The sequence below is a fragment of the Papio anubis genome, chromosome 20 (genome assembly GCF_008728515.1).
Source record: "Papio anubis isolate 15944 chromosome 20, Panubis1.0, whole genome shotgun sequence".
Lineage (NCBI taxonomy): Eukaryota > Metazoa > Chordata > Mammalia > Primates > Cercopithecidae > Papio > Papio anubis.
In genome coordinates this window covers 39,852,060-39,906,870 of record NC_044995.1, presented here as the reverse complement: position 1 = coordinate 39,906,870, position 54,811 = coordinate 39,852,060, and the positions used below count along the sequence as shown (strand labels likewise).

Sequence of the window (54,811 nt, the reverse complement as noted above, 5' to 3'; positions counted from 1 at the left end):
GGTGGTAGTTACGTATTGTGAGTCCGCTTAAGATACAAACTGAGAAACATCAAAGCTTTCCCACAAAATTTACACTTATAAGGCCCATCTCCACTGTGCATTATCATGTGTCTTTGAAGGCTTGAATGGGAAATAAATGTTTTTCTGCATTCCTCACAAACATAGAGTTTCCTTCCACTATGAGCCCTTTCGTGTGTCTGAACAGAGGAGAGACAGTTGAAAGGTTTTTTACAGTATTTACATTTGTATGGTTTCTGTCCATATTCTTGATACTCATATGCCTTGTGTCCAGTGTCAGCTCTGATGGGCCTATTAAGAGATGAATGAGCACTGCCTACTTTTACACACACACTGCTTCTGCACGATTTGACTCCAGTGGTTGTTTTCTTCTTCAGCATGTCATCTGGAACCAGGGTCAAAATTTCTCCATGCTGATGACCTTCTTTACTTTCAAAGAGTCTCTCTCCCACAAAAGTTCTGTGAACAATGAGAAGTACATTGTAATGGGTCTGCTTATCAGTGATTTTATATTCATTCACAAGTATTGCACTTACATTTTTTCTTTTTTTTTGAGATGGAGTCTCACTCTTTTGCCCAGGCTGGAGTGTAGTGGTGTGATCTTGGCTCACTGCAACTTCCACCTCCTGAGTTCAAGCACTTTTTCTGCCTCAGCCTCCTAAGTAGCTGGGACTACAGGCATATGACACCACACCCAGCTAATTTTTTGTATTTTAGTAGAGACAGGGTTTCACCATGTTGCCCAGCATGGTCTTAAACTCCTGAGCTCAGGTGGCTCCACCCACCAGCCTCCCAAAGTGCTGAGAGATTACATTAATTTTTTTTTTTTTTTTTTTTTTTTTGAGACGAGTCTGGCTCTCTTGTAGCCCAGGTGCTGAGTGCGGTGGCCGGATCTCAGCTCACTGCAAGCTCCTCCGGTTCACGCTTTATTCTCCTGCCTCAGCCTCCCGAGTAGTTGGGACTACAGGCGCCTGCCTCTGGGCCTGGCTATTTTTGTATTTCAGTAGAGACGGGTTTTCACCGCAGTTAGCCAGATGGTCTCGACCTCCTGACCTCGCATCTCGCCTCCCAAAGTGCTGGGATTACAGGCTTGAGCCACCGCCCTCGCCTAATTTTTGTATTTCTTTAGTAGAGATAGGGTTTCACCATGTTGGCTGTGACTGGTCTCAAACTCCTGACCTCAGGTGGATCACCTGCTTTGGTTTCTCAAAATGCTTGGATTACAGGTGTGAGCCACCGTGCCTGGCCTGCACTTCCACTTTTAACATCATCCTGCAAACTGTAGGATTTCTGCCCTGTCTGAATTTGAATGGACCACAGGCTCTACAAGATGGCCCAGCTATATCTATTATCAAAAAAGATGATAGAAGACTTCTGAATACTGTTTTCTTTTGTTTTCTTTCTTTCTTTTTTCTTCTTTGAGATGGAGACTCACTCACTCATCCAGGCTGGAATGCAGTGGGGCAAACTTGGCTCACTGCAACCTCACCCTCCTGGGTTCAAGCAATTCTCCTGCCTCAGCCTCCCAGGTAGCTGAGATAACAGGTGTCCACCATGATGCCCAGCTAATTTTTATATTTTTAGTAGAGACAGGGTTTCACTATGTTGGCCAGGCTGCTTTTGAACTCCTGACCTCAAGTGATCCACCCTCCTCGGCCTTCCAAAGTGCTGGGATTACAGGCGTAAGCCACCGCACCCGGCCTCTCTGAATACTATTTTAAAGTAAACTATTTTACAAATACTAAATATCTGTCTTTTTAAATTTGTTTTTGAGTCAGGGTCTCATACTCTTGCCCAGGCAGGGGTGCAGTGATGCCATTGTGGCTTAGTATGGCCTCAAACTCCTGTGCTCAAGTGATCCTCCAGCCTGAACTTCCCAAAGGGCTGAAATATAGGCCTGAGCCATTGTGTCAAGCCTACATCACCCTTCAATATGTGTTCAGAGAAAATTTTCTAAGAATAAATAGGTTGAAATTGTGCTTATTTTGTTTCCTTTTTTTTTTTTAAACATTTTCTCCCATTCTAAGATTTTCTAAAGAGACACTTCTTTGTCTTGTTACTGGTGCAAGTTACCTTAGGTTTCTCTTTAGATTTTCGTACTCTACATATATGTTCTGGGCTTTCCATTTTTTCCCTACAACACAGAACAAGGAAAATAATCTTGAATTAGTATAAAACTATTTTTAAAATTACTTGATTCTATGTTCATGGTACACTGCAAGCATGCTTCCTTTATTTGTCAAATATTCCCTATCCACACTGTAAATCACTCAGCAGCATACATGAACTAAAAATACTTGTTCTGTCATTTACTGAGGGAAGTAATATTGTCACCCTTACCTACAGAGGCCAGGTTCCTGAAGGTTTCTTGCATCACATCTCTATAGAGAGTTTTCTGGGAAGGATCCAGCAAAGCCCATTCCTCTTGGGTGAAGGTCACAGCCACATCCTCAAAGGCCACTGAATCCTGAAACATCTCACATGCATAGAGGAGGATGGGTAAGACTAACAGCACTGGGAGCCTATACTGTATTCCCAAGAAGTTCCCATGATGCTGTGGACTCAAAACAATTATTCCATGACCATCAGACCTCATACTCTCTGTCTACACTCAGTTTCTTCTATAAAGTAATTCTGAGGCTACAACTGAACGATGTGGTAAAGCAACAGTAGAATAGGAAAATGTGTATTTTTGGTAAATCCAGAAAGGTGTGCTGCCTGGGCTGCCCCAATGTTTGTTTGTAAAGTGGGAGTACAGCACCTGCCATAAAAGTCCTCCAAATTCCTGTGCAGAAAAAGTTAACATTAACAGTCCTGAGGCTGCATATCCTTGAAAAAAAAGTCTATGCACAAAGTTTAACCTTTGATGTTATCTAGAAAGTGAGTTTTGTTCTGATTCCTGCAGCAGAAACAAAAACCAAAAAACTGGATTTTACAAGGGGTCTTATCAATCTAAATGATGAATCATAGATAACTAAAACAAAAACTCATAAGCTCATGCCACTGCATTCCAGCCTGGGCAACAGAGTGAGACTTGGTCTCAAAAAAAAAAAAAAAAAAATTGGCCAGGTGTAGTGGCGCATGCTTGTAATCCCACCTACCCAGGAGGCTGAGGCAGGAGAATCGCTGGAACCCAGGAGGCAGACACTGCAGTGAGCCAAGATCACAACACCGCACTCCAGCCTGGGTGACAGAGCAAGACTCCATCTTAAATAAAAAAAAAAATGGCCGGGCACGGTGGCTCAAGCTTGTAATCCCAGCACTTTTGGGAGGCCGAAGACGCATGGATCACGAGGGCCGTGAGATCGAGACCATCCTGGCTAACATGGTGAAACTCTGCTTTACTTCAAAATATTAAAAACTATTGCCAGTGCATGGCACCTGTAGTCCCAGCTACTTGGGAGGCTGAGGCAGGAGAATGGCGAACCCTGGAAGGAGGAGCTTGCAGTGAGCTGAGGATCCGCCACTGCACTCCAGCCTGGGTGACAGAGCAAGACTCCGTCTCACAAAAAAAAAAAAAAAAAAAAATTCAGGCACCAAGTCTCAACAAAAAAGCAAGTATTTATCAAACTTAAAAACTTTTGTGGCCAGGCGTGGTGGGCTCACGCCTGTAATCCCACCACTTTGGAGGGCTGGGGCAGGAGGATCACCTGAGATCAGGAGTTGGTGACCAGCCTGGCCAACATGGTGAAACACCATCTCTACTAAAACTACAAAAACTAGCTGGGTGTGGTGGTGTGCACCTGTAATTCCACTACTTGAGAGGCTGGGCAGGAGAATCACTTGAACCCAGGAGTTGGAGGTTGCAGTGAGCTGAGATCGTGCCACTGCAACAGCAAGACTCCATCTCAAAAAAACCACTTTTGTGCATGAGATGACACCATCAACAGAGGGAAAAGGGACTCCTTGTGCTTTGTTTAAAGGATAATAAATGGCTCAGCTTCTATGGAAACAGTACAATAGTGCCTAAAAGAATAAAATAAAATTACTGTATTTTCTAGCATCCCACTTTTGGGTCTAGTTATATTAAATTTCAAAAAATTGAAAACTGAGCCTTGAAGACATATTTGAAAACCACTCTTCACAAAATCAAAGAGCTGGATCAATCCACATGTCCATTGATGGCTGCATGCATAATGAAAATATGCTAGGTGTATGTATACATTGAAATGTTAATCTTATAACATCCTGTCTCATGCTACAACAATCACAAAAAATTGAGGATTCTATGGTAATTGCAAAAAGTTAATCACAAAAAGAAAATTACAGTATAATTCACCTTAGATTAGTTATGTAGTGTTGTGCAACTATATAAAACTGCTTAAGCTGGTAAAATTGAAGTTTATTATTTTACAATAATTAAAAATAATAAATCCCAATACCAAGTAAAAAAACTAATTGATATTGATTAAAAGATGGGCATAGGCCAGGTATGGTGGCTCACATCTGTAATCTTAGCACTTTGGGAGTCCAAGGTGGGTGGATCACTTGAGGTCAGGGGTTCAAGACCAGCCTGGCCAAAATGGTGAAACCCCATCTCTACTAAAAATACAAAAATTAGCTGGGCATGATGGCACATTCCTGTAATCCCAGCTACTCAAGAGGCTGAGGCAGGAGAATTGCTCAAACCTGGGCAGCAGAGGCTGCAGTAATCCGAGATTATGCCACTGCACTCCAGCCAGAGCAACAGAGCAAGACTCTGTCTCAAAAAAAATTTTTTAAAAAGGCAAAAGTATTTGAATTACATTTCTCCAATACATAGAAATGACCAATAAGTATATGAAGTGGTGCTCAACATCAGGAGTCAACAGGCATGATTACTTTACACAGTGTAGTTTCCGGTGGCTATTGAGCACTTTCTCTCATGAAAAGTATTCATAAAATAATAGCATTTTAAATTTAGCCATTTATTAAAGTAAAAAATAATAAACAATTTAAATACTGCAGCTGTTTCAAATGTATCATGAGAAACACAAAACTGAAGACGTCGTTTCGAGAGAGGATTGAGTGTTTCGGAATGCAGCGAGAAAACCAGAAATTTAGGGATTTATTGTCATTCCTAAGAAGAGCTGGCTGAGCATGGTGGCTCACGCCTGTAATCCCAGCACTTTGGGAGGCAGAGGTGGGTGGATCACCTGAGGTCAGGACTTCAAGACCAGCCCAACATGGTGAAACCCTGTCTCTACTAGAAAGGCAAAAATGAGCTGGGTGTAGTGACGGGCACCTGTAATACCAGCTACTGGGGAGGCTGAGGAAGGAGAATCGCCTGAACTGGGGAGGCGGAGGTTGCTGTGAGGCGAGATCACACCATTGCACTCCAGCCTGGGTGACAGAGCGAGACTCCGTCTCAAAAGAAGCAAAACAGAAACAAAAAAAACCAAAAAAAACAGCGCTAAGCTACAGAGGTCTTAAGGACTCCTGTTTTTTTGTTTTGTTTTGTTTTTGAGACAGAGTAGTCTCACTCTGCCGCCCAGGCTAGAGAGCAGTGGCGCAATCTCGGCTCACTGCAACCTCTGCTTCCCGGGTTCAACTGATTCTCCTGCCTCAGCTTCCCAAGTAGCTGGGATTACAGGCGCCCACCACTACACCTGGCTAATTTTTTTGTTTTTAGTAGAGATGGGGTTTCACCACATTGGCCAAGCTGGTCTCGAACTCCTGACCTTGTGATTCACTCACCTCGGCCTCCCAAAGTGCTGGGATTACAGCTATGAGCCACTGCACCTAACCAGGACTCCTTCTTTGACCAAACTTGAGCTCACAGCCCTCTTCTCGTCTAGGCTTTGGCCGCCTTCTGCAGAGCTCAGTTACAGCAAAAACCCTTTTAAGGCAGTTCACAGAGAATCCCCCCCCCCACCAAAACTTGGTATTTCCAATCAAGTTCAATTTCCCCCACTCATGATAATTCATCAACTTTCTCTTCCCTAACTGTTGACACCTCACCAAGTTCCATCCTTTTCCTCACCTTGCCCTGTAATATAGGAAGGAGATTAAACGTGGAGACAGCCTATTACGTGTCATGAGAAATGTAATATAATATACAGAACTGTAATCTCACTACATATTGTAGTTCTCATGACACATATTACAATTGTGCTGAATAAAGCCTTCCTTGATATTTTAAACACATTTTCAATACAATCTCTCTTTACAAGGGATAGGGATTTAGACTGGAGACTCTGCTTCAGAAGTCTAGAATGCATAGGGGATAATAGGCTCTCTCCCTGTGGGGAGACAGCTGAGAATACCTCCCACTCACAAAACCAAAACACCAGGTCAGATTTATTTCCTAAAAACCACTCCCTGTTGTTACCCCATAAACTTAGTAAGATAGGGGACTGTGGGTGCACTATTTCCCAGACAGGGTACTAGGGTGGAACTTATCTCCTGCAGTGATGATGCAGGATGCCTGGCGGTACTGGCTGCCAATTCAGCCATCACGCTGTGATAGACTTAGGTGTTGGGAACAGGCCCCCAAATCTGGCCATAAACTGGCCCCAAAACTGGCCATAAACAAAATCTCTGCAGCACTGTGACAAGTTCGTGATGGCTGTGATGTCCACGCTGAAGGTTGCTGGTTTACCAGAATGAGGGCAAGGAACACCTGGCCCATCCAGGGCAGAAAACCACTTAAAGGTGTTCCTAAACCACAAACAATAGCATAAGCGATCTGTGCCTTAAGGACATGTTCCTGCTGCAGATAACTAGCCAGAGCCCATCCTTTTGTTTTGGCCCATCCCTTTGTTTCCCGAAAGAAATACTTTTAGTTAATCTATAATCTACAGAAACAATCCTTATCACTGGCTTGCTGTCAATAAATATGTGGGTAAATCTCTGTTCATGGCTGTCAGCTCTGAAGGCTGTCAGCACCCTGATTTGCCACTCCACACTCTATATTTCTCTGTGTGTGTCTTTAATTCCTCTAGTGCTGCTGGGTTAAGGTCTCCACGACCCAGCTGGTCTTGGCAAGTGGTGTGCATATGTGGGGCTCGAACTCAGGTTGAAGGATCACAGGAGTAATGGTTGGAGAATGTGGAACTAAGCTGGAGGATACCCAAGTACTCTTAAGCAATGCCCATGGTGAGTAAGGGGAGCTCGGAAGCATCAGGGTAACAATGGAACAAGTGTGAGCTCTGGTTCCTTGCAACTTGGAACCTTTCCACACTGATGAGGAGGAGGAAAGAGAGTATAAGGAAGTAACAGAAGAGATGACAGAGCAGGTTTGTTCGCCAGCTAAAGCTAAAGCAGCAAAGGAGGAAGTGTTCATCCCTACCCTTCTGCACCCCCTCCTTATTTTGAAGAAAAAGAGTGGCCTGACCTGCCAGATCTTTCTTTTCTGGAGGACACTGGGTGAAAAGTAGTTTCCTCAATGACTGTTCGAGCAGCACCTCTAGTAACGGTTCTCAGTTCTATTCAGGCAGGAATTCAGCAAGCTAGATGAAAGGGTGATATAGAGGCTTGGCAGTTCCCTGTTAGGATACACCCCCCAGATCAACAGGGAAATATAGCTACATTTGAGCCTTTTCCTTTTAAATTTGGGAAACGCCATGAGGGGCCCGTTCCAAAACGAGGCATTTCCAGCTGAGGCCATTCCCTCACCCCTATACAATATCTGTCCCCCACCACAGCCAGTAGTGCCACAGTAGATTTATGCTGCACAAAAGCTGTGAGTCTTCTGCCTGGGGAACCCCTACAAAAAGTTCCAACAGGGGTCTGTGGACCTTGCCAGTGGGGACAATCTGATTACTTCTAGGTAGATCTAGTTTAAATTTAAAAGGAGTGCAAGTACATACAGGAGTCACTGATTCAGATTACAATGGGAAATTCAAATTGTTTTATCTACTTCTGTTCCCTGGAAAGCAGAACCATGAAAGCACAACTCCTGATTGCGCCGTATGTGGAAATGGGGAAAAGTGAAATTAAATGAACAGGAGTATTTGGAACCACAAATAAAAAAGGCAAAGTAGCTAACTGGGTGAATCAAATTACTGATATATTTCCTACCTGTGAAATAACTATCCAGGGAAATAAATTTAAAGGTTTGGTAGACACAGGAGTGGACATTTCAATCATTTCTCTACACCACTGGCTGTCCACATGGCCAATTCAACCTGCTCAATTTAACATAGGTGGAGTTGGTAAAGCCCCTGAAATATATCAAAGTAGTAATATTTTGCATTGTGAGGGGCCCGATGGACAACCTGGGACTATTCGACCAACTGTAACTTCTGTACCTATAAATTTATGGGGGAGAGATTTATTACAACAATGGGGAGCACAAGTTCTAATTCCAGAGCAATTATACAGCCCTCAAAGTCAACATATGATGCATGAAATGGGGTATGTCCCTGGTATGAGACTAGGAAAAAATTTGCAAGGTTGGAAGGAACTGCTTCAAGGGAAAGACAAAGTTCCCGCAAAGGTTTAGGATATCATTTTTGATGGTGGCCACTGTTAAGCCTCCAGAACCTATACTTTTAAAATGGTTAACAGATAAGCCAATTTGGATAGAACAGTGGCCACTAAGTAAAGAGAAACCGGAGACTTTAGAGGACCTAGAAAAAGGACACAGAGCTCCAACATTTTCCCCTTGGAATCCTCCAGTTTCGTAATTAAGAGTAAATCATGTAAATGGAGAATGTTAGCTGACTTAAGAGCTATTAATTCAGTTATACAACCTATGGGTTGAACTGTGACATGTTCATGATGGCTATGATGCCCACGCTGAAGGTTGTTGGTTTACCAGAATGAGGGCAAGGAACACCTGGCCCATCCAGGGTGGAAAACCACTTAAAGGTGTTTCTAAACCACAAATAGCATGAGCGATCTGTGTCTTAAGGACATGTTCCTGCTGCAGATAACTAGCCAGAGCCCATCCCTTTGTTTCCTGTAAGGAATAATTTTAGTTAATCTATAATCTACAGACACAATGCTTGTCACTGGCTTGCTGTCAGTAAATATGTGGGTAAATCTCTGTTTGTGGCTCTCAGCTCTGAAGGCTGTCAGCCCTCTGATTTCCCACTCCACACTCTATATTTCTCTGTGTGTGTCTTGAATTCCTGTAGCGCCATTGGGTTAGGGTCTCCATGACCAAGCTGGTCTCAGTACTTAGGCTTCAGCTGATATAGATATATGTCAGGACCATGTATAGAATTTGCATGTCTTTCTTCCATTTGGTGAATTCTCCTTGCAATTTCTTTTTTTTTAAGCCTATAGCAACGAGTATTCCCAGGAATTCTACAAACCATGTACTAACCTGGCCTGAACCTGCTTAGCTGCTAAGACCAGATGCATTCAGAGTGGCATGACCATATACTCTTTTATCTTTTTTTATTTTTTTCAATTTTGTTTTTTGAAACAGGGTCTCACTCTGTCAGTCTGGAGTGCAGTGGCATGATCATATTTCACTGTGGCTTCAACCACCTGGGCTCAAGTGATCCTCCCACCACAGCCTCCCCAGTACCTGGGACTGAAGTACCATAGAAGAACTATGACCTAAGAAAAAAAAAGTGGGACCCGTGTAGATTATCTGCTCAATGTTATGGTCAAATGACTACTGCTGTAAAAAACAAAATCCATAAATCAAGAAAGTGAACTACCATTCCATGGAAGGTTCATTACTAAGTAAAAATAAAATATGGTATAAAATATCACATATCTGATATCAACTGCATAAAAAAATGTAAAAATAAAATATACCGATAGGGATGCATACCATGGTTGTGAAACTATCATAAGAAAACAGTAATTATCATTCACAATACTGGCTCCATCAATATGTTGGATCACTATGAAATTGTTTTATGTGTTTTGACCATATGTAATATTTTTAGTTTCTAGAGTGGAAACTCTATGCAGAAATAACTATCAGTGCACATGGAAATACCAGCAACAACCTGTTGAATATAATTTTTAAAAAGACAACATAGCCTATTAAAACAAAGTTGTATTACAATTAATTTTCTTTTTAAAAATGTTTTTATTATCTTTGTTTTGTTTAAGGACAGGTTCTTGCTCTGTCACCCACGCTATGGTGCAGGGGCATGATGACAGCTCACTGTAGCCTTGACTTCCCAGGCTCAAGCTATCTCTCCCTTCCTGAGTAGATGATAATACAGGCTCCTGCCACCACACATGGTGAATTTCTTAATTTTTGTCGAGACAGGGTCTCTTTATGTTGCCCAGGCTGGTCTCAAACTCCTGGGCTGAAGCCATTCTCCCACCTCAGCATCCAAAAGCAACTACTTTTCTTGAAGTCCCAAAAGCCTCAGAAAGGATGTAAAATGATTATTATGCAAAAAGGACCCATGGAAAGATATCAATGGAAAAATATAATAAATATAAAGATGTTGGGCCGGGCGCAGTGGCTCAAGCCTGTAATCCCAGCACTTTGGGAGGCCGAGGCGGGTGGATCACGAGGTCAGAAGATCGAGACTATCCTGGCTAACATGGTGAAACCCCGTCTCTACTAAAAATACAAAAAACTAGCCGGGCGTGGTGGCAGGCGCCTGTAGTCTCAGCTACTTGGGAGGCTGAAGCGGGAGAATGGCGTGAACCCGGGAGGCGGAGCTTGCAGTGAGCCGAGATCACGCCACTGCACTCCAGTCTCAAAAAAAAAAAATATATATATATATATATATATATATATATATATATATATATATATATATATAAAAAGATGTTATATGTCCTTAAACACACACTGATTATCACTGTGATGTAATCTCTCTGAAATACATCTAGTATTTTATTATATTCCATGAAATGCACAAGCAGGTTTGTTTCTTCGTTGAAATTAAGAAAAACTACTTCTAAACACTGAAATAGAAGACAATGACTAAGAATAGCCAGGATAAGCTGGGTGCAGTAGCTCACACCTGTAATCCCAGCACTTTGGGAGGCGGAGGTGGGCAGATCACCTGAGGTCAAGAGTTCAAGACCAGACTAGCCAACATGGTGAAACCCCTCTCTACTAAAAATACAAAAATTAGCTGTGCATGGTAGCATGTGCCTGTAGTCCCAGCTACTCGCGAGGCTGAGGCAGGGAGAATCACTTGAACCCAAGAGGAAGAGGTTGCAGTGAGCCGAGATTGCACCACTGCACTCCAGCCTGGGTGACAGAGCAAGATTCTGTCAAAAAAAAAAAAAATAGCCAGGATGTTGTATAAAATATGACTAAGGGATGTTATGACATAAATGTTTACATTTTCCCACTCCAAATCATACAGCGACACCCTAATCTGTAATACGATGGAATTAAGATGGCATCTCTGAGAAGTCATTAGAATTAGATAAGAGCATCAGAGTAGATCCCTCGTGAATGGGATTAGTAATCTTATGAGACACGGGATAGCCTGTTTCCTCTTTCTCTCTGTCATGTGAAAAAATTTAAAAAAAAGCTGACCCGGTGCAGTGGCTCACGCATGTAATCCCAGCACTTTGGGAACCTGAGGTGGGTGGATCACAAGGTCAGGAGTTTGAGACCAGCCTGGCCAAGATGGTGAAACCCTGTCTCTATTAAAAAATACAAAAATACAAAAAATTAGCCGAGCATGGTAGTAGGCACCTGTAATCCCAGCTACTCAGGAGACTGAGGCAGGAGAATTGCTTGAACCTGGGAGGCAGAGGTTACAGTGAGCCAAGATCACACCACCGTACTATAGCAAGATTCTGTCTCAAAAAAAAAAAAAAAAAAGCCATCTGCAAACCAGGATGTAGGCTCTTACCAGGCACCAGATCTGTCAGTACCCTGAACATGGACCTCACAACTTCCAGAACTGTCAGAAATAAATGTTTATTCTTTTTTTTTTTTTTTTTTTTGAGACAGAGTCTCACTCTGTCACCAGGATGGAGTGACGTGGCTTGATCTCGGCTTACTGCAACCTCTGCCTCCCAGGTTCAAGTGATCCTCCTACCTCAGCCTCCTGAGTAGCTGGGACTACAGGTGCGCACCAGCATGCCCAGCCAATTTTTTGTATTTTTAGTAGAGACGGGGTTTCACCATGTTAGCCAGGATGGTCTTGATCTCTTGACCTCGTAATCCGCCTGCCTCAGCCTCCCAAAGTGCTGGGATTCCAGGTGTGAGCCACCGCACCCGGCCTAGAAATCTTTATTCTTTAAGTCACCCGGTCTATGGGAATTTGATATAAAACCTCAAGATAACTAAGACAGACAGGCACTATCCCCAGAATACATCACAGCTTTGAGATCTATACTAAGAGAACATGATATTAACAGAGAGATGGAAATACAGACCAATGGAGGGGGTCTGTGGGTACAAAAACACAGAATGAATAAGACCTAGAATTTGCAAGCACAACAGATTGACTATAGTAAAAAATAATATATTGTACATTTTGAAATAACTAAAAGAGCTGGGCATACTGGCTTATGCCTGTAATCCCAGCACTTTTGGAGGTGGAGGCAGGGGGATTACTTGAGCTCAGGAGTTCGAGACAAGCCTGAGCAACATGGTGAAACCCCATCTCTATGAAAAATACAAAAATTAGCTGGGTGTGGTCACAGCTATTTGGGAAGCTGAAGCAGGAGGATCACTTGAACCTGGGAGGTGGAGGTTGCAGTGGTGTGGTTGGCTCACGCCTGTAATCCCAGCATTTTGGGAGGCCGAAGCAGGCGGATCATGAGGTCAAGAGATTGAGACCATCTTGGTCAACATGGTGAAACCCAATCTCTACTAAAAATACAAAAATTATCTGGGCGTGGTGGTGCGCACCTGTAGTCCCAGCTATTTGGGAGGCTGAGACAGGAGATTCGCTTGAACCCAGGAGGCAGAAGTTGCAGTGAGCCGAGATCGCGCCACTGCACTCCAGCTTGTTCAGAGTGAGACTCCATCTCAAAAAAAAAAAAAAAAGACACAGCAACCGAGCAACATTCATGTTAAAATAGATACCAAGCCAGGCACAGTGGCTCACACCTGTAATCCCAGCACTTTGGGATGCCAAGGGGGGCGGATCACTTGAGGTCAGGAATTCAAGATCAGCCTAGCCAGCATGGCGAAACCCCTTCTCAACTAAAAAAAAAATACAAAAATTAGCTGGGCGTGGTGGCAGGCACCAGCTACTTGGGAGGCTGAGGCACAAGAATCGCTTGGACTCAGGGAGGTGGAGGTTGCAGTGAGCCAAGATCATGCCACTGCACTCCAGCCTAGGCAACACAGTGAGACTCTGTCTAAAAAATAAATAAAGTAATATCAAAAGACAAAACAGACTCTTTGTGGAAATAAGACACGAAATCTGGGCAATATAGGAAGACCTCATCCCTACAAAAAATAATTAGCTAGGCAGAGTGGCATGCACCTGTGGTCCCAGCTACTCGGAAGGCTCAGGTAGGACTGAGCCTTCCTAGGCTTGAGCCCAGGAAGTCAAGGCTGCAGTGAGCTGTGATCACACCAGTACACTCCAGCCTGGGTGACAGCAAGACCCTTTTTAAAAAAAAAAAAAAGTCCTCCATCCTGCAAAGAAGAATAACTGATTTTTTTTTCCAGTCGCCCAGGTTGGAGTGCAGTGGCGCAATCTCGGCTCACTGCAACCTCTGCCTTCCAGGTTCAACCGATTCTCCTGCTTCAGCCTCCCAAGTAGCAGGGACTACGGGCATGTGCCACCATGCCTGACTAATTTTTTGTATTTTTAGTACAGACAGGGTTTCACCATGTTGGCCAGGATGGTCTCAATCTCCTGACCTGGTGAACTGCATGCCTCAGCCTCCCAAAGTGTTGGGATTACAGGCATGAGCCACCATGCCTGGCCAGAACTGATATTTTGGGTACTCTTTGTAATTCACCAATCTACCATATTTTCTTGTGGAAATTATTTCATTTTTCTCCAGTTATAATAGTAAACTTTCCCTATTTTTCTCCAGTAGCATTCCTAAAACTAGTCCCTATAATGCCATTGGAAATCACCCACAACAAAAGGATACACCTGAGAGATGTACTACACTGCCTGTAGAGAAGAAAAAAACATTAAGAAATGGAATACAAGACTAAATAGAGATTTTTTTTTTTTTTTTTTGAGATGGAGACTTGCTCTATAGCACAGGCTGGAGTACAATGGCACAATGTCAGCTCACTGCAGCCTCACCTCCCAGGTTCAAGGGATTCTCGTGCCTCAGTCTCCCAAGTAGCTGGGATTACAGGCGTGTGCCACTACACCCAGCTAACTTTTGTATTTTTAGTAGAGACAGGGTTTCATCGTGTTGGCCAGGTTGGTCTTGAACTCCTGACCTCAGGTGATCCACCTGCCTTGGCCTCCCAAAGTGCTGGGGTTACAGGCGTGAGCCACTGCATCCAGCCATCTTTTTTCTGAAATCTACCTCTTTCTGGCCTGTGTGTAAAATTTTCTTATTTTGCAAGCTCTAGTGAAAAATGCAATTTACAATTAACAAAAAACCTGAAACTGCAATAAGTGAACAATTATTTACAAAAAGACAAACCCACAGAAGGGCAATGCTGACTAGAACACAGTGATGTTTGACTCAAGTGTCAGCACAGGCCATGTTATCACATGGGACATTTCTCTATGCTCATCCTGCTCACTGAAGTGCTGAATGACTCTTTTCCAACAACACTGCACTGTGCCCCCGTGTGCCCCAAGTGCATTTCTTGTTTTTTTTTTCCTCTTGAGACAGAGTCTCGCTCACTTGCCCAGGATGGAGTGCAATGGTGCGATCTCTGCTCAGTGCAGAATCCACCTCCCAGGTCCAAGCAATTCTCGGGCCTCAGCCTCTGGAGTAGCTGGGACTACAGGTGTGTGCCACCACACCTGGCTAATCTCTTTTGTATTTCTAGTAAAGCCAAGGTTTCACCATATTGACCAGGCTGGTCTCAAACTCCTGGCCTCAAGTGATCTACCCACCTCAACCTCCCAAAGTGTTGGGATTATAGGCCTGAGCCACTGCATCTTGCCAGTGCATTTTCATTTACCAGACTGAGGCAGGAGAGTGGCATGAACCCGGGAGGTGGAGCTTACAGTGGCGGAGATCATGCCACTACACTCCAGCCTGGGCGACAGAGCGAGACTCCGTCTCAAAAACAAAACAAAAACAAGAAACGGGCCCAGCGCAGTGGCTCACACCTGTAATCCCAGCACTTTGGGAGGCCAAGGCTGGTGGATCACGAGGTCAGGAGATGAAGAGCATCCTGGCTAATACAGTGAAATCCCGTCTCTACTAAAAATATAAAAAATGAGCCAGGCATGGTGGCGGGTGCCTTTAGTCCCACCTACTGGGAGGCTGAGGCAGGAGAATGCTGTGAACCCGGGAGGCAGAGCTTGCAGTGAGCAGAGATCGCACCACTGCACTCCAGCCTGGGCGACAGAGCGAGACTCCATCTCAAAAAAAAAACCACAAAAAAACCAAAAACAAATAGCTGATATTACGAATTGAAGAAGGAGAGATGGTGTCTGGAAATTTTAGAAAGGAACTGAAATTTTAGTATTGTACTGAAAGCTCTCCAGAGGTAGGCCAGGGTCACAGGGTGGAGGGTTTGAGATCTCCCTTCCCATATATTTAGAAAATGCAGAGAAGTACCAGTCAACTGGGGAGTGTTGAAAATTTTGAATAAGAAGTAATTAAACTTAACTGCCTATAGTACTCTTAAGATCTCGGAACCGGCCGGGCGCGGTGGCTCACGCCTGTAATCCCAGCACTTTGGGAGGCCGAGGCGGGCGGATCACAAGGTCAGGAGATCGAGACCACGGTGAAACCCCATCTCTACTAAAAATACAAAAAATTAGCCGGGCGCGGTTGTGGGCGCCTGTAGTCCTAGCTACTCGGGAGGCTGAGGCAGGAGAATGGCGGGAACCCGCGCCATTGCACTCCAGCCTGGGCGACAGAGCGAGACTCCGTCTCAAAAAAAAAAAAGATCTCGGAACCAAGCACATGGAAATCAAATTCAAATGCTATTCATATAAATTACTAACTTATGTGACACTATGTGGCCTGAGAAAACAATAAGAAGTTACTAATTTATTGGGAAATGAAATACGAGCTTAACCAGGTACAATTGGTCGAGTAACCTCTGATTATACAACCAAAAAATTTCTGCTATATGGTCTGTGAAAAAAGGTAATTCAAAAATTTAAGCTGTTGGAACTCCAGATTATCTTGAACTTTAATGTGATTCTGGAATTGAGTCACCTGACAGACACCGGAAAGAGCCAGCTGGACCCCTCCCACACCTGACTACAGATTAACCTTCCGACAAGCCTCATTATATCCGCTTCCTTTAGGAGCTTACACACAGCCACTGATCCATCTTCACGTTAAAACAGACAGCCGACTGGAAACGCAGACTCTGTGACAATAAGATACCAAATTACAAACAAGACCTAAGGCCACGCAAGGCAAGAGGTAAGTCAAATCTTAGAATTCATAAAATCTAAAGAAACAGGTCTTTTGTCTTGGCTGAGATGAAATCACATGACAGATACCAGACCCTCTTCACTGAAGCATTCCTTCCTACCTCCTCGAAATTTTAAACAAAGCTTCACACTCTCCACCAACGGCCACCTACGGAATCTGTCAACCACCTGCGCCTTCTAAGCCCCCTTCCACAGGTCCCGCCCTTTCTGCCAAAGGAACTCACACCTTCCAGGCATTGATGCATAATTTTCCCTGCAATTCCTGTCTCCCTGAAATGAATAAAAGCAAACTGTCTTGAGCCGCCTCGGGACCACTTACCCCAGGCCTCCTGGGGTTGTGTTTTCCTCAGCCGAGGCCTCTCCTATTTGGCTCTGAATAAATTTCTTTAAGTTATTTACACAGTTTGGCATTTTCCGTTAACAAATTACAAGCCAGGACTGGGTGTTTATCATTCAGGAATCTCAAAGGAACTCTTTAATTATTAATATACTTTTTAAAAACCCTATTCTGAGAAGCAAAACTCTTGAATTGTTAAAGTGTCTCAGTTTAATTTTTAAGAGGAGAAAGGAGCTACTGGGGACCCCACAGCCCACCCTCCTCCTACACAAACCCCACACCCGAGGCGGGATCCCCCATGACCCTCGCGTGGTCCCCGCACAATCTGGGGAGACACGGGGCAGCGGGCGCGGAGCTGCCCAGAGAGGGCTCTGGGAACTGGGTGATAGTCGCCGCGCAGGGACGGGACGAGACGCCCGGGTCCCAGCTGCCGGCCCAGCCCCACCGTGGGGCCAAAGGGACCAAGGGCCGAGCTGTCCCAACGGAATTCGGGTCCCAGACCCCGGAGTCGCCGCGGGGAGACCCGGGTCCCATCACAGCCGGTTCCGGCCGGTTCCAACCAGCTCCTTCCCCGTCTCGGGAACCCTGGCCCGCACGCTCACCATTTCTTGCTTTCAGGTGACTCTCACGACCAGTGCGGGTCACAGCACAGGCAACAGAAGCTATGGCAGAGGCACCTGAACCCTCTGGGAGGGGAAAGCCAGGTTCCCAACCTCAGCTCGCTGCCTGGAGGAGAGCAAGGCCTTCGCCCTCCCAGATGGGCAGTTGGCCCCTGATTGGACGAGGCACCGGGCCCCGCCCCCTCAGCCGTGAGTGACAGTAGAAGCCCTTGGTAACGGGGCTCTGAGAACCGGTTTGACAGGATCTAGCGATAGATTTTTTTGAGACGGTGCCCGCTTGTCAGGCTGGAGTGCAGGCTGATCTCTGCTTCACTGCAAGCTCCGCCTCCCGGGTTTACGCCATTCTCCTGCCTCAGCCTCCGGAGTAGCTGGGACTACAGGCGCCCACCACCTCGCCCGGCTAGTTTTTTGTATTTTTTAGTAGAGAGGGGGTTTCACCATGTTAGCCAGGATGGTCTCGATCCCCTGACCTCGTGATCCGCCCGTCTCGGCCTCCCAAAGTGCTGGGATTACAGGCTTGAGCCACCGCGCCCGGCCTGCGATAGATTCTTTAAGCCAGACGTCTGTAACCTTTTTAGCACCAGAACCGGTTTCGTGGAGGACAGTTCTCCTACCGGAGCAGATAGTTTCGGGATGAAACTTCCACCTCAGATCATCAGGCATTTGATCCTCGTAAGGCAAACCCAACCTAGATCCTTCGCATGCGCAGCTCAGAATAGGGTTCGGGCTCCTATGACGCACTAATGCCTCTGCTGATCTGACAGGAAGCATAGCTCTGGCGATAATGCCCGCTGGCTCGCCCGCCAGCCGCTCCCCTCCTGCTGTGCGGACTGGTTCTTACAGGCCATGGACCCGGGGTTGGGAACCCCCGCCATAGGGTGCTGTTGAATAGAAACTTTAGCTTGTGCGGGGGAGTAGCTCATGCCTGTAACCCCACCACTTTGGGAAGGCAAGGCCGGCAGGGCAGATTGCTTCAGCCCAGGAACTTGAGACCAGCCTGGGTAACATAGCAAAACCCCGCCCCTACAAAAAATACAAAAATTAGTCGGGCATGGTGGTGCATGTTTGTAGTCCCAGCTACTTGGAAGGCTGAGATGACAGGATCGCCTGAGCCCAGAAAGGTCGAGGCCAAAGTGAGCTGTGATTTTACCAGCCTAGGTGTCAGAGTGAGACCCTGTCTCCGAAGGAAAAAAAAAAGGGAATTGCAATACAGTCGGCTAAATGAAAGACCAGAGTTTTATTTTTATTCAAGTCTTCCTCCCTAAAAATTGGGAGGCTAGGTTTTGTTTTGCTTTGTTTTTGAGACGGAGTCTCGCTGTCGCCCATGCTGGACAGCAGTGGCGTAATCTCGGTTCACTGCAACCTCCGCCTCCTGGGTTCAAGCGATTCTCCCGCCTCAGCCTCCTGAGTAGCTGGGATTACAGTCGCGCCCCACCACGCCCGGCTAATTTTTGTATTTTAGTAGAGACAGGGTTTCATCATGTTGGTCAGGCTGGTCTCAAACTCCTGACCTCATGATCCGCCCGCCTCGGCCTATGGAAGTGCTGGGATTACAGGCGTGAGCCACCGCACCCGGCCGAGAGTGGGGGTTTTAAAGGTAATTTGGTGAGCAGGAGGCTGGAAAATAGGGAATGCTGATTGGTCGTGAAAAGGATGTATATCACAGGGAGTCTAAGCTGTCTTCTTGCACTGAGTCAGTTCTTGGCTAGGGGCCACTGGAGCAGGTGAGCCAGTTTATTGGTCTGTGTGATGCCAGCTAATCCATCAGAATGAAGGGTCTCAGAAATACCTGAAACACCAATCTTAGGTCTTACAACAATATTATCCACAGGAGCAAGTGGCAAGGTTGGGAATCTTGTGTCCTCTGGCCGCATATTTCCTGAACCATAATTTCTAATCTTGTGGCTAATTTCTTAGTTTTACAAAGGCAATCTGGTTCCCAAGCGAGGAGATGATTTCTTTTGGGAAGCGGCAGTTACAACTTTTGCTTTAAAGCTAAACTAAACTCCTTCTAATATCAGTAAGACCTATAACCAGGAATGAACAGGGGTAGCTTGGAGGCTAAAGAAAACGTGGAGTTGCTTGGATCTGATCTCTTTCACTGTCATCATTTTCACTGTTACAATTCTTGCAAAGGAGTTTTCAGATGTAGAGTCATAATTTTAGCTCTTGGCAACATTTATGTTGGAATTTATATACAGCAACTAAATCACTGGAACAGGATAATTGGTTGAGGATTTACTAACTGTTCCATCAGGTAGAAGTGGCACTCTTTTGATTTAACTGAAAGCACTATTTCTTCAGCCATGGAAACTGAGTATAGCAATGATATGTGATCTAAAGAATGTTCCCACTCTGCTTCTTCTCTCTAGTGAAGTCCTGCCAGGCACCTTACTACTTCCACTGCCACTTTTTCCTCCTCCAAATGTGGCTAAGCAATTACTTCCCTTATGGAAGACTGCAAAGATGAAAACATGGCTAGGTTGATGGGGTCACTCTTAGACAAGGTAGACTTATGTTATACTTTTTGCAAAGGTGACTTCAGATATGGAATCATAATTTTAGCTGCTAGCAGCAATGATGTTGGAATTCACATACAGACACTAAATGACCGGAAAAGGACAAGTCGTTGAAGGTTTACTAATTGTTCCCTCAAGTGGAAGTGCCATTCCCTATTGATTTAACTGACAGCATTATATCCTCAGCCATGGACACTGAGTACAGCAATAATGTGATCTAAAGAACTTTCCACTCTGAGGGCCAGGTGCAGTGGCTCACGCCTGTAATCTCAACACTTTAGGAGGCCAAGGAAGGCAGATCACATAAGGTAAGGAGTTAAAGACCAAGCTGGCCGACACAGCGAAACTCTATCTCTACTAAAATCACACAAATTAGCTGGGCGTGGGCTGGGCGCAGTAGCTCACGCCTGTAATCGCAGCACTTTGGGAGGCTGAGGTGGGCAGATCATCTGAGGTTGGGAGTTCAAGACCAGCCTGACCAACATGGAGAAACTCCGTCTCTATTAAAAATACAAAATTAGTTGGGTATGCTGGCGCATGCCTGTAATCCCAGGTACTCGGGAGGCTGAGGCAGGAGAATCGCTTGAACCTAGGAGGCGGAGGTTGCGGTGAGCCGAGATTGCGCCATTGCACTCCAAAAGCAAAACTCCGTCTCAAAAAAAAAAAAAAAAAATTAGGCGGGTGTGGTGGTGCCCACCTGTAGTCCCACCTACTCAGGAGGCCAAGGCATGAGAATCACCTGAACCTGGGAGGTGGAGGCTGCAGTGAGCTGAGATCCCGCCACTGCACTCCAGCCTGGGTGACAGAGTGAGACTATCTTAAAAAAAAACAAAACAAAACAAAAAAACACACAAAAAACAAAAGGCTGGGCGCAGTGGCTCATGCCTGTAATCCCCGCACTTTGGGAGGCTGAGGCAGGCAGATTATCTGAGGTCAGGAGTTCAAGACCAGCCTGGCCAACATAGTGAAACCCCATCTCTACTTAAAATACAAAAAATTAGCTGGGCATGATGGTATGCACCTGTAATCCCTGCTACTTGGGAGACTGAGGCAGGAGAATCGCTTGAACACGGGAGGTGGAGGTTGCAGTGAGCCGAGATCATGCCACTGCACTTCAGCCTGGGGTACAAAAGCGAGACGTCGTCTCAAAAAAAAAAAAAAAAATACTTCCTACTCTGCTTCTTCCCTCTGGTAATGTTCTGCCAGGTACATTGCTACTTCCACTGACACTTTTTCGTCCTCCAAAGGTAGCTAAGCAATTGTTATTTCCCTTATGGAAAACTGAATATAAATGGGAACATAGCTAGGCCAATGAGGTCACTCAGGGGCAAAGGAGACTTATGTTGTATAGCAAGTTTTCTTTTCAGTAGCTTAATTTTCACTTCTATTTGTTTAATTTTTTATTTTTTTGGAGACAGAGTCTCACCTGTCATCCAGACTGGAGTGCACTAGCATGATCTCAGCTCACTGCAACCTCTACCTCCTGGATTCAAGCAATCCTCTCACCTCAGCCTCCTGAGTAGCTGGGACCACAGGCCCATGCCACCATAACTGGCTAATTTTTGTATTAGTTTGTAGACACAAATTCTCACTATGTTGCCCAGGCTGGTCTTAAACTCCTGGGCTCCAGCGATCTGCCCACCTTGACCTCCCACACAGTGCTGGGATTGATTGCAGGTGTGAGCAACCACGCCCAGCTTTCATTTCTACTTTTTGATTATTTTAAAATTTTATTTGTTTATTTATTTTTCTTTTTTCTTTTATTTTCTTTTTTTTTTTTTTTGGAGACGGAGTCTCGCTCTGTAGCCCAGGCTGGAGTGCAGTGGCGCGATCTCCACTCACTGCAAGCCCCGCCCTCCGGGTTCATGCCATTCTCCTGCCTCAGCCTCCAGAGTCGCTGGGACTACAGGCGCTCGCCACCGCGCCCGGCTAATTTTTTGTATTTTTTTTAGTAGAGACGGGGTTTCACAGTGTTAGCCAGGATGGTCTCGATTTCCTGACCTTGTGATCCACCCGTCTCGGCCTCCCAAAGTGCTGGGATTACAGGCGTGAGCTATTTATTTTTAGAGACAAGATCTTTCTACCTAGTCCAGGCTGGGGAACAGTGCAGCATTAAACTCCCACGCTAAAGTAATCCTTCTGACTTAGCTTCGTGACAAGCAGTGACCAGACACATGACATCACACCTGAATGTTTTACAAAATTAATAGTGCCTAAATATGGCAGGGGACGGTGGCTTATGCCTCTAACCCTAGCACTTTGGGAAGCCAAGGCAGATGTGATCACCTGAGGTCTGGAGTTCGAGACCAACCTGGCCAACATGGTGAAACCTCGTCTCTACTAAATATACAAAAATTAGCTGGGCGTGGTGGTGGGCACCTGTAATCCTAGCTACTCAGGAGGCTGAGGCAGGAGAATCGCTTGAACCCAGGAGGCGGAAGTTGCAGTGAACCAAGATCACACCACTTCACTCCAGCCTGGGCAAAAGAGCAAAATTCCGTCTTAAAAAAAAAAAAATTTGGCCGGGAGTGTGGCTCACGCCTGTAATCCCAACACTTTGGGAGGCCGAGGCAGGTAGGTCACAAGGTCAGGAGTTCGAGACCAGTCTGGCCAACATAGTGAAACCCCATCTCTACTAAAAGTACAAACAAATCAGCCAGGTGTGGTGGTGGGCGCCTATAATCTCAGCTACTCGGGAGGCTGAGGCAGGAGAATTGCTTCAACCCACGAGGCAGAGGTTGCAGTGAGACGAGATTGTGCCATTGCACTCCAGCCTGGGTGACAGAGCGAGATTCTGTCTCAAAAAAAAAAAAAACCGAAAAAGAAACCAGCCGGGAGTGGTGGATCATGCCTGTAATACCAGCACTTTGGGAGGCCAAGGCAGGCAGATCACAAGGTCAACAGATCAAGACCATCCCAGCCAACATGGTAAAATGCCATCTCTACTAAAAATACAAAACTTAGCCAGGCGTGGTGGTGCGTGCCCATAGTCCCAGCTACTCAGGAAGCTGAGGCAAGAGAATCTCTTGAACCAGGGAGGTGGAGGTTGCAGTGAGCCGAGATCACGCCACTGCACTCCAGCCTGGTGACAGAGCAGGACTCCATCTCAAAAAAATAAAAATAAATGTATAAAATTCAGCCAGGCATGGTGGCACACGCCTGTAGTCCCATCTACTCAGAAGGCTGAGGCAGAATTGCTTGAACCCAGGAGGTGGATGTTGCAGTGAGTCAAGATCACGCCACTGCACTCCAACCTGGGCGATAAGAGCAAGACTCTGTCTCAAAAAGAAGAAATAAATTCCACATACCAAACTAGTCCCAGGAATAAATATGCAATTTATTAAACAAGAAAACAATAATAGCCTAACACAATAGCCAAAAAAGTTAAAATTTCAGAAATATTTGTTTTCCCATGAAAACTAGATAGCAGTTGTGGTGGCTCATGCCTGTAATTTCAGCACTCTGGGAGGCCAAGGCAGGACTGTTTGAACCCAGGAGTTCCAGAGTACTGTGGGCAACACAGGGAGACCAGGTCTCTACAAGAAAAATTAAGAAATTAGGTGGGTGTGGCCAGGCGTGGTGGTTCATGCCTGTAATCCCAGCACTTTGGGAGGGCAAGGCAGGTAGATCACAAGGTGAGGAGTTTGAGACTAGTCTGGCCAATATGGTGAAACCCCATCTCTACTAAAAATGCAAAAGTAAACGGGCGTGGTGACGCATGCCTGTAATCCCAGCCGAGACCGTGCCACTGCACTCCAGCCTGGGCGACAGAGCGAGGCTCCGTCTCAAAAAAAAAAAAAAAAAGAAATTAGATGGGTGTGGTGGCTCACACTTGTAGTCCCAGCTATTCAGGAGGCTGAGATGGGAGGATCCCATGGGCCTGGGAGATGTAGGCTGCAGTGAGCAGTGATCAAGCCACTGCACTCCAGCCTAAGTGACAGATGGAGACTGTCTCAAACAAAACAAACTAGGCAAAAAAGCTAAGGATAGCACCTTTGAATTTGTCTCTAAATTGTCATTCAAAGTCTTGGGCCCCCACTAAAGGAATTCCCTGGTAATTAGACACTAGATAAAGCAGAAGTGAAGACTGTACTCTAATTATCCTCCTTTGTTTTAGGTTTCTTCCTGAAGGACTTGAAGTCACTTCCTCTACCCAGGTAACGTTTTTCTGCTGACCCCCAAATTTTAAACAAAGTTGTTCTTCCCTAACCAATTGCAAATCAGGAAATCTTTAAATCTACCTATGACCTGTAAGCCCCAGCTTTAAAATATCCCACCCTTTCAAGTATAAACCAATGGGTAATCTCCATGTATTCATTTGTTATTTTGTGTATAGCATCTACAGTCCTAAAACTTACTCCTGCTTCTAAAAATCCCTGCCTGCAATCCAGCTGGGGAGGTCAGGATTTAAGACTATACCTGTGTGTCCTCGCAGTTGGAACCCTGCAATAAAGGCTTTCGGCGGTGTGGTTGCTCAACCTGTAATCCCAAGCACTGGGAGGCAGTGGTGGATCACAGTCAGGGGAGTGAGACCATCCTGGCTAACATGGTGAAACCCGTCTCTACTAAAAATACAAAAACTAGCCAGGCGTGAGTGGCAGTAGCCTGTAGTCCCAGCTACTCGGGAGGCTGAGAGAATAGGCGTGAGCCAGGCGGAGCTTGCAGTGAGCAGTCCCGGCGCCACTGCACTCAACCTATAGGCGACAAAGCTGAAACTCAAGATCTCAAAAAGGCTTTCCACATGACTTCAAACCCCAGTGTAAATGCCTTGCTTTCCAGGGCAAGGCAACTGGATCACAGTTCTGTCCTCCAACCCCGGGGCTCTGGTCACGGCTGGAAATAGGCTTTCTCCCACATCTTTCTCACTTTCATGTAGGAAATAAGTAGTTTCCTTCTTTAAAATCAAAACTGTTTATCCTCAGGATATATACCTTCACAGATAGCATAAAGTTAACTTTTCAGAATATGTTTATCAGCCAGGTAGAGTGGCTCAGAGCTGTAATCCTAGCACTTTTGGATACTAAGGTGGGAGGATTGCTCACAGCTAGTGTTCACAACCAGCCTGAGCAATGGAATGAGAACCTGTCTCTATGAAAGGAATAAAAAATGAGCTAAGAATGGTGGTACCTATCTGTAGTCATAGCTCCTCAGAAGGCTAAGGCAGGAGGATCATTTGAGCCCAAGAGTTCAAGGCTACAGGAACTATGATTGTACCACTGCACTTCAACCTGGGTGACAAAGGGATACCGTCTCCCAAAACACACACTCACACACACACACAGACAAATACATATATAAATATATGTATATAAATATCCTATATATTTTACTTATGCATTTTAAATAGTTATGTTTAAATATATATGCATATTTATATACAAAATGTAAATATGTATATTTCACTTTATTTACTTATTTTTTGAGACAGAGTTTCACTCTTGTTGCCCAGGCTAGAGTGCAATGGCGCAATCTCAGCTCACCGCAACCTCTGCCTCCCAGGTTGAAGTGATTCTCCTGCCTCAGCCTCCCAAGCAGCTGGGATTACAGGCACCTGCCATGCCTGGCTAATTTTGTATTTTTAGTAGAGATGGGGTTTCTCCATGTTGGTCAGGCTGGTCTTGAACTCTTGACCTCAGGTGATCTGCCCACCTCCGCCTCCCAAAGTGCTGGGATTACAGGTGTGAGTCACTGTACCTGGACTATTTTATTTTATTATGTAATGAAGTCTCACCATGTTGCCCAAGCTGGTCTTGACCTCTTCAGCTTAAGCAATCTTCCTGCCTTGGCTTCCCAAAATGCTGAGATTACAGGTGTCTCTGCAGTGAGTCCTTCCATGCATTTGAAGCTCTGAGGCCCATCTAAGGACTTTACCATATTGCTTACATCCACAGAGTTTCTAGCCAGCGTGAGTCCTTACATGCTTATGAAGGGCTGAGGCAGATCTAAAGGCTTTCCCACATTGCTTACACTCATAGGGTTTCTCTCCAGTGTGAATCTTTTCATGATAGAGAAAAGAGTTGGAAGAAATGAAGGCTTTTCCACATTGTTTACATTTATAAGGTTTCTCTCCAGTGTGAGTCCTTTTATGATAGCGAATGGAATTGGAAGAAATGAAGGCTTTTCCACATTGCTTACACTCATAGGGTTTCTCTCCTGTGTGAGTCCTTTCATGCATTTTAAGTTGTGAGGCAACTCTAAAGGCTTTCCCACATTGCTTACATCCATAGGGTTTCTCTCCTGTGTGAGTTCGTATGTGCTTTTGAAGGATTGAGGCAGATCGGAAAGCTTTCCCACATTGCTCACACTCATAGGGTTTCTCTCCAGTGTGAGTCCTTTCATGATAGTGAAAGGAGTTAGAAGAAGTGAAGGTTTTCCCACATCGTTTACATTCAAAGGGTTTCTCTCCAGTGTGTGTCCTTTCATGGATTCGAAGATCCTTGACAAAACTGAAGGCTTTCTCACATTTCTTACATTCATAAGGTTTCTCTCCAGTGTGAGTCTTTTCATGATAGCGAAAGGAAGTGGAAGAAATAAAGCCCTTACCACACAGCTTACACTCATAGGGTTTCTCTCCAGTGTGTTTTCTTTCATGTACTCGCAGGTACTTGAGAGATCTGAAGGCTTTCCTACATTGTGTACACTCATAGGGTTTCTCTCCACTGTGAGTCCTTTCATGATACTGAAAGGAACTGAGACAATTGAAAGCTTTACCACATTGTGTGCATTTATAGCGTTTCTCTCCAGTGTGACTTTTCTCGTGTCTTTTTAACGAACTGGGAGAAAAAAAGGCTTTCCCACATATGTTACAGTTATGAGGTCTCTCTCCAGTGTGCATTCTCATGTGTGTTTGAAAGCTTATAAGATAAGATAATGCTTTCCCACATTGCTTACATTCATAGGGTTTTTTTGCAGAGTGGATTCTTTCATGTCTACGAACAGAACTGGGAAACCTGAATGCTTTCCCACATTCCTTACATTCATAACGCTTTTCCCCAGTGTGAGTTCTTCCATGTATTGAAAGGCTACTGGAATAACTAAAGGCTTTCAGGTGCCTATTAAGAGATGAAAGACCCATGCCGATTTCTCCACACACACTGCTTTCATGTGATTTCACTCCAGGAGTTTTCTTCTTCAGTGTGTCATCTGGAACCTGCGTCAAAACTTCTCCATGCTGATGACTTTCTTCACTTTCAGAGAGTCTGTCTTTTATAAGTCTTCTGTGAACAATGAAAAGCACATTATAATGGGTTTATCACTAATTTTAATTCATTTGCAAGTATTGCACTTGCATTTTTAACAGTGCCCAGTTAGCCAGGCGCAGTGGCTCACGCCTGTAATCCCAGCACTTTGGGAGGCCGAGGCGGGCAGATCACTGGAGGTTGGGAGTTCGAGACCACCCTGACCAACATGGAGAAACCCCGTCTCTACTAAAAATTAAAAATACAAAATCAGGCCGGACGCGGTGGCTCAAGCCTATAATCCCAGCACTTTGGGAGGCCGAGACGGGCGGATCACGAGGTCAGAAGATGAGACCATCCTGGCTAACACGGTGAAACCCCGTCTCTACTAAAAAATACAAAAAACTAGCCGGGCGAGGTGGCGGGCGCCTGTAGTCCCAGTTACTCGGGAGGCTGAGGCAGGAGAATGGCGTAAACCCGGGAGGCGGAGCTTGCAGTGAGCTGAGATCCGGCCACTGCACTCCAGCCCGGGCCACAGAGCAAGACTCCGTCTCAAAAAAACAAAAACTAAATAAATAAATAAATAAACAATAATAATAATAAATACCGTGCCCAGCAAAGTGTAGGCTTTCTGTCCTGTCTGAACATGAATGGAGCACGTTATAAAAGATGGCCCAGCCATATCTCTTATCAAAAAAGATAATATTGATACAGGAATTTTAAATGCTTTATTTTCATTATTATTATTTTTTTGAGACCAGGTCTCACTCTGTTGCCAGGCTGGAGTGCAGTGGCGTGATCTCGGCTCACTGCAACCTCCGCCTCCCAGGTTCAAGCGATCCTCCTGCCTCAGCCTCCCAAGAGACTACAGGCACACACCACCATGCCCAGCTAATTTTTTGTATTTTTAGTAGAGACGGGGTTTCATCATGATGGCCAGGATGGTCTTGATCTCTTGACCTCATGATCCACCTACCTCAGCCTTCCAAAGTGCTGGGATTTCAGGTGTCAGCCACCATGTCTGGCTTTTAAATGCTATTTTAAAGTAAATTATTTTATAAATACTGTCTTTGTCTGTTTGTTTTTGAGTCAGGGTCTCACCCTGTGGCCCAGGCTGCCCTCCAGTGATGCCATCATGAATCAGTGCAACTTCAAACCCAGGTTCAAGTGATCTTCCATCCTGACCTCCAAAAGGGCTGGATTATACATATAAGCCACGTCACACTTTATATGTTTCTAGGGAAGTTTTTCTAAGAATAAATACATTGGAACTAGGTTTATTTCTTATGCTTGCTTCTTTTTAACACTTTCTTCCATTCTAAGATCATCTACAGAGACATTATTTTCTCTTGTAAGTGCCAGTTACCTTAGGTTTCTCCTAGGATTTTGGTGCTCATCTTCAATGTACTGGTTGTTCCACTTTTTTCCTAAAATGCGAACCCAGAAAAAGTCCTGAATTAGTATAAAATTATAAAAAAGGTTACTTGGGCCGGGCGCGGTGGCTCAAGCCTGTAATCCCAGCACTTTGGGAGGCCGAGACGGGCGGATCACGAGGTCAGGAGATCGAGACCATCCTGGTTAACATGGTGAAACCCCGTCTCTACTAAAAAATACAAAAAACTAGCCGGGCGAGGTGGCGGACGCCTGTAGTCCCAGCTACTCGGGAGGCTGAGGCAGGAGAATGGCGTGAACCCGGGAGGCGGAGCTTGCAGTGAGCTGAGATCCGGCCACTGCACTCCAGCCTGGGTGACAGAGCGAGACTCCGTCTCAAAAAAAAAAAAAAAAAAGTTACTTGATTCTATGTCCATGGCTCATTGCACCTGTGCCTTATTTATTCAAAGTATTCCCTGACCATATTCCAAATCACTCAACAGCACTGATGAGCTAGAAACACCTGTTCTTTAATTCACTAAGGGAAGTAATACTGTCATTCTTACCTATGGAGGCCAGGTTCCTCAAGGTTTCCTGCATCACTTCCCTGTAGAGATTTTTCTGGGAAGGATCCAGCAAAGCCCACTCTTCTTGGGTGAAGTTCACAGCCACATCCTCAAAGGCCACCGAATCCTGAAATATCCCACATGTAGACAGGAGGATGAGTGAGGCTGACAGCACTGGGTTCCTACACCCTGTTCCTAGGAAGTTCTCAGGATGCTACGGTGTGTGGACTGCAAACATTTATTCCATGACTTGGTCATCAGACCCCTTACTCTCCGTCTACACTCACTTTTTTACAGAAAACAATTTTGATGCTAGAATTGAACTCTGGATGGGGTAAAGCAACAGCAGAATAGGAAAATGTGTGTTTCTGGTGAGTCCAGGGAGAAAGGCGTGCTGCCTGGACTGCCCTTAATGTCTGAAGTATGGATCTGCGGCACCTGTCATAACAAACTCCTTTGAATTCATGAGCAAAACAAAGTTAACATTAGCAGCCCTAAGGCTGCATATTCTTGAAAATGCCTGTTCACAAAGTTTAACCTTTGTGAAGATGACTAGAAAGTGGGTTTTGTTCTGATTCCAGTAGCAGAAGCCAAAAACAAAAAAAAAAAAAATGGATTTTGCAAGGGGCTTTATTAATCTAACTGATAAGAGAGTCTGGCTGGGCATGGTGGCTCACACCTATAAATCCCAGTACCTTAGGAGGCGAAGGTGGGCGGATCACCTGAGGTCAGGAGTTTGAGACCAACCTGGCCAACATGGCAAAACCCCATCTCTACTAAAAATAATAAAATTAGCCAGGTGTAGTGATGGGCTCTTGTAATTCCAGCTACTTGGGAGGCTGAAGCAGGAGAATCACTTGAACCCAGGAGGCAGAGGTTGCAGTGAGCCAAAAACGTGCCACTGCACTCCAGCCTGGGTGACAGAGCCAACTCTGTCAGTTAAAAAAAAAAAAAAAAAAAAATTCTAATTGATAAGAGAGTCATAACTAAAAAACTCATGAACAGAAACCTTTCTGGGAAACTATACGTGAATAGAAAAACCTAAACTGGGCTTGGCACGGTGGCTCATGCCTGTAATTCCAGCACTTTGGGAGGTCAAGGCAGGTGGATCACCTGAGGTCAGGAGTTCAAGACCAGCCTGATCAATATGGTGAAACCCCGTCTCTACTAATAGATAATCCCAAGTGTTGGTAAACCACAAAAATAAAGACACACACATGAAAGGCTAGATGGTTGATCCGTACATACACTCTACTGGCATTATCTTTTACATTGGAATTTATCCATAATATATAACCCAGTGACTTTTCCCCCAATATGTGAAAAATTTATGTTGCATTTTCATATGACAAAAAAAAAAACCAAAAACCACAACCATGACATTGTCACCAAGGTCAAAAACTAAACTGTAAACCCAAAACCCATTAAGTAGTGAAATGCTAAGTAAACTGGGCGACCCATGAGGCAAAAAGTCAGAAACAAACCCTTTTGGTATAACATGAAAGGTACATTAATTGCAACACCAAGTTACTGGAAACTCCAAACAGCCAAAATTCTACTTTGTGATAATGGAAAATATGGCAGGCCTGGCGAGGTGGCTCACGCCTGTAATCCCAGCACTTTAGGAGGTGGACGTGGGTGGATCATCTGAGGTCAGGAGTTCGAGACCAGCCTGGCCAACCTGGTGAAACCCCGTCCCTACTAAAAATACAAAAATCAGCTGGGCTTGGTGGTGGGCGCTTGTGATCCCAGCTATGCGGGGGGCCGAGGCAGGAGAATCACTTGAACCTGTGAGGTGGAGATTGCAGTGAGCCAAGATCACACACTGCACTCCAGCCTGGGCAACAGAGCAAGACTCTGTCTCAAAAAAAAAAAAAAAAAAAAGGCTTGGCCCAGTGGCTCAGCACTTTGGGAGGCTGAGGTGGGTGGATCACAAAGCACAAAGTCAGGAGTTTGAGACCAGCCTGGCCAATATGGTGAAACCCCGTCTCCACTAAAAATACAAAAAGTAGCTGGGCGTGGTGGCAGGCACCTGCAGCCCAGCTACTCAGGAAGCTGAGGCAGGAGAATCGCTTGAACCCAGGAGGCAGACGTTGCAGTGAGCCGAAATCATGCCACTGCACTCCAGCCTGGGTGACAGAGGGAGCTCCGTCTCAAAAAAAAAAAAAAAAAAAAGAAAGAACAAAAAAGATAATGCAGCTACAAAGAATAACAAAAAGAAGGCTGGGTGAGGTGGCTCATGTGTGTAATTCCAGCACTTTGGGAGATGGATCACCTAAGGTCAGGAGTTCAAGAACAGCCCAGCTAAAGTGGTAAAACCCCATCTCTACTAAAAATACAAAAATTAGCCAGGCGTGGTGGCAGGTGTCTGTAATCCCAGCTACTTGGGAGGCTGAGGAAGGAGAATCGCTTGGACCTGGTAGATAGAAGTTGTAGTGAGCAGAGATGGTGCCACTGCAATCCAGCCTGAGCGACAGAGCAAGACTCCCTCTCAAAAAAAAAAAAAAAGAAAAAAATAATAACAGGCCGGGCACAGTGGTTCACGCCTGTAATCCCAGCACTTTGGGAAGCCAAGGCGGTTGGAGCATGAGGTCAGGAGTTCAAGACCAGCTTGGCTAACCTAGTGAAACCCCGTCTCTACTAAAAATACAAAAATTAGCCAGGCGTGGTGGCACATGCCTGTAATCCCAGCTACTCGGGAGGCTGAGGCGGAAGAATCGCTTGAACCCGGGAGGTGGAGGTTGCAGTGAGCTGAGATCACACCATTGCACCCCAGCTTGGGCAACAAGAGCGAAACTCTGACTCAAAAAAAAAAAAAAAGGAAAAAAAAGAATAACCAACAGAATCAAAACTTTGACCACCTTTGTGTGTCACAGTTAAGTGACATCAAAGAAACACGCCAGAACTGCCCAAGGACTATTCATTTTCCTGGGTGGTGTTCCTGAGTATTTATGTTCTTACTGACATGGCATCCAATTTTAAAACATCCAATTTTAGCCAGGTGCGGTGGCTCATGCCTGTAATCCCAGCACTGTGGGAGGCCAAAGCAGGCAGATCACCTGCGATCAGGAGTTTGAGACCAGCCTGGCCAACATGGTGAAACGCTGTCTCTACTAAAAATACAAAAATTAGCCAGGTATGGTGGCGTGCATCTGTAGTCCCAGCTACTTGGGAGGCTGAAGCAGGATAATCGCTTGAACCCGGGAGGCGGAGGTTGCAGTGAGCCAAGATCGGGCCACTGCACTCCAGCCTGGGCGACAGAAAGAGACTCTGTCTCAAAAATAAATAAATAAATAAATAAGAAGCAATTAAACTGAACTGGCTATAGAACACTAAGACCCTCCACAAGCATACTGAAGTCAAATTCAAATCCAATTCACATAAATTTCTAATCTGTGGCCTGAGGAAACAATATCACTAAAGATTAATTTATAGGGAAATGAAATTTAGGCTTAACCAGGCAATTAATCTCTGATTACATAACCAAAAGTTTCACCTGTACAGACTGTGAAAATAGGTGATTCAAACATTTAAGCTGCTGGAACTCTAAATTATCTTGAAGTTTAAAGGAATGCGATTCTGGGGTTGAGACACCTGACAGGCAGTGGTAACAGAGCCAGCTGGGGAAGGTCCATTCCCTGATTACAGATTAGCTTGCTTTCTTACCTATATTGTTTTGTAACACATTTTAAATAACTGAAGCAAGTCATGAAAGACCCCTTCCCTCTTAAGGATTGATTTCATTATAGACTAACTTCCCTCTTACTTTTCTCACACAAAGACTCCATGGCCATCACATCTTCTGAAGCTGGAAATGTTAAATTCACTTTTTTAAATACGAAAAGAAATGAAAACCTCTTGCAAAGAAAATTTTTAAAGGCCTGGGGCGGGCACGGTGGCTCACGCCTGTAATCTGATACAGGACAATCCCTTGTACCTGGGAGGCAATGGTTGCAGTGAGCCGGAGATTGCGCCACTGCCCTCCAGCCTGGGGCAACAGGGCGAGACTCCGTCTCAAAAAAATAAAATCTGGTAAAACAAAAACAGGCCTTCTGGGGAAGGGAGCAGGGACTGGGATGGAATCACGTGGCAGAGACCAGCCTAGCCAATATCATGAAACTCCCTCTCTACTAAAACTACAAAAATTGGCCGGGCGCGGTGGCTCACGCCTGTAATCCCAGTACCTTGGGAGACCAAGGTGGGCGGATCACAAGGTCACGAGGAGTTCGAGACCAGCCTGGCCAATATGGTGAAACCCGTCTCTACTGAAAATACAAAAATTAGCTGGGCGTGGTGGCGGGCGCCTGTATCCCAGCTACTCGGGAGGCTGAGGCAGGAGAATCGCTTGAACCCGGGAGGCGGAGGTTGCAGTGAGCCGAGATGGCGCCACTGCACTTCAGCCTGGGGCAACAGAGCGAGACTCCGTCTCAAAAAAATAAAATCTGGTAAACAAAAACAGGTCTTCTGGGGAAGGGAGCAGGGACTGGGATGGAGTCACGCGGCAGACAACAGCCCTCCTTCCTACAGCCTCCAAATTTTAGACAAAGCTTCACACACTCTCCATCCACCGCCACCTACAGAATCCCTCCACCACCTGTGTCTTCTAACCCCGCTTCCATGTGTCCCGCCTTTCGGCCAAAGGAACTTACACCTTCCCGGCACTGATTCATCATTCTCCTGCAATTCCTGTCTCCCTGAAATGAATAAAACCAAACTGTCATGAGCTGCCTCGGGACCGCTTACTCCGGGCTTCGTGGGGTTGTGTTTCCCTCAGCCGAGGTCTCTCCTATTCGGCTCAGAATAAACTTATTCTACACGGTTTGGGTTTTTCCGTTACCAAACCACAAGCCAGGACTGGGAGTTTCTCATTCATTAATCGCTGTTTGCTAAAATAAACTCTCATTTTTTAACAGTGCCTCCGTTTAATTTTTAACTGGAGAAAAAAAAGGAACTGGGGACCCCACAGGCCACCGCTCCTCCCACACGAACCCCACACCCGAGGCGGGATCCCCCCATGACCCTTCCGTGGTCCCTGAACCACGGGAGACGCGGGGCTGCGGGCGCGGAGCTGCTCAGAGAGGGAGCCGGGGCCGAGGCCGGGGCCGGGGCTGGGACCGCAGTTGCGCGCAGGGACCTGACAGGACGCCCGGGGTCCCGGCTGCCGGCCCAGCCCCACCCAGCGGCCGAGGGGACGGAGGACCGAGCTGCGCCAGGGGGACTGTGTCCGAACCCCAGCGTCGCTGCAGGGAGGCCTGGGCCCCGCCACAGCGGGTTCCTCTCTGTTCCACCCAGCCCCTCCTTTCGCCTTGGGACCCCCCAGCCCAGCGTGCTCACCATTTCTGGGCTTCGAGGTATCCCGGCGTCCTCTCTAAAGGTCCCGCGAATAGTGCAGTTCACCTTGCAGTCGACAGAGCAACAGCAGCTACGGCGGAAGTAACTGGTCCCTCTCAGAGCAGGAAAGACCCATACCTTAACAGGCGCGAACAGCTCTCGGAATGCAGAGAGCGGGAATGCAATCTCCCCTTCCCTGGAGGACAGTGGCAGGGCCCCGCCCTAGCGCCCCTGATTGGATAGGGGTCTAGACTCCGCCCCCTTCCCTGAGTGACAGCAGAAGCCCTGGGTAACCTGGCGCTGCAGAGCCAAAGTGACCAGTTCTGGCCACACTTTCAAGGTCAGCTTGGTACCTCCCTCCCACCTTTACTTTGAATATTTGCCTTTGGCTGGCCCGACGCGGTGGCTCACTCCTGTAATCCCAGCACTTTGGGAGGCCGAGGCGGGCGGATCACGAGGTCAGGAGATCGAGACCATCCTGGCTAACACGGTGAAACCCCCATCTCTACTAAAAATACAAAAAAAAATTAGCTGGGCGTGGTGGCGAGCGCCTGTAGTCCCAGCTACTCGGGAGGCTGAGGCAGGAGAATGGCGTGAATCTGGGAGGCAGAGCTTGCAGTGAGCCGAGATCCGGCCACTGCACTCCAGCCTGGGCGACAGAGCGAGACTCCGTCTCAAAAAAAAAAAAAAAAAAAAGTGGCTGGGCGTGGGGAGACCAGGTCTCTACTAAAAAGATAAAGATAAGTAAATAGATTAGGGCCAGGCGTGGTGGCTCACGCCTGTAATCACATCACTTTGGGAGGCCGAGGCGGGTGGATCACTTGAGGTCAGGAGTTCGAGACCAGCCTGGCCAACATGAAGAAACCCCATTTCTACTAAAAGTACAAAAATTAGCCAGGTTTGGTGGCTGGCTAATTTTCTAGCCAAGCAGCCTCTTCCTTTCTCACTCTGCTAAGCTGTCTTGCTACTAAACCTAATTTACTGACCTCAGGTTGCTATATAATCTTCTTTTTTATAGCTGGGTGGGTCTTCATTCTGAAGGTTCCCATGTATACATGTTAAATACATTTGCATGCCTTCTTTTCTATTAATCAATCTGCCTCAGATCAATTAGTTTTCAGCAAACCTTTAGGACACCAAGAGTCTATCACCCCCACAAAGCCATCCCCTTGTCTTAGGGCAGGAGGGGAAACAGGTCAAGCATGCCTGTTCCAGGAGGGAGAGACAGATATCCTGCAGTGGGGCAGGAATTGGGATGAGGCATGGCCAAGGCTTCCTCACATACACCCATCTTCTCCTCACAGTGTGGAAACTCTCCCTCCTCTCCACACCTTCGTTTTCATTAGCAGGAAACTCTCACCTGGAGTCGGTTTCATCTTATTACCCGAAAGGGGTACCAATGTAGACCCCAAAAGAGAGTTCTTGGATCTCATGCAAGAACTAATTCAGGGTGAGTCCATAAAGTAAAAGCAAGTTTATTAGAGAAGTAAAACAAAAGAATGGCTACTCCATAGGCAGAGCAGCAGCATGATCTGCTTGACAGAGTATATTTATAGTTATTTCCTGATTATGTGCTAAACAAGGGGTGGATTATTCATGAGTGTTCTGGAAAAGGGGCAGACAATTCCCAGAACTGAAGGTTCCTACCCCTTGTTATACCACATAGGGTAACATCTGGACATTGCCATGGTATTTATAAAGTGTCATGGCACTGGCGGGAGTGTCTGTTAGCGTGTTAATGCATTATAATTAGTGTATAATAAGCAGTGAGGACCACACGAGGTCACTTTCTTTTCTTTTCTTTTCTTTTTTTTTTTTTTTTGAGACAGTTTCACTCCCTCACCCAGGCTGGAGTGCAGCAGCACAATCATAGCTCACTGCAGCCTCTCTGCCTTCCCGCAGCCTCTGCCTCCCGGGCTCAAGCAATCCTCCCAGCTCAGCCTCCCGAGTAGCTGAGACTACAGGCGCAGGCCATGACAACCAGCTAATTTTTGTATTTTTTGTAGAGATGGGGTATCACCGTGTTGCCCAGGGTGGCAGAGGTCACTTTCGTCGCCATCTTGGTTTTGGTGGGCACTCTGTTTTATCAGTGGGGTCTTTATGACCTGTATCTTGTGATACCAGTCCTGCCATCCTCCTAGCTCATCCTGTGACTAAGAATGCCTAACCACCTGCAAGTGCTGCCCAGTAGGTCTCACCCTTATTTTACCCAGCCTCTATTCAAGATGTCAGGCCTCTGAGCCCAAGTCAAGCCATCACATCCCCTGTGACTTGCACGTATACACCCAGATGGCCTGAAGTAACTGAAAGAATCACAAAAGAAGTAGAAAATGCCTGCCCCCACCTTAACTGATGACATTCCACTACAAAAGAAGTGAAAATGGTGGGTGCTGCCCAAGTAATGACATTACCTTGGCAGAATTCCCTTTCGTGGCTCATCCTGGCTCAAGCTCCCCACTGGGCACCTTGCTGACCCCCCTCCTGCCTGCCAGAGGAACAACCCCCTTTGACTGTGATTTTCCTTTACCTACCCAAATCCTATCGCGAGAACACCCTTATCTCCCTTCCTGACTCTCTTTTGGACTCAGCCCACCTCGTAGGTGATTAAAAGCTTTATTGCTCACACAAAGCCTATTTGGTGGTCTCTTCACCTGGCCGCTCACTAACTGAGATGAATTCCTCCGGTTCCAAACACTCGAGCATTCGGCATGCAGTCAACAACTTGGCCGGTGGCTCAAGCCTGTAATCCCAGCACTTTGGGAGGCCCGAGGCAGGCGGATCCGCAGGAGTCAGGAGATGAGACCATCCTGGCTGACCACTGGGTGAAACCCTGTCTCTAAAATACAAAAACTATAGGCCGAGCTGATGGCTCAAGCCTGTAATCCCAGCACTTTGGGAGGCGAGGCGAGTGAGGATCCGCGAGGTCAGGAGATCGAGACCATCCTGCAGCTAACACAGTGAAACCCGATCTCTACTAAAAATACAAAAAGTGGCAGGCGTGGTGGTGAGCGCCTGTAGTCCCAACTCTGGGAAGCTGAGGTGGAGATAAAGTGGTGGGAGGCTTGCAGGTGAGCGAGATCCCAGCCACCGCCTCAGCCTGGGAGACAGGCTGAGACTCAAGTCTCAAAAAAAAAAAAAACTGGGAGGGTGGCTGAGGCCTGTAGTCCCAGCTAGGGAGGAGGCTGAGGCAGGGAGAATGAAGTGAACCCGGGGAGGCCCGGGCTTGCAGTGAGAGCTGAGATCGGCCACTGCACTCCAGCCTGGGTGGCCGGGAAGCTGAGACTCCGTCTCAAAAAATACATCAGGAGGGAGGAGAGGAGGAGGACAAATAAATATAAAGTCAACACGAAACCCTTTGTTCCTGCTTACAACTTGGGTGTTCTCTAGGCCTGGCCTTCCCAGATTTCTTCCTTATATAGAGGCCACAGTCTGTCCCCAGCGACCTGTGCATGCAAGAAGCCAAGGCACTGCCCAGAAATGGCTCCGGGCTGGAGGGGTACAGCCAGATGGGGACCTGGGAATCCTGGGCTTGCGTTGGTGCTGGGTCTCTGCCTTCCCAGAATCCACACTCCTTCTGGGGCTGGAGGCCCACCTTCAAGGAGGTCGGCTTCCACCAGGAAGCCCCCCAGGGGGGCCTCCTTTCCCTCCTTTTACCCAAATCCCAGACTGGCCTCAGCCCGGGCGTCGGTAGCCTCAGGCTCTACTTGCCCCACAGGTTGTTAACCCTTCTCACCCCGTTATTCCAGTTATTTAGAGACAAACACCCTCAATCCCAGTTTGTAGGTAAGACACCAGCAGCGTCTCTGCTTTCCTCTTGTGGTGTTTTGTTTGTTTGTTGTTTGACTTTGAGACTGAGTCTCGCTTAGTCCCCCAGGCGGGAGTGCGGTGGCGCGATCTCGGCTCACTGCAGCTTCTGCACCTCAGGATTCACACTCATTCTCAACCGCCTCGGAGTAGCTGGGACTTTCCCACTCCTACTTCCCAGTAACCCCCAACATTTTAGTAGACTCAGGGTTTCACCGTGTTAGCCAGGATGGTCTCGATCTCCTGACCTCGTGATCCGCCCAGCCTCAGCTCCCCAAAGTGCACAGGTGCAGGTTTTAGCCACGCGCCCGGCCTCCTGTGTATATGACATAAGGAAAAAACAGGCTGAGGCGGTGGCTCCATCTTGTAATCCCAGCACTTTAAGGCAAACGAAGCAGATCACTTGAGGTCAAGAGCTGGAGACGAGCCTGGGCAATATGGTGAAACCATGTATTAAAAATACAAAAAAAAAAAGGCGAGGGCGCAGTGGCTGACGCCTGTAATCCCAGCACTTTGGGAGGCCAAAGTGGGCAGATCACGAGGTCAGGAGTTGAGACCAGCAACCTGGCCAACATAGTGAAACCTTGTCTCTACTAAAAATACAAAAATTAGCTAGGCGTGGTGGCAAGCGCCTGTAGTCCCAGCTAGCAGGGAGCTGAGGAAGGGAGAATCCTTGAACCCGGAGGCGGGTGTGTGGAGCCGAGGATCAGCGTCCACTGCCTCAGCCTGGGCAACAAGAGTGAAACTCTGTCTCAAAAAAAAAAAAAAATTTGCCAGGTGAATAGCTTGAACCTGTGAGGAGGAGGTTGAAGTGGGCAGAGGATGGCACCACTGCCTCCATCCTGGGTGATGAAGGAGACTCCATCAGAAAAGAGAGAAAGGGGAAGGGAAAGAAAGGGAAGGAGAGAGACGGGGGAGAGGGAGGGACAGTGGGGGAGGAGAGGGGGATCAGGAGGGTGTAAGCCAGGAGGGAGAATAAAGGGGGCCAGGGAGGCTTAGTCAGTGGGTGGTGGGTATATGGGTGTGTGCCCTGTCAGCCTCGCATTGTGCAAAAGATCAGAATTCAGTTGTGAGTTTATGAAAGTGAAAAGCAGGAAATGGCCATAAGAAATGGGCTCAGTTTTTCCTTGCTCAGACTTACTTTCACAACCCCAAACCCTCTGCAGGTCACATTTCCTTCTCTCATTTTGGTCTTGGCCTGAACCCTACCTGCTTTCCTTGCACCCTTGTTCCCAGACCAAACGGAGGATTGGGCTGCTTATTCTCTGTGCTCAATAACGAGATGCAGATGAACTTCCAGAAAGAGAGAGTTGCTTGCTAGGATGGGCTTGCTCTGTCCCCAGGCTGGGTGTGGTGGGCGTGATCTTGGCTCACTGCAACCTCCACCTCTCTGGTTCAAGTGATTCTTGTGCCTCACTCAGCCTCTTGGGTAACTGACATTACAGCCATGCACCACCACGCCTGGCAAAAGTGTTCTTTTTTCTTTTTCTTTTTTTTTGAGTGAGTCTTAACTCTGTCATAGGCTTTGGAGATGCAGTGGGGCGGGATCTCGGCTTCGCTTCTGAAAGCTCCCGTACTCCAGGACCACGGCATTCTCCGCCTCAGCTGGGTAGCTGGGACTACAGGGGCCTGCCACCACACCGGCCCAATTTTTGTATTTTTAGTAGGGGCCGAGGGGTTTCACCGTGTTAGCCAGGATGGTCTCAATCTCTTGACCTCGTGATCTGCCCGCCTCAGCCTCCCAAAGTGCTGGGATTACAGGCGTCAGCCACCGCACCCGTCCCATGCCTGGCTAATTTTTGTATTTTTAGTAGAGACGGGGTTTCACCATGCTGGCCTCCAACTCCTGGCCTCAGTGATCTGCCTGCCTGGGCAGCCCAAAGTGCTGGGATTACAGGTGTGAGCCACCGCGCCGGGCCTAGGTTTTTAATGGTATTCCCAAATAAACACAAATCATGCCGTGAGCGTGTCCTCTCTAGAAAAATAATTAAATACAATGGTTGAAGTAAGAGTAGAAACTCCCCCTTGGAGTCTTCTCCCTAATGTGACACAAACATCATGGGTGAGTTTCCCAGACAGGATTCCTCCACTTTTTTTTTTTGAGACAGAGTTTTTGCTTTTGTTGTCCAGGCTGGAGTGCAATGGCATGATTTCGGCTCACCAAAACCTCCGCCTCCTGGGTTCAAGCGATTCTCCTGCCTCAGCCTCCCAAGTATCTGGGATTACAGGCATGCACCACCACGCCCGGCTAATTTTTGTATTTTTAGTAGAGACGGAGTTTCTCCATGTTGGTCATGCTGATCTTGAACTCCCGACCTCAGGTGATCCGCCTGCCTTACTCTCCCAAAGTGCTGGGATTACAGGTGTGAACCACTGCACCCGGCTTCCCCCACAACTTATTACAGACTGCCCAAAGAGTCAGGCAAAACAGTGCTGGCATCCTCGTTTTCTCTGAAAAATGTGTGCTATCCCTCCCCTCGGCCTCTCGCACACCCTACTCCCTGTCTTTGCTTTCTTCCTGCCCCCCATTATGTCCAGCCAGTGCCATTGTGTCCAGACCGTGGGTTCCTCAGTGGCCATTGCCTCCACCACTATGATCTGGAATTTTTTTTTTTAATTAATAGAGATGTGGGCTCACTATTTTGCCCAGGCATTTCTTGAACTCCTGAGTTCAAGTGATCCTCTGGCCTCAGCCTCCCAAACCGATAGAATTATGGGCGCAAGCCACCATGCCCAGCCTAGAAGTCTTTTAATGCATTTACATTTTCCTAGAATTTTCCTTCTTTACATATACACACAGGAGGAAAGCAGGGACTCTGTTGGTTTCTTGTTTTTAAAAGATGAGATTGAAGATCTTTTTGTCTGATCATGGAGGTGAAATGCAGGTGAATAACCTGCAGGGGGGCAGCAAAGCCTGAGGCCAGTGACTCCACGCTGAGGCCAGCCTGGAACCTGCAAAGGGAAGAAAATGGAGCTCCCCTGAGGGCTTCCCAGGCAGCCCTCTCTCCCCTGCAGGTGATATCCAGCTGCGCAGAGCAGCTGCAGAATGGGTGTGGATTCTGAGAAGGTGCAGAGGCCTGGAAGGCTGGAAACCTTAGTGCAGATCCCCGGCAGGTTCTGTCCTTTTTGGGTTTGCATGTCTGGAGCCTGGAGCCATTTTCTGGACAGTGCTTTGGTTTTGATATGTGTAGGGTCACTAGGGTCATATTGTAATTTGTATATATAAAGAAAATGTGTCCAGGCACCCTGGCTCTTGTCTCTAATCCCAACACTTTGGGAGGGCGAGGTGGGTGATTAGGTTGAGCACCGGAGTTCAAGATCAGCCTGGGCAACATGGTGAGACCCCATCACTACAAAAAATACAAAATTTAGCTGGGTGTGGTGATGCATGTATGTATCCCCAGCTACTCAGGAGGCTGAGGTGGGAGGAACGATTGAGCCCTGGAGGCTGCAGTGAGCTGTGATCGCACCACCACACTTAAGCCTGGGTGACAGTGAGACTCTGTCTCCAAAAAAAAATGTGTGGTAAATCAGGCTCAGAGACAGAATTGTTTGGGATGTTGAGAAAGAGTTTATGAAGTTAGCAGTTTATTTAGGTCACAAACTTAAACTCACCCCAGGTGAGAGTTTCCTGATGGTGAAAATAAAGTTCTGAAAGGAGGGAGCATTTCCACACTGTGACGAGGAATGTGGGTGTGAGAAAGCCTTGGCCTTGCCTCATTCAAAATTATCTTGCCCTGCAGAACATCTGTCTCTCCCTCCTGATGTAGTCTTGCCTGGCCTCATCTGGGCTCCCCTCCTGCTCTGAGGCAAGGGGATGGCTTTGATGGGGCAATAGGCTCTTGACCCCCAAAATATTTGCTAAAATATTGTTATGCCCAGACCGTTTATTCCCCGAAGAAGACCACCAGAGTCCAGGAGTCAAAGCTAAGCAGTGCGATCTTATTACAGGTTCACCTGAACTTCCTCACTGCCGCTGGAAACGCAGACGGGCAGGGAGAGAGTTCCCCACTGAGCTCCGAAAGCAGTGTTATATAGTCTAAGAAAAGTGGGCATAGGATTATTATACAAAATCGATATGATTGGCTAGTGTTTGAACAAGGCGCATTTGGCTAACTATGATTGGTCTGCCCATTTCTGGATATTTCCCCGTTCAACCTTGAGGTGGGAGAGCAGGTTTATGGCAGCAAGAGTTATCTTACTTAAACACGTCTTGTGACCTTGCTCACAGAACTTACGAAATCTCTGGTATGTGCAAAGATTAGAGAGCAGAACAGAGGTGTAGCGGTGGGGGGGGCGGGTACACATCTATCTTTGTGTCCTTTCAATATCATTGACATAAAGCTGATTAATATGAGAAAAGGCATATGAACTTATTTAACATGTATACAGGGCTGCCTTTAGTAAGAAGACCCACCCAACAATAAGACAGAAAAGCTTATATACCATCTTGAGGCTGTTACCAGAAAGGGGTTCTAATTCAGACCTCCAGAGAGTTCTTGGTTCTCATGAAAGAACTCAGGGTGGGTCCTTAGAGTAAAGAGAAAGCAAGTTTATTAGAGAAGTAAAGTCTCAGGCCAGGAGCGGTGCCTCATGCCTGTAATCCTAGCACTTTGGGAGGCTGAGGCCGCCAGATCACCTGAGGTCAGGAGTTCAAAACCAGCCTGGGCAACACGGTGAAACCCCATCTCTACTAAAGATACAAAAAAATAAGCCAGGCTTGGCTGCATGTGCCTGTAGTCCAGCAACTTGGGAGGTTGAAGCAGGAGACTTGCATGAACCCGGGAGGTGGAGGTTGCAGTGAGCTGAGATTGTGCCACCACACTCCAGCCTGGGCAATAGAGCGAGACTCCGCCTTAAGAAAAAAAAAAATGAATTGAGTTTAACATCAGTAATAATTATAACTTTTATGTTAAATTATTGTGTGTCACATAAATGACCAGACCTTAACAATGGATGTTCTTGGCCGGGTGCGGTGGCTCAAAGTGCTGTAATCCCAGCACTTTGGGAGGCCAAGGTGGGTGGATCATGAGGTCAGGGGTTCAAGACCAGCCTGGCCAAAATGGTGAAACCCCGTCTCTACTAAAAATACAAAAAATTAACTGGGTGTGGTGGTACATACCCGTAATCCCAACTACTCAGGAGGCTGTGGCAGGAGAATTGCTTGAACCCAGGAGGCTGAGGTTGCAGTGAGCCAAGATTGTGCCACTGCACTCCAGACTGGCAACAGAGTGAGACTCTGTCTCAAAAACAAACAAAACAAAACAAAACAAACAATAGATGTTCTAAGATTTGTCATCTACAATTGGTTTCGGTTTAATTATTATTTATTTATTTATTTATTTATTTATTTTTTGAGACAGAGTTGCTCCACCACCCAGGCTGGAGTGCAATGGCGCGATCTTGGCTCACTGCAACTTCTGCCTACCAGGTTCAAGTGATTCTCCTGCCTCAGCCTCCCAGAAGGGTATGCACCACCACGCCTGGTTATGGTATTTTTAGCAGGAAACAGGGTTTCGCATGTTGAAAGTCGGCTGGTCTCACCCAACCTCAGGTGATGTGCCAGCCTCAGCCTCCCAAAGTACTGGGATTACAGGCATTAGCCACTGCGCCCAGCCTAGTTCGATTATTTTTAAGTTAGTTTTATAATCAGCTATAGGACTTTAACAGGTGCTATTTCTGTTAACTTTAGAAATTGTAGGCAAGTTTCTGATAACTTTAGAAATTGTAGCATTAAGGCCGGGCGCGGTGGCTCAAGCCTGTAATCCCAGCACTTTGGGAGGCCGGTGACGGCGGATCACTTATGTCAGGAGATCGAGACCATCCTGGCTAACACGGTGAAAACCCCGCCTCTACTAAAAATACAAAAACTAGCCGGGCGGTGGCGATGCCTGTAGTCCCAGCTACCTCGAGGCTGAGGCAGGAGAATGGCGGAACCCGGAGTATGGAGCTTGCAGTGAGCTGAGATCCGCCACTGCACTCAAAACGGTGATGAGCAAGACCTGCTCAAAAAAAAAAAAAAAAAAAAAAAAAAAATTGTAGCATTAAAATAATAATTAAAAACCCGGAGGGTGGGATTTTTAGAAACAAAAAATAAAATATCGGAAACTATAAGACTGTCGGCCGGAGCGCTGGGAGTCATCCCAGCACTTTGGGAGGCCGAGATGGTGATCAATGAGGTCAGGAGATCTATTCATCCTGATGTAGGAAACCCTACTTAAAAATATAAATCTAGCCGGGCGGGTCCTGGCTGAGAGACGCGGAACTGCGCGGAGCAGGTGAGCTGAGATCCTGCCACTGCACCCAGCCTGGGTGTGACAGATGAGACCCTTGCCTCAAAAAAAAAAAAAAAAGACCCCTGTCAAGTACTAATGTTCATAATGTTGAGCAGAAGTTTATTACATAGACTGAACTAAGGAAGACTGAAATAATCTTTTATATTTTGTTTCTAAAGCCTTCTGACATAATTCTTTTGTTTTTCAAAAGTCCAGAAAAACATTTATTTTGTTTTTGAGATGGAATCACTTTGTCAGCTTCAGGCTGGAGTGCAATGACTCAACTCAGCATCTCACTGCAACCCTCCTCCCGGGTTCAAGGAATTCTCCTGCCTCAGCCTCCAGAGAGTAGCTGGATTACAGGCACCTGCCACCAGGCCCCAAGCACTTGTATTTTTGTGGAGACTGTTTTGCCATGTTGGCCAGCTGGTCTTGAACTCCTGACCTCGGGTGATCTGCCTGCCTTGGTTCCAAAGTGTTGATTACAGGCATGAGCCACTGTGCTGCCTGGCCATGGGTCTCAATTTCTTTTCTTTTTTTTTTTTTTGAGACGGAGTCTTGCTCTGTAGCCCGGCTGGAGTGCAGGTGGGTCGGATCTCGCTCACTGCAAGCTCCACCTCCCGGCTTACCATTCTCTGCAAGGCTCAGCCTCCCGAGTAGCTGGGACTACAGGCTCACCTCGCCCGGGCTAGTTTTGTATTTTTAGTAGACGGGGTTTCACCATGTTAGCCAGATGGTCTCGACCTCCTGACTCGCGGATCTGCCCGCCTCTCGCCTCCCAAAGTGCTGGGATTACAGGCTTGAGCCACCAAGGCCTGCCAGGTCTCACTTTCTTTATGGCCCGGACAAATAGCCTCCTAAACAAATAATGTAGATAACTCACAAATTTCTGGTTTACCATCAAAAACTCCTCGATACATAAGCTTAAGCCTGTAATCCAGCATCTTTGGGAGGTCGTGAGGCATGATGCCCTGTGTCAGGAGATTCAGGATCATCCTGGTTGAACACAGTGAAACCCCATCTCTACTAAAATACAAAAACTAGTCATGCAGTGGCGTGGCTCTGTGGTCCCAGCTACTCGGGAGGCTGAGGCATGGAGAATGGCGGAACCCGTGAGCGAGTCAGTGAGTCGAGATCGCCACTGCACTCCAGCCTGGGCTGCATGAGCAGACTCTGACCAAAAAACCCCATTTATCAAATATTTCAGCTGACAGAACAATGCAGCTCCTGCTGTACTCTATAAAATCTCTAGTTCAGGTTCTTTGCACAGCTCCTCTCTCTGGTTCTGCTCTGTTGTTTTCTGTAAGGTATTTCATACTTTCCTTAATAAATCTGCCTTTTTCTTTTCTTTTTCTTTTTCTTTTTTACCACAACTGTCTTGGTAACCCTTTTTTTTTTTTTTGAGACTAGAGTCTTTGCTCTGTTGCCCGGGATGGAATGCAGTGGCACAATCTCGGTTCACTGCAGCCTTTGCCTCCCGGGTTCCAGCGATTCTCCTCCCTCAGCCTCCTGGGTAGCTGGGATAACAGGCAGCTGCCACCACGCCCGGCTAATTTTTGTATTTTTAGTAGAGATGGGGTTTCGCCATGTTGGCCAGGCTGATTTCGAACTCCTGACCTCAGGTGATCCACCGGCCTCGGTATCCCAAAGTGCTGGGATTACAGGCGTGAGCCACCCCGCCCGGCTTTCCAGACTTTTAAAGGTGTCAGACTCTCAATTTCTCCCGGATCAGGGAAAGAGAAAAGAGGAGAGGGGGCATGGCTTCACTAATGGAGATACTCCACAGATGCAAATTTCCTCCCCAGAAGACAGCTGTGCAAGGGCAAAGCTGCAGCCTTTCGAAATTGACGAAGAAATACATTTTGGAATAAAATATTTTAATTGCTTTCACCTCTATTAAACCTGGAGTCTGGAACTCCCTGCACACATTTATGACATTGTGCAGGACGAAGAAACAGGAACAGACCATTGACAGAGCCACTTCTAGTAATTAAGACGAGCAAGTTTGGCCGAAATGCAAATTTTCAAAAAGCCCGGCTCAGAGAAGGAACTTGACCTTGGACTGTGGCTAGAAGCGGTGGGTCCTGCTGGGCGTGGCCCTGTTACCCAGGACTTCTGCTGTCACTCAGGACGCAGGGGGCGGGGCCTGGCGCCCTACCCAATCAGAGTCGCTGGGGTGGGGCCCGGCCAACTGTTTATCCGCTGGAAGAACTGGGTGGTATTCCCGCTCTCCTCAGTCTTTGGCTCCCCCAGCCTGGGGAGGTTGGCACCCCGTTTTTCCTCCTCTGAGAGGGACCGGTTGCCATCGCCATACTTCTGTAGCTCTGTGGTCTGCGTTGTGACTGCTCTGGACGTGGGAGTTACCTGAAAGCGAGGAAATGGTGAGAGTGCTGGGAGTTCCGAGATATGGGGCGGGTTGGCAGGGGCTGGTTGGAACCAGATGGAAGTGGCTGTGCCGGGACCGGACCTCCCCGCGGCGACTCCAGGTCTGGGGCCCGAGCACTCCTGGCGCGGCTTGGCCTTCGGTCTGGTCGGCCGCGGGTGCGGCTAGGCCGACAGCCGGAACCCCGGGCGCCCTGTCTAGTCTCTGCGCGGCGACCGCGGCCCAAGCCCCAGAGCCCTCTCTGGACAGCTCCGCACCGGCAGCCCCGAGTCTCTCCATATTGTGTGGGGGTCACGGGAGGGTCAGGGAGGCAATCCCGCCTGGGGTGTGGGTGTTATGCCCAGACCGTTTGTTCCCGGAAGAAGACCACCAGAGTCCAGAGTCAAAGCTAAGCAGCAAGGATCTTTATTACAGGTTCGAACCTGGAACTCTCACTCGCTCGCGCAGCGAGAGGGGCAGGAGAGTTCCCCCACTGAGCTCCGAGCAGTGTTATATAGTCTAAGAAAAGTGGGCATAGGATTATTATACAAATCAGATATATGATTGGCTAGTGTTTGAACAAGGCGATTTGGCTAACTATGATTGGTTCCTGCCATTTCTGATATTTGGGTTCAACCTTTGAGGCGGGAGAGCAGTTTTACACAAAGGCAGTTAATTATACTGCGTCAGGTTGCCCAACTGGTTTATGGCAGCAAGAGTTTATCTTACTTAAACACGTCTTGTGACCTTGCCTCAGAACTTACAAAATCTCTGGTACGTGCAGAAAAACAGGTACTCACAGAACTTACGAAATCTCTGGTATGTGCAAAGATTAGAGAGCAGAACAAAGGGTTTAGCAATAGGGTGTAGCGGGGGGGGCGGGTACACATCTATCTTTGTGTCCTTTCATGGGGTTCGTGCGGGAGGAGCTGCGCTGTGAGGCCCCCAGTGCCCCCTTTCTCCTGTTAAAACTAAAAGAGGCCCCGTGCTGGGAATAAAGGCGTGAGCCACCGCGCCTGGCCTAGCTTGGAGAACTTGTGACAGTGGATAACTGTTTTCCCTGTTATCTGTGGCGTAGAGCTTGGCAACTGCTGTCATGTTTGTGTTCACATCATGATCAATGTGTACTAGATGCTTTATTTGTTTATTTATTTATTTATTTTGAAAGGGAGTTTCACTCTTGTCTCCCAGGCTGAAGTGCAATGGCGCGATCTCGGCTCACTACAACCTCTGCCTCCCAGGTTCAAACTATTCTCCTGCCTCAGCCTCCCGAGTAGCTGGGATTACAGGCGCCCGCCACCATGCCCAGCTAATTTTTTTTGTATTTTTAGTAGAGACAGGGTTTCACCATGTTGGCCAGGCTGGTCTTGAACTCCTGACCTCAGGTGATCCGCCCGCTTCAGCTTCCCCAGGTGCTGGGATTACAGGCGTGAGTCACTGAGCCCGGCCGTGTACTAGATGCTTTGTTGTAACCGCCTCAGGGGTTATTCCTGCCTGTGCTGCAAAATGACCAGGGCATTGCAGTAAAGAAAGTGTTTGACACTTGATGGACCACACAACGCGGAAGACAGAGACAGAGTTAGCACTCAAATCAGTCTCCCCGGAGGCTTATAGTTAGGGATTTTTCTTTATCATTTTTTCTGGCTAATGGACGGAGTCTTGCTTTTTTGCCCAGGCTGGGAGTGCAATGGCACAATCTGGGCTCACTGCAACCTCTGCCTCTCCCTCGGATCTCGGGGCTGGCCTCCTGCCTCAGCTTCCCAAGGAAGCTGGGATTACAGGCGCACACCACCAAACCCTGCTGATTTTTATATTTTTAGTAGACTCGGGGTTTCACCGTGTTGGCCGAGGTGGTCTTGAACTCCTGACCTCAGGTGATCGACCTGCATCGGCCTCCCAAAGGGCTGGGATTATAGGCATGAGCCACCTAACTCCTCGGCCAGGGTTTCTTTTTGAGACGGAGTCTGTGCTCCCAGGCTGGAAGTGCAGTGGCCTGGATCCTCGCTCACTGCAAGCTCTGCCTCCGGTTCATCACGCGATTCTCACCCAGCCTCTCTGGGTGAAGTGACTATGAGGGCGCCAGCCACCACGCCTCGGCTGGGTTTTTTTATTTTAGTAGAGACAGGGTTTCCACCATGTTAGCCAGATAGTCTCTGACCTCCTGACCTCGATCCACTCGGCCGGGCCTCCCAAAGTGCTGGGATTACAGGCTTGAGCCACCGCGCCCGGCCAGGCCAGGGGTTTTTCAAAAGCAGATTGGGGGAAGAGGTGGTGGGAAATGGTCCTCCTGAGTGCTGAGTTGCTTCTAGAGGAGCAGGGTTGGTGGGCCTGAGTGGAACCATGGGTGTCAGACAAGCAAAAAACCTGAAAACACTTATCTGCAGAAATATCTTGGGACCAATCTATACCATAGCAAAATTCAGGTTCTTCATCGCTTCCCACTCTATTCCCCCCACCCTCACTCATGGTTTTTCATTAGCTTTAGGAAGGTATCCCGGCCCGCGGGATCGTCACTGCAGGCCCTGGAAGAGGGGGTGGGAATTTGGGGAACAAGAGATACGAGAAATGGAGACAAGACAGTGCTCTGATCAAGTCTCTCCTTTAATGGCGGTAATGCAGTGCCTTATATACACTTGGAGGGGAAGGGGTTGGGCCAAGGCGAAAATGATCTCATCGTGGAGGGTGTGGCCAGGTAGGTATTGGTAGCCTGGTTGAAGGTCATGTGGCGCCTGCGCTGTCAGGTAGCAATTTTCGGGGGCGCGGGAAAAATGGGTGAAGAAGCAGCAGGAAGAGCGCCATCTTTTATGAGGTATTAATACAGGGGAAAAGGCAAACATAGGGAGGAGGTGTAAGGTGGAAATGAATAAAGCTCAGGCGTTTTTAATCGTCAATTATTATTCGCTATGGCCGGGGCGTGCAGCTCCGGACAGGAAGGCAGTGTTTAAGGAAGAGCTATTATTATTTAAACTATAACATAAATGTCTTCCAAAGTTAGCTCAGCCTAAGCCTAGGAATAATTAAGGCAGCTTGAAAGATAAAGGCAAGAGGAGCGGTTGGCTAGATATCTTTCACTGCCATAATTTTTTCAGTGTTATAATTTTTTCAAAGGTGATTTCATTATCATGGAAATAGTAATAAAATAATATTGTCAACTTAAAAATAATGAGATTTCTATACAAAAATTAGCCAGATGTGGTGGTGTGCTCCTGTAGTCCCAGCTACTTGGGAGGCTAAGGCAGGAGAATTGCTTGAACCCAGGAGGTGGAGGTGGCAGTGAGCTGAGATCACGCCACTGCACTCCAGCCTGGGCGACAGAGTGAGACTCTCTCTCAAGTAAAATATTAATAATGATATTTTATTATTTCCCTGGAGGCCGGGCAGTCAAGGTTGCACTGAACCGTGATCACACCACTGCACTCCAGTCTGGGTGACAGAGTAAGACCCTGTATCAAAAGTAAGAAAATTAGGCCGGGCGCAGTGGCTCACGCCTGTAATCCTAGTACTTTGGGAGGCCGGGTCGGGCGATCACCTGAGGTCAGAAGTTCGAGACCAACCTGGCTAACACGGTAAAACCCCGTCTCTACTAAAAATACAAAAATTAGCCGAGTGTGGTGGTGGTGCATCTGTAATACCAGCTACTCAGGAGGCTGAGGCAGGGGAATTGCTTGCACCTGGGAGGCAGAGGTTACAGTGAGCTGAGATAGCGCCATTGCACTCCAGCTTGGGCAACAAGAGCGAAACTCCATCTCAAAAAAAAAAAAGAAAATTAAAAATTAATTTAAAAATAGGCATGGTGCTTCACACCTATATCCTAGTACTTTGGGAGGCCAAGGTGGGTGGGCAAGGGGTTGGGGGATCCCTTGAGCTCAGAGGTTTAAGACCAGTCTGGGTAACGGTGGAACCCCATCTTGACAAACTGCTTAAAAAATAGCCAGACATGATGGTATGTGTCTGTAGTCCCCAGTCACTTGGGAGGCTGAAGTAGAAGGATTGCTTGAGGCGAGAGGTGGAGGCTGCAGTGAAACATGATCATGCCTGGGTGACAGAGCAAGAAACTGTCTCAAAAAATAAAAATAGAGATTCAAAAAATATGGTTAAAGGCTGGGTGCGGTGGCTCATGCCTGTAAACTCAGCACTTTGGGAGGCTGAGGTGGGTGGATCATGAGGTCAGGAGTTCGAGACCAGCCTGGCCAACATGGTGAAACCCCATCTCTACTAAAAAAAATGCAAAAATTAGTCAGGCGTGGTGGTGGGCGCCTGTAATCCCAACTACTCAGGAGGCTGAGGTGGGAGAATTGCTTGAAACCAGAAGGCAGAGGTTGCAGTGAGCCAAGATCACGCCACTGCACTCCAGCCTGGGCAATAACAGCAAAACTCCATCTCAAAAAAATAAAAAATAGGCCGGGTGTGGTGGCTCACACCTGTAATCCCAGCACTTTGTGAGGCCAAGGCGGGTGGATCACAAGGTCAAGAGATCAAGACCATCCTGGCCAACACGGTGAAACCCCGTCTCTACTAAAAATACAAAAATTAGCCAAGTGTGGTGTCGCGTGCCTGTAATCTCAGCTACTCAGGAGGCTGAGGCAGGAGAATCGCTTGAACCCGGGTGGTGGAGGTTGCAGTGAGCCTGGATTGTGCCACTGCACTCCAGCCTGGCAACAGAGTGAGACTCTGTCTCCAAAAAAAAAAAAATAATAATAAATAAATAAATGAATGAAATAAAAAATAAAACAATTTAAAGTTCTAATGGCTTCAAATTGGAATTATTGACTTCCACAAATGTGTGTATTATCTGAAAGGATTAGATATTTTTGCTTTCCATTTTGTGGTATGAAATGCAAATGCCTTATAATTTCCTTTCCATGTGTAAACCTGAACTTGAGTTTGAAGGATTTTGCTAGATTCTTCAAACACTGGGTGTTTTCTCATTGAATCAGGCCTGAGCCCAGTGACTGCAAGCTAAGGTCAATCAGAAGCCTGCAAAGAAAGGTCATTGAAGGCTCACTTGTTTCTTGCTGGGGAGCCTCCCCTGCAGTGTCCCAGCTGCTCACACTGACCATGGGACAAACCCTTTATGTTGAGAGAATCTGAGAGTACTGGAAAACTGGGGATCCACAGGCAGATGCAGCGGGTCAGCGATGCCCTTCTGAGGCTAGTTGTCCTAAGATTGTTTCTAAATATTTTTAATGAAACAGATGTGGATTTAGGTAAAGAATGACTTTCCTTTTTGTTCTTTTTTCCTTTTTCTTTTTTTTTTAGACCAAGTCTTGCTCTGTCACCCAGGCTGGAGTGTAGTGGTGTGATCTCGGCTCACTGCAACCTCTGCCTCCTGGGTTCACGCCATTCTCCTGTGTCAGCCTCCTGAATATCTGGGACTACAGGCACCTGCCACCACACCTGGCTAACTTTTGTGTTTTTTTTGTTTTTTTTTTGAGACGGAGTCTTGCTCTGTCGCTTCAGGCTGGAGTGCAGTGGTGCGCATCTTGGCTCACTGTAAGCTCCGCCTCCCCGGGTTCAAGCTATTCCTGCCTCAGCCTCCGAAAGTAGCTGGGACTACAGGCACGCACCACCACACGCCTCGCTAATTTTTTGGCTTTTTAGTAGAGACGGGTTTCACCGTGTTAGCCAGGATGGTCTCGATCTCCTGACCTCGCGATCCACTACTGCCTCCCAAAGTGCTGGGATTACATGGAGCCACTGCACCCGCTACTTTGTATTTTTTAGTGGAGATGGTTTTATGATGTTAGCCAGGATGGTCTCAATTCTCCTGACTCCTCAAGTGATCCGCCTACCTCAGCCTCCCAAAGTGGTGGGATTATAGGGCGCGAGCCACTGCCCGGCCTGTGCCTCGGCTAATTTATATATATATACACACACACACACACACACACACACATATATATATATATATTTTTTTTTTGAGACAAAGATGGCTCTGTCACCAGGCTGGAGTGCAGTGGCATGATCTCACCACTGCAAGCCTCACCCGGGTTCATGCCACATTCTCCTGCCTCAGCCTCCCGGTAGCTGGGACTACAGGCTCTCACCACCACGTCCGCTATTGTTTGTATTTTTATAGAGACGGGTTTCAACTGTGAAAGCTAGCTAGGAGGGGTCTCGACTCCTGACCTCGATCTGCCCGCCGGCCTCCCAAAGTGCTGGGATTATAGGCGCACACCACCATGCCTGGCAATTTCTATATTTTTAGTAGAGACAAGGTTTCACCATGTTGGTCAGGCTGGTCTCAACTCCTGATCTCAGGTGATCTACCCACTTTGGCCTCCCAAAGTTGGGATTACAGGGTGAGCCACCGCTTCCAGCCAGGAATGTGACTTATTCCAAAGGAGAATTGGAAATAAGGAAGTGGACAAAGTATAAGATCTTTTTTTTTTTTTTTTTTGAGACTAAGTCTTGTTTGTGCCCCAGGCTGGAGTGCAGTGGCGATCTCGCTCACTGGTAAGCCCGCCTCCTGGTTCAGGCTGCCTCTGCCTCAGCCCTCCTGGGTAGTTGGGACTACAGGCTCTCACCACTGCCTCGCTAATTTTCTTGTATTTTTAGTAGAGACGGGACACTGCAGTTAGCCAGGATGGTCTCATCTCCTGATTCCTCACCGGCCTGCCTCGGCCTCCCCAAAGTGCTGGATTACAGGCTTGAGCCATACCGCCCAAAGTATAAGATCTGTAAGCATCTCAAAGTTAGCCCAAAATGAATTTTTTTTGCAGAGAGGCAAAAACAAGGTTAGGAAGAAGGTGCGAGTGGGAGGTCATGATACAATTTCATTTGTTAATAATTTGTATTTTAGGCCAGTTAGCCAGGATGGTCTTGATCTCCTGACCTTGTGATCCGCCCGCCTCAGCCTCCCAAAGTGCTGAGATTGCAGGCGTGAGCCACCGCGCCCGGCCCTCTTTTGTTTTTTTCAGAAATAATTCAGGGCCAGTCCATAAAGTGAAAGCAAGTTTGTTATGAAAGTAAAGGAATAAATAATGGCTACTCCATAGGCAGAGCAGCCGGAGAGCTAATTGTTTAAAAGAGCATGACATGGCCGGGTGCGGTGGCTCATGCCTGTAATCCCAGCACTTTGGGAGGCAGAGACAGGTGGATCACAAGGTCAGGAGATCGAGACCGTCCTGGCTAACACAGTGAAACCCTGTCTCTACTAAAAATACAAAAAATTAGCCGGGTGTGGTGGCGGGCGCCTGTAGTCTCAGCTATTCGGGTGGCAGAGGCAGGAGAATGGCGTGAACCCAGGAGGCGGAGCTTGCAGTGAGCCGAGATTGCGCTACTGCACTCCAGCCTAGGCAGCAGAGTGAGGGAAAAAAAAAAAAAAAGAGCATGACACCTCCTCTGCTCCTTGCTCCCTCTTTTGCATATGTGACCCTGGCTCCTCTTGCCTTCCACCATAAGAAGGAACTTCCTGAGGCCCACACCGGAAAGACGATTCCAGTGCCATGCTGCTTGTACAGCCTGTAGAACCATGAGCCACTTAAACCTCTTTTCTGTATGATTTATCCTGCCTCAGGTATTTTATAGAATTGTAAAACCAACTAACACAGCCCTTTTGCCTTTCTGTGTTTCTGCCTTGGTTTATACAACTGTATGTGCAGTGACAAAAGTCTGTGTGTCTGTCAGGGTGCTGAATGTACATGTCCTATGAATCTGGAAGGCTTGCATTTTCTGGCCTGGTGGGACTAGTAGCACCTCTCTTCCAAGGTGAACAGAAGGGATGAGAGTACACCTCTTTGTCTTGTGGGAATTGGGAACAAGCAGTTAGTTTTGTTTTTCTGTTTGTATTTTGTGGACCTCGGGAACCTAAGGTGGGAGGTGGTGGCCCCAAACGCCCCCAGATCGAAGTGGGCAGGGACACAGTTAGTTTTTTACTAAGAAGAATGAGAGTAGTTTTGCATTTTCATACCTGTCTTATGGTCGGGTTTGCTTTGTTCTTAGTGCATCTCTTGTCATCTTATAGAATATTCTCTTGTATTTCTAGTTTGAGTGTTTTTATTCATGAGGTGATGTTGAGGTTTGTCATATGACTTTTTCGCATCTGTTAGGAC

At 47.0% G+C, this 54,811-nt stretch overlaps 2 protein-coding genes across 2 annotated transcripts in view; both read right to left on the bottom strand.

Annotated features, from left to right (window-relative positions):
• The window catches only part of LOC101020910 (zinc finger protein 433), a 19,391-nt gene extending 2,065 nt beyond the window's left edge, over nucleotides 1-17,326 (bottom strand). Inside the window, exons 1-4 of the mRNA XM_031659057.1 lie at nucleotides 16,271-17,326; nucleotides 2,359-2,485; nucleotides 2,092-2,152; nucleotides 13-477 (exon numbers count right to left, since the gene is read on the bottom strand). Coding sequence (XP_031514917.1) covers nucleotides 13-477; nucleotides 2,092-2,152; nucleotides 2,359-2,485; nucleotides 16,271-16,288 — 671 coding nt within the window. The 5' untranslated portion in view covers nucleotides 16,289-17,326. The remainder of the gene's footprint in view (nucleotides 1-12; nucleotides 478-2,091; nucleotides 2,153-2,358; nucleotides 2,486-16,270) is intronic.
• An 8,261-nt stretch (nucleotides 17,327-25,587) lies between these two features.
• Nucleotides 25,588-34,491, bottom strand: ZNF878 (zinc finger protein 878). The gene is made up of 4 exons (XM_003914963.5): nucleotides 34,320-34,491; nucleotides 28,986-29,112; nucleotides 28,415-28,475; nucleotides 25,588-27,087 (listed from the first exon to the last, which is right to left on the bottom strand). The coding sequence occupies exons 1-4, from the start codon at nucleotides 34,320-34,322 to the stop codon at nucleotides 25,767-25,769; spliced, it is 1,512 nt and encodes a 503-aa protein (XP_003915012.2). The 5' UTR covers nucleotides 34,323-34,491; the 3' UTR covers nucleotides 25,588-25,766.
• Nucleotides 34,492-54,811: the final 20,320 nt, after the last annotated feature.

Coding starts and splice junctions, on each gene's coding strand:
- ZNF878 (XM_003914963.5), bottom strand. Junction 28,476..28,985: donor GAGGAACCTGGCCTCCATAG/GTAAGAATGACA, acceptor TTCGCATTTTAG/GAAAAAAGTGGAACAACCAG. Junction 27,088..28,414: donor AATCCTAGGAGAAACCTAAG/GTAACTGGCACT, acceptor CATTGTTCACAG/AAGACTTATAAAAGACAGAC.